The following is a 72,089-nucleotide window of genomic DNA, read 5'->3' as shown; positions in this document are numbered from 1 at the left end:
GCTCTAGTAATTTTCTGGTAGAGTCTTTAGGGTTTTCTATGTAGAGGATCATGTCATCTGCAAACAGTGAGAGTTTAACTTCTTCTTTTCCAATTTGGATTCCTTTTATTTCTTTTTCTGCTCTGATGATGCTTTCTAAGGTCCACTTGACTTCACATTCCAGGATGTCTGGCTCTAGATGAGTGATCACACCATCGTGATTATCTGGATCATGAAGATCCTTTTTGTACAGTTCTTCTGTGTAGTCTTGCCATCTCTTTATTACATCTAAGTTATTGGATGACTTGGGTAAATAATCTGAACATTCCTGAAGCTTAAAGGAGTCATGTCTCCCTCTCAAGAACCTATTGAACCTGTACAGTTGTCCCTACCTCCATTTTTAGTAATGATATTAGGACCAAGTCTCATGGCGATTTTATTGTGCAATAAGTAATAACAGCACATGACCCAACTTTGACTAGTAAAGAGGTAAATAACAAGGGCATATATCCATGCCTACTAAGTCATTTCAGCCGTGTCCAACTCTTTGCAAACTGTATGAACTGTAGCCCAACAAGTTCCTCTGTCCATGGAAATCTCCAGGCAAGAATACTGCAGCAAGTTGCCATGCCTCCTCCAGGGGATCTTCCCAACCCAGGGACTGAACTGGTGTCTCTTACATCTCCTGAATTGGCAGGTGGGTTCTTTACCACTAGCGCCCCCTGCAAAGCCCAGTACCTGTTCAGTTCAGTTCAGTTCAGTCGCTCCATCTTGTCCAACTCTTTGCGACCCCATGAACTGCAGCACACCAGGCCTCCCTGTCCATCACCATCTCCTGGAGTTCACTCAAACTCACGTCCATCAAGTTGGTGATGCCATCCAGCCATCTCATCCTCTTTCGTCCCCTTTTCCTCCTGCCCCCAATCCCTCCCAGCATCAGAGTCTTTTCCAATGAGTCAACTCTTCACATGAGGTGGTAAAGTACTGGAGTTTCAGCTTTAGCATCATTCCTTCCAAAGAACACCCAGGACTGATATCCTTTAGGATGGACTGGTTGGATCTCCTTGCAGTCCAAGGGACTCTCAAGAGTTTTCTCCAACCCCACAGTTCAAAAGCACCAATACATGTAATGTAAGGTAAATATCCCTTGCTGCTAAGTCCCTTCTGTCGTGTCCGACTCTGTGTGACTCCATAGACGGCAGCCCACCAGGTTCCCTCATCCCTGGGATTCTCCAGGCAAGAACACTGGAGTGGGTTGCCATTGCCTTCTCCGGAAATATTCCTTAAGGTCATCAATCCTAACACTAATGTAGCTACAACTACTATGGGTGATGATAACAAGAAAAATGGTACTAAAAGTTTACACTAGTAGAGTCCTGACTATGCACCATGCAATGTTCCATGCATCTCATTATAAGATCATTTAATCCTCATCCAAAACAGGACTATGATGGAGGTACTGCCATTATTCCATTTACCATATGAGGAAAATGAGGCAAAAAGATGAAAAGTGAGTTTGGCAAGGTAATATCTGCCCCACTAATTACAAATTCCTGGAAGAATTGGGATTAAGGATGGGCAGCCACAGTCCAAATTCCCTGGGAGGGAGTGCTGAAGGAGAGGACAACAGCTATGGGAAGGAGGAGAGACCAGCAGATGTGGTCTCCAGCAGCACAAAGGTCACACATTTGGAAGAACACACTTGCCATTTTCCATAGCAGGATGTGGCAGCTTACAAATAGAGAAGGAGGGATTTTGGTTGAATTAATCCTAGAAGCTACTCATTAAACAGTCTCAGATTCAGCTCTCTACATATTAAAAGGTTAAGTTTTGCTGATCACAAAATACAAGAATGTCAGAATTCTCTGAGGCTATTCACAAATGATGCTTTATTTAGAAATTCAATTTATAATTAAAATGTTTTAATGGGTGGAGCTGGAAGAAATTACATTTTTCTGCCTAATTTGCTTGTATATGGTTTCAGACTGCTAGTTTGACAAAGCATGTACAGACTTCAGAATGATATGCTCTGGAAGTGTATACCTCAGGATATCTTAAGGCTCAATTTGTACGAACACCATCTTCCTAAAAAACTACATTTCACAATGATATGCTACTCATATAATTAGAGCCTATGCTTTTTCTCTAATAATGTAAAATGTTGAATTAGTTTTGCACTTCATTTTGCATGTAGACATGGTCCTAGTGGCCAAGTAATTAGACATATACCAATTAAAGCATTTTCTGTTGTGGTATATCTGTTCTTTGCCTGAATAATACTTAATGAGCAACATGGTTCACTGAGTGAATTCAAAATATGAAAATGAATTATACAAATTAGAGCACACAGCTAACTGTTATTAAAATAATTTACTTATCTTTTCCCACATATCAATGACTATGGCAAAGGTTATTGGTATTTAACTTATAATAATCACTGCTAATTTATTTATTCAACAGCTGCAGGAAAACTCTCATAAGCTACATATAAGTATGGAATTCAACTGTAACATATGATCCTGGGCTTCCCTGGTGGCTCAGATGATAAAGAATCTGCCTGCAATGCAGTAGACCCCAGTTCAATTCCTGGGTGGGGAAGATCCCTTGGAGAAGGGCATGGCAGCCTACTCCAGTATTCTTGCCTGGGAAATCCTATGGACAGAGGAGCCTGGCAGACTACAGTCCATGGGGTTGCAAAAGTGTCAAACATGACTTAGCAACTAAACAGCAACAACATATTCTTCAAGATACTTAGAGCGATTGCGTCAGATATATAGTTATAGAGCCATCCGTAATTGAACTATGAAGGTGGGCCCAGTTACTCTAGCAAAGGATATTAGTCAAGAAGTAAAAGATGAGCCACTGTAAAGTACTGAAAACTCAATATTCAGTGGTCAGAATCTGGCAGAATATTCAAGAAAAAATATACTGAGAAGGAGTAGCCAGAGAGGAAGGTAGAAAACTGGCAGAAATGGTAAACACCGGATGAATTCAGTTCACGTTCTGGGGCAGATTGTCTGGAAGGGGTTGGGAGAGGCTTGGCCCCGTGCAGCTTTCCTCTAAAGATTTCTCTGTTGGAAGCCTAAAACATGTGTCCACACACTCACAGCCACAGGATAACACACAGACATGCACGTATATTCATGTGCACTCGAGCCTTTTCCAAAGCCTAAGTCTCTACTAAAAGACCCTGAAAAGTGATTTATGGAAAAGAGTGAAAGTACGCAGATAAATTTGGTTGACGGGCCTCACAAGATAATGACCGAATAGAACCAACATGTTTTAGTTACTTCATATGTAAGTATAATCATTTAAAATAAAATGGAAAACAAGATTAGTTTGGTTTGAGGCAAGACAATCCATGTACAATGCCAATAATAAATGGTGAAATAATTATGGTTAACATTTACTGTGTACTTGTATATGAATGCAAATGTAGTAATAGGTAGTTTTACAGTAAATTTTCAATATAAATGTTTTAACAATACTATGATGTAGGGTTTAATGTGATGCTTTCTGATGCCTTTCTTAAAAAAACAAGGGTTGTTTATGGAACTTGAGTAATTTATTCAAAATAACTAATAAGTGGAAGCAGATCCAGTTGTATGAGGCCTCAAATATCACACTTTTAAACAGATGTTTACCATTGTGTGAGCTCAATAGAAATAAAAGGAGACTATGATGATATCTTTCCTTTGCAGAAATAGAGCCATAAAATAACCTTGGCAATGCGTGTATCCAGTCAAGTGAGATGATGGTTTGCTTCAGCTCTTCAAAAACTGGGTGTGTAAAGCAATTAATGTCCAACTCTTTGTGACCCCATGGACTGAATCATGCCAGGCTTCCCTGTCCATCACCAACACCTGGAGCCTGTTCAAACTCATGGCCATTGAGTCAGTGATGCCATCCAACCATCTCATCCTCTGTCATCCTCTTCTCCTCCCACCTTCAGTCTTTCCCAGCATCAGGGTCTTTTCAAATAAGTCAGCTCTTCACATCAGGTGGCCAAAGTATTGGAGTTTCAGATTCAACATCAGTCCTTCAAATGAATATTCAGGACTGATTTCCTTTAGGATGGACTGTTTTGATCTCCTTGCAGTTCAAGGGACTCTCAAGAGTCTTCTCCAACACCACAGTTCAAAAGCATCAATTCTTCGGCGCTCAACTTTCTTCACAGTCCAACTCTCACATCCATACATGACTACTGGAAAAATCATAACTTTGATTATATGGACCTTTGTTGGCAAAGAAATGTCTCTGATTTTTAATATGATGTCTAGCTTTTCTTCCAAGGAGTAAGCATTTTTTAATGTCATGGCTGCAGTCTCCATCTGCAGTGATTTTTAGATCCCAAGAAAATAGTCTGTCACTATTTCCATTGTTTCCCCCATCTATTTGCCATGAAGTGATGGGACCAGATGCCATGATCTTCATTTTTTGAATAAGTTTTAAGCCAGCCTTTTCTTTCTCCTCTTTCACTTTCAAGGCTTCACCTAAGGGGTGAGGGTGGAAGGCAGCTTGAAGACGGCAAGGACATACCTGTATATGTAGAGGGTTTACATTGCTATATAGCAATTATGATCCAGTGAAGATAAATAAATAAAAATAAAGCAGTGAGTCTCCCTTGGAATCGTTTTCTCAGTCATACCCAATGATTTGCAATGGAAGGAATCAAAACAATTTGAACACAGTTTAATTTATCTATTTCTTTTAACATAGGTTTATATTATCTGACTTATATTATTTGAAAACATGCTCTATGTATACAATATAACATCAGCTTGAGTTTCCTCTGTAAGATCTCTGTTGTTGCTTTTAATGTGTTTAATGTGTTACTTAAATGTCTTTCCCTTTTTTGTGGCATCAGTCTCCAAAGAAACCACTAAGCATGTAAAAAATGTTTCTAGTTTCTAATAATAATAATGAGCTGACATATTCTAAGATGTAATAATTTATTCAACTCACTGAGAATAGAAAGGACTCTTACATTAAAGGCTATTAGGAAAAGGAGAAGAATGAAGACAGCATTCAAGATGCTCTGGAGAAAATGTTTTGCTCCATTTTAATATATCAAGATTAGAAAATAACCAGCGACTGAAAGGCTATTTCCACAAATGAAAAATACTGTCTGCTAGAAGAAAGGCTGGAAGTTATATAACTTAATAACAAACTGACTCTAATGGGAATTTTTAATGTAAAAAAGAAAAAAAAAAAGGGTTGTTGACTTGTGATTTGTGTCTACACTTTTGGTGATATTTACACAAACTCAGTTTCCTAATCCAGGTAGAAAGAATTTATTTCCTTTCCGTGATCATAATAACAATAAGATTGATCACAGAATTAAACACAGAATTGCACCTAACATTAGTTTCAAAGTCTTGTATTAAATAAATATTTTAAATGTACTTATAATACATGTATGACCAAACTGCAAAAAAATTATTTCCTTAAAAATCAAGTCTGATGGGAAGAAATAACATTAAGCTAATCTTTTAAAAATTATTTTGAATGAGTTCTCCAGAGTAAAATTGAATTCTTTTAGCTAAAATAGCAATGCTTCTTTTGAGATTAAGACTTTGAAAAGAATTTATTTCTGTTATTACACATAAGAGCAATATTTGAACCTGAGTGGAGTCTTAAAAACACTTTTAATCTTAATTTATGCTATTTTGAAAAAATATAAAAAGAGGAAGAAGCAGTGGAGGGAGGGATTAGGGAAGAAAGGTAAATGACAACAAATAATGTTATTTAGTAGTTGAGTCTAATTCCTGCATGGCTGGATACAAGGTTCATGAAACAATATGGTTTTTATGTTACCTTCTACAATATTTTCAGTTCTTTCCTTCATAATTGTTAATTTCAATATATTCATCTTGTGTGTCATATTTTATAAAATTCATATTAATTTTGCAAGATGAAGATACTTTGTAACATTGCAGAAAACAGGATTCAGGAAAAAGAAAGAAGAATGAAAATCTGTACATCAGAACAACGCAATTTTATTTTTCATGAACCATAAGCTTTATTGAAACAAACAAACATGAAATGTCACTAGATGGGAGAAATTTTTCTCTATAAAATGGCACAAACTACCTCGCACTTTGTTCCAGCTATGGGCTTCCCAAGACTTCATCCTAAGTAGTCCTGTCCACTTAGTATGATTGTACTATGCAAATGAACAATATTGATATATTAAAAGTTTAGATCTCGGTTTGTTAGTAACTACTTTAGTAATGACTTTGTTAATTAGTATATTTAAATCAGGTGCAGTTTAAATAATTTCCTGAAGATAATCCCTCCTGAATTAGCTGGCGAAAGAGCATCCTAGAATTTCTAACCTTAGGATCTGTCCCTGAAGCCATGGTGAATGGCTCAGATGTGTAGGTCTCAGGGTATGGTCCCTCTTCTCGTTACGGATGAAGCAAGCATCAGCTTGGAAACACTAGTCTTCATGTACTCAATTCTAATGCAGTTTTCAAAAGGAGACAAGTTATTGTCAAACTATGAGAATGCCTCGTAGAAGCATAAAGCATCATAAAGAAGCTTGCATGTTGAAGAATCAATGCTCTAGAACTGGTGCTGGGGAAGACTCTCAAGAGTCCCTTGGAATGCAAGGAGATGAGACCAGTCAATCATAAAGGAAATTGATCCTGAATATTCACTGAAAGGGCTGTTGCTGAAACTCAGGCTCTGATGCTGTGGCCACCTGATGTGAAGAACCAACTCATTGGAAAAGCCCTTGATGCTGGGAAAGATTGAAGGCAGGAAGAGAAGAGGGTGACAGAGGATGAGATGGTTGGATGGCATCACCAACTCAATGGCAGTGAGTCTGAGCAAATTCTGGGATATGGTGAAGGAGAGGGAAGCCCAAAATCCTGCTGCCTGTGGGGCCACAAAGAGTCAAACACAACTAAGGGACTGAACAATTTTCTAAACATGTTTGTATCAGTCAGTTCAGTCACTCAGTCATGTCTGACTCTTTGTGACCCCAAGGACTGCAGCATGCCAGGCCTTCCTACCATCACCAGCTCCTGGAATTTACTCAGCCTCACGTCCATTGAGTCGGTGATGCCATCCAACCATCTCATCCTCTGTGGTCCCCTTCTCCGTCCTTCAATCTCTCTAAGCATCAAGGTCTTTTCCAAAGAGTCAGTTCTTCACATCAGGTGGCCAAAGTATTGGAGTTTTAGCCTCAGCATCAGTCCTTCCAATGAATATTCAGGACTGATTTCCTTTAGGATGGATGGGTTGGATCTCCTTGCAGGCCAAGGAACTCTCAAGAGTCTTCTCCAACACCACAGTTCAAAAGCATCGATTCTTCAGTGCTCAGCTTTCTTTATAGTTCAACTCTCACATCCATACATGACCACTGGAAAAACCATAGCTTTGACTAGATGGACCTTTGTTGGCAATGTAATGTCTCTGCTTTTTAATATGCTGTCTAGGTTGGTCATAGCTTTTCCTTCAAGGAGCAAGCATCTTTTAATTTCATGACTGCAGTGACAATCTGCAGTGATTTTGGAGCCCCCCAAAATAAAATCTGACAGTTTCTGTTGTTTCCCCATCTATCTGCCATGAAGTGATGGGACCAGATGCCATGACCTCAGTTTTCTGAATGTTGAGTTTTAAGCCAACTTTTTCACTCTCTCCTTTCACTTTTATCAAGAAGCTCTTTAGTTCTTCTTTACTTTCTTCCATAAGGGTAGTGTCATCTGCATATCTGAGGTTATTGATATTTCTCCCAGCAATCTTGATTCCAGCTTGTGCTTCATCCAGCCCAGCATTTCTCATGATGTACTCTGGATATAAGTTAAAAAAACAGGGTAACAATATACAGCCTTGCCATACTCCTTTTCCTATTGGAACCATTCTATTGTTCCATGTCCAGTTCTAACTGTTGCTTCTTGGCCTGCATATAGATTTCTCAGGAGGCAGGTCAGGTGCTCTGGTATTCCCATCTCTTTCAGAATTTTCCACAGTTTGTTATGATCCACACATTCAAAGAAGTTTTGTTTTGTATTATTTATTTCTTACATGTTTGATAGAATTCACCTGTTTCAGCTTGTCCCATGAAGCTACAAAAAAGTACATGTTTATTTAAGAACACTAATTTTTTAGATACAACTTTGTGAAATACAAACACACACACATATATTTCTAGGTATAGGGAACTCTCTAAACTATTTAATCTATTTAAATATTTTGTCAAAGTGAAGTTTATTAAACCTGTGGCACAATCTAAAATTGAGAGCATGTTCTGTCATTTTGATAGAATGTTTGATAGAACATTTTGATATAATTGTGTATTATTCTCTTCATGAGCTTTTAAGTTGTAATTTGTTTTACATAGATAAGACTGATAATCTTATAAACACACTTCTATATAAGTATCCCTACTTTTCAAAAGTTTGCTTTACACTTCTTCGCTTTTGTGGAAGACTTTCATTTGCATTTGTTTTTGCTAACTGAAAGAAATTCAAAAAGTATTTTCACCTTTAGGAACAAAGTTGAAAATAACATTCAGGTCTTGTTTTACAACTAGTAGAGGTGGCAGGAGATTGAGTACAAAGAGGAACCATGGAACTTCTCCCTGGGAACTACATTCAGTATTTCAACATCAAGACCCCAAAGCTTTGAACTGTGTCTACAAGTATCTGGGTTTTACCTTGATACATGGTGTGTGTCTGTTAGCAAGATGTGCTGTGAGTTAATTGCTTCTTCCCATTAAGCCATTTCAGATTATGGAAAGTTTCATAGAAATGCTCTACTTTTGGATAGAGGTGGAAACCTATGCTCAATATCCACTTCCAAAAGGAGCCCACAAATACATTGTCTTGACTCAAAAGAAAGATAGAATTGCCAACTATAAAATTAGTACAGCAGCAGTTGTACAGCAACAGTTTCTTTCCTTTCACTCTTTATTCCTCTTTCCTCTTTTGCTTGTTAAGTTGGTTAACATTTGTTTTATCTGTGTTAATGCTATGCTTTCTTAACTTTCTCTGAATTGCAAAAAATGTATAAAAATAATTTGTTGTGTTGAAAATAGCATCAGCTACACATGGCATTATGCCGTAAAAACTCAAAAAACCAAAGCATATTCTCACATTCCATCTCTGCCAAGTTGGTTTCCATTCTGGTAAATGGAGAATGATTGATCTGTCACTGCCTAAAATTCTACACCCATTTCTTGTCCTGAGGGTGACAAGATGTCTCTATAGAAAATTTGTATGAATAGTGAAATAACGCAGGGACTAGAAGAGAAAAGAACTCTGGTGAGAATGACTTCACCAGATGAGGAATCAAACAAATTGCTGTGGAAGGGAGAATCAAAGTAACAGATGACTCTTAAAATGCAAATGTATCATCCATGCAAAATACGTCAAGGGAAAGCCAATAGCAGCTGGACCTACACAGTGTCAGAAAAGACACTTAAATCAGGAGAGTGTGATAAAAGAATACATTTACTCTACTTATCAAATAATGACAGAATTGAATTTTCAGACATGCACCCTACATGTAGAGATGATATGTGAAAAGGCTCAAAACTTGAGAACACAAGGTCATGGTGCAAAGCCAAAGACAGATTTGAAGAGATCTTCACCTCACAGAAGGGGGGTGAAGGGTGATGCCATGATAATCATAACATCCCATTGGAGCCACTTCACCCTGACATATGAGATTTGGCTGCCTTGCAAGGAACTGATTCATAGGGTATTTTTTCCCTTAAAATAAATGTATACTGTTTGAGGGCTTCCCAGGTGACACTAGTGGTAAAGAACTCCCCTGCCAATGTAGGAGACATAAAAGATAGAGTTTGATCCCTGGGTCAGGAAGATCCCCTGGAGGAGGGCATGGAAACCCACTCCAGTATTCTTGCCTGGAGAATCCCATGGACAGAGGAGCTTGGAGGGCTACAGTCCATAGGACTGCAAAGAGTTGGATATGACGGAAGCAACTTAGCACTTAGATTTTTTGAGGGAAACCTTTTCCTTTGAGCACATAAAAGAAGAATTTTTCAAAGGCAATTGGGGAAAATATCACCAGAAGAAAAGAAGTCTATATTTATTGTTTTTTCTCCCCAGTGTATTTTTATATCTATTTTAGCAAAACTATAAAATAGGGTAATTGACATGATCATATCAAATGTAGGCAATGTTTCCTAGATTATCTTTATTTAGCAATGCTTGGGGTTGCTATAAGAAGTTGGATACTAGAGACCAGATACAGGGAATACCAGGTGGTGTAGCAATGCAATTCTATGTACGGGCTACCTTTGCGTCTCTACCCTCATCTTTTCTTCCAACAGAATATGTTTAAAACTAATTTTGTTTTCCTAAGACCCTTGACCTTTGAGTATCCTAGTTAATCTCCTTACTTTTTGTGATCTCACAAATATAAAAGATAAATAAATAAATAAGCACGTGCCTCCTGATATTTGTACATTTATTACAGACCTAAAAGAAACGCAAGATTAGAAAAGATTTAAACATTGATGTGTTCTAAATGGCTTACAGAAATCATCTACTCACCATGAAAAACATTCATTTATATAAAGATCCTTCACCAGGGCCAGTGTAAGTAGTTTCTTAAACTCAATATAATGCAAGTGGCTGGCATTTTAAAGAGCAAAGATTAGTGTGTATGTAAGTGTCAGAGCACTTTAATAGAGACAGTCTCTGGCACTAGTGGTAAAAAAACCCACTTGCCAATGCAGGAGACCTAAGAGAGGCGGGTTCGATCCCTGGGTAGGGAAGATCCCCTGGGGAAAGTCACAGCAACCCACTTCAGGATTCTTCCCTGGAGAATCCCATGGACAGAGGAGCCCAGCAGGCTATAGGCCATAGGCCTCAAAGAGTCAGACATGACTGAGGCAACTTAGCATACATGCTCACACTTAACAGAAACAAAATGTTTCATTCCCTTCAAATGAAAAAAAAAAAAAAAAGACTAGAAAATAAATCTAGGTAGTAAATCAGAATTTCAAGAGGAATGAAACATATTTTAAGGTAGGATTTCAAGGTTTGTTTTGCAGAATGGGAGTAGGAAAACAAAGATGTGTTATTAAAACAAAATAATTTTGGATAGAGCCTTATAATTCTTTGCCCCCTCCCCCACCCCGAAATGTCTGTGAACTGTGCTGATTTAAATCTTCTGGTGTTTTTTTGTTCATATATCCTGCTTCTTGAGTCTTAAAATGCCACCCTCTAGTTTAGCTTCCCTGGACAGTTTCTGAATATTTTAGGTCATGATATTAGCTGGATCTTCTTCCGAGTTCTATCAGGCAGATGCAGTTGTATGGAAGAAGGTCAAGAGAATAATCAATGATGACTCTGAAAAGGGTTCTTTCAAATCGATTACTCATTTCAATTATGACTTAACTGATTTAAAAAAAAAAAGGATATCCATTTATTCTCCATTAAAGCTGTACCACATTTGTTGTCTCAAAAGAAACATAAAGAAATTGAATGTGTTTCCCCCCCAACATGCCAATTTTAAACACTAAAATTTCTGCATATAATTTATAAAGATAGCATTTTTTACCAATCTTTCAGTTATAAGTTGCTATGTGCATGACTGTCAGTTAAACATAAGGTTATTTGTTTTATTGAAGATAATTGAAAGTTGCAAGGTACTATAATTACTGATAATCACTTAAATAATTTTATTCTCTCTGCCTGAAAGCTTTTCCTCTTGCCTGTCAGTTATCCCAGCAACTGTTCCCTCACCTCATTTAGGACTTCTTTGCAAATGTCATTTTATCATTGATGTCTTTCCTGAACTCTCAGCTTAAAATAGCAAACTTACTTATATGATGAAGGGTTTCCACAAGATATCCCTTTTCCGTGGTTTCCTTAATCAGACATCTTGGGTCCCTAGTACATTCTACACTTCATTGAGGAAAGGCTTGCCTCAAACACAGGCTTCCTCTTTAAAGTCTTTTTCCAAATGGGCTTTAATTGTGTTCACTACCTCTGTGGACCTCACCCCTCATCAGGGATAAGCCCTAACTGAGTGGGAGATGCCAGCTGCTACTTATCAGGAAAACCATGATGCTCTGTTTTCCATGGATGTGAAGTCACAGTTATATGCAGTTTACATGTTTACTGGGTTTCCCTGGTAGCTCAGATGGGAAGGAATCTGCCTGAAAAGCAGGAGACATGGTTAAATCCCTGGGCCGGGAGGATCTCCTGGAGAAGAGAATGGCAACCCTCTCCAGTGTTCTTGCCTGAGGAAATCCCTAGACAGAGGAGCCTGGTGAGTTACAGGCCATGGAATCACAAATAGTCAGACATGACTAAATGACTGACACTTCACTTTCATTTTTACATGTTTATCAGCATTGATCAAAGTGAAGTTCAAGTGGCCCTTCCACATGATACAAATGGACCTTCAGCCAATATGATACTACGTGGACACATTTTTCCAACCCATCACCACCATTCCAGTACTTAATGGTATGCATGTGACCTGCCTCTTGAGAAACCTGTATGTGGTCAGGAAGCAACAGTTAGAACTGGACATGGAACAACAGACTGGTTCCAAATCAGGAAAAGAAGTATATCAAGGATGTATATCGTCACCCTGCTTATTTAATTTATATGCAGAGTACATCATGAGAAACGCTGGGCTGGATGAAGCACAAGCTGGAATCAAGATGGCCGGGAGAAATATCAGTAACTCCAGATATGCAGACGACACCACCCTTATAGCAGCAAATGAAGAAGAACTAAAGAGCCTCTTGATGAAAGTGAAAGAGGAGAGTGAAAAAGTTAGCTTAAGGTTCAACATTCAGAAAACGAAGATCATGGCATCCGGTCCCATCACTTCATGGCAAATAGATGAGGAAACAGTGGAAACAGTGTTAGATTTTATTTGGCGGGGGCGGTGGGGGGGGCCTCCAAAATCACTGTAGATGGTCACTGCAGCCATGAAATTAAAAGATTCTTGCTCCTTGGAGTAAAAGTTATGACCAACCTAGACAGCATATTAAAAAGCAGAGACATCACTTTGCCAACAAATGTCGTCTAGTCAAAGCTACGGTTTTTCCACTAGTCATGTATGGATGTGAGAGTTGGAATATAAAGAAAGCTGAGTGGCAAAGAATTGATGCTTTTGAACTGTGGTGTTGGAGAAGGCTCTTGAGAGTCCCTTGGATTGCAAGGCGATCCAACCAGTCCATCCTAAAGGAAATCAGTCCTGAGTGTTCATTGGAAGGACTGATGTTGAAGCTGAAACTCCAATCCTTTGGCCACCTGATGCAAAGAGCTGATTCATTGGAAAAGACCCTGATGCTGGGAAAGATTGAAGGCGAGAGGAGAAGGGGACGACAGAGGATGAGATGGTTGGATGGCATCAGTGACTCAATGAACATGAGTTTGGTTAAACTACAGGAGTTGGTGATAGATGGGGAGGCCTGGTGTGCTGCAGTCAATGGCGTTTCATAGAGTTGGACACAACTGAGCAACTGAACTGAATAGTGTGAATGGAAGAAATAATTCAAGTGTATATATATATTAATATATATTTTCAGATAGGGGGGAAAACTATACTCAACATATGTTTGCAATACCTGTACTCAATTTCTCCTCAACACGAGAAATAATCTCATGGTGATTTTTTTTTTTGTTTGTTTTTTTACCAGCATTGATTCACTTGGGCTTCCCTGGTAGCTCAGCAGTAAAGAGTCTGCCTGTGATGCAGGGGATGTAGATTCAAGCCTCAAGTTGGGACGATGCCCTGGAGGAGCACATAGGACCCCACACCAATATTCTTGCAGGAAAATCTCATGGACAGAGGAGCCCGGCAGGCTACAGTCCATGTGGTCACAAAGAATGGGACACGAATGAAGCGACTGAGCACACACACATTGATTCACTTGCTGCTTTTCTTTCTTTTTTTTTAATGAATATCTCCTTCTCAACAGTGACATTTGAAGAGGCAAAAATGATTCTTGCTGCCAAAACTGACAGGGAAGCATCCTGCATGAGATGAATTTTGAACATCATTTTGAAAGGAGTGTGTATTAGAGAACTTTAATACTAATCTTCAAATGTTGCCATATTTCACCCTGAGTTTGCCGAGTAGACAATCACACACACTGACCAATGTCTGGAATATTACTCAGATAGGCATAAACTTGCCTTCAGAGTCCAGTGATCAAAACTGTATCAAAATCTCAGTTTAGTTCAGTCATGTCCAACTGTTTGTGACCCCATGGAGTGCAGCATGCCAGGCCTCCCTGTCCATCACCAGCTCCCGGAGCTTATTCAAATTCATGACCATTGAGTTGGTAATGCCACCCAACCATCTCATCCTCTATTGTCCCCTTCTCCTCCCACCTTCAATCTTTCCGAGCATCAGGGTCTTTTCAAATGAATCAGCTCTTTGCATCAGGTGGCCAAAGTATTGGAGTTTCAGCTTCAGCATCAGTCCTTTCAATAAATATTCAGAACTGATTTCCTTTAGGATGGACTGGTTGGATCTCCTTGCAGTCCAAGGGACTCTCAAGAGTCTTCTCCAACACCACAGTTCAAAAGCATCAATTCTTTGGCGCTCAGCTTTCTTCACAGTCCAACTCTCACATCCATACATGACCACTGGAAAAACCATAGCTTTGACTAAACAGACCTTTGTTGGTAAAGTAATGTGTCTGCTTTTTAATATGCTGTCTAGGTTGGTCATAGCTTTTCTTTCAAGGAGCAAGCATCTTTTTATTTCATGGCTACAGTCACCATCTGCAGTGATTTCGAAGCCCCAAAAAATAAAGTCTGTCACTGTTTCCATTGTTTCCCCATCTATTTGCAATGAAGTGATGGGACTGGATGCCATGATCAAAATCTCAAGTGTTTGCCTATTTTATTTTGTTTTGTGATTGGTCTCATCATATTTCCGGAAGATCTCACCTTCCATAGATAAACCACAAAGTCTTTAAAAAGAAACAGTTTGATGTCTGCTTTTGCGTGGGTTCTTTACCACTAGTGCCACCTGGGAAAACCATGTCTCCCATATAAAAGGAACACAATTAAAATATTAAGCTATTTTACCTATACTGTATTTAAAACCACCTGCAAGCCTCTATGAAGTTCACATTACCAGGCACCTGTGTCTCTACACTTTTGTATGTTGGCGTCTCTGTAAAATATGATTTGAGTTAGTGTATTCTCACTTACATTATTTCTGTATGAAGTTCATAAACTTACAGCAACTCTGAGCTTCTTGAATGTGTAAATTTCAAAATACTGTTGAGCCACTGGGAAGCGATTTACCAAAAGAAAGGCACTTTGTAAAATAACATAAAAGATAAAAATAATTGTAAAAGTCTGTTTTTAGTCTACAAAGTTAAAATATTCTAAATGTATAGTGGTTCTCAGGCCAAAAAAAAAAAAAAAACAAAAACTTGGAGGGTATGGTGCCAAGTGAAATAAGTCAAAGAAAGACAAATAGTTTATATCACTTATTTGTGGAATCTGAAAGAATACAACAAACTAGTGACTATAACAAAAAGGAGCATAGAAGCAGACTCAGAAATTTAGAGAACTAGTGATTACCAGAGAGGAGAGGGAAGGAGGAAGGAGCAATATATGGGTGAGGGATTAAGAAGTACGAATTACTATATAAAAAGTTTCAAAAGCTACAGGGATATACTGTGCAACACAGGAAACATAGCCAATTTTTTCAATAACTATAAATAAAATATAAACTTTAAAAATTGTAAATCACTATGTTGTACACCTGAAACTTACATAATGTTTTACATTAACTATACTTTAATTAGAACTAAATGAACAAATAAGTTCATTTAAAATTTAAATTTAAAAAATTTAAAATTAAAAAATTTTTAAAAATTAAAAAATTTAAAAAGTGGAATCATGGGACTTCCTGAGGCTCCAGTGGCTAAGATCCTCTGCTTGCAATGCAGGGGACCAAGGCTTAATACCTGGCCAGGGAACTAGATCCCACAGGCCACAGATAAGACCCAGTGCAACCAAATAAATAAAATTTTTTTTTTTTCCAAAAGAGCAGAAGCAGAAATATCTCTTTAAAAAAAAAATAAATAAAGATGGGGCATATGACAATAATATTGAGAGACAATTTAAGAAAAAAAAAGGTCTAATAAGAAAACAGATTTAAGCAAAAAGACTAATTATGGAAAGTTTAATGAATTTCACAATGTATTTTAGCTTCAGTCCTCTGTGAGATTTCTCCATCCCTCTAAAGAATAACATCCAGTTCTGACTACTGTGATGTAGCATTTTCAATGGGAAAACAAAATTCCTAACACGGCAACACTGTAAAGAGTAAAGACCTTATTAATGTAGATATTTATGTTTTATATCATATTGTATACAATAACAAAGAATATATTTAGACTAATTACATTTATTTTCCTAGAAAGAAAATGAATCCTAGAAAACAAATGAATCTGCTCTTTGCATCAGGTGGCCAAAGTATTGGAGTTTCCTAGAAATAATTCATTTATTTTACAATAAATTCATTTATTTTCTTTTGTTTTTAATTTGGAATTTTAAATTAATACCTAAAACAAGGGGAAAGACAGATGTTCAGAATCATACAGGCAAAACTGAGGGATTGGCAGCCAGACAGATTCTGTTTCCAATCGTCCCTCAAATGTTGCTGCTGCTGCTTAGTTGCTCAGTCATGTCCAACTCCCTGCGACCCCACGGACTGTAGCCCATCAGGCTCCTTTGTCCCTAGGGATTCTCCAGGCCATTGCCATTTCCTCCTCCAAGAGATTTTCCTGACCGCCCCCCTCAAATATTGGCTGGTCCCAAATTATTTTGGCTTCCCAGTGGCTCAACAGTAAAGAATCCAACTGCACTGCAGGAGACCCGGGTTCTATCCCTGGGTCAGGAAGATGCCCTGGAGAAGGAAATGGCAACCCACTCCAGTATTCTGGCCTGGAGCATCCCATGGACAGAGGCGCTTGTCCTCTGGCGCCTGTAGACTGGCAGGCTACAATCCACAGGGCCTCAAAGAGTGGGACATAACTGAGCGACTAACACTACACTTCACTGCCCAAATTATTTAACAGATTTCTTGACTTCTTTGTCGTAAGACAAAGCCAAAACTGCTGTAGTATCAATTAAATAGCAAAAAATTGGAAAGAGGAGAATGAAATTCTGACCTGACAAGGATGTCCTTATATGAATAGAGTAGAGTCTTCAGCCTGGATGGGGCCTCTCTAGCCCCTGGGAGGTTTGGAATTCTGGAAGGTGATGGTATAGACCACCTTCTCCACTTAATATTGGACAGGCCTCCAAGAGAGACTGAGAGAGCAGGGAGTCCTACTTACCAACATTTTAACACTGGATTTATATTTGCTCACTTAATAGTAAATTAGCTAAAAACAGGTCCAGTTGACCATTTCCTTCCGTTTCTAAAATTGGATGAGGCTATCTCACTTTCCCACGTCTGTACCAAAGTGGTGGCGATGATTCTTTCCTCGGAGTGCAAAAGTGAAAGTTAAATGAGATATTCTGTGTCAGAGTTGTGTGCAGTGCTTACATATCACCCATGAAAAATGAAAGTGAGTATGTAGTTCCACGGGTAAAGAATCTGCTTGCAACACAGGAGACCCTGGTTCAATTTCTGGGTCAGGAAGATCTGCTGGAGAAGGGATAGACTACCCACTCCCATATTCTTGGGCTTCCCTGGAGGCTCAGCTGGTAAAGAATCCATCTGCAATGCAGGAGACCTGTGTTTGATCCCTGAGTTAGGAAGATCTCCTAGAGAAAATCTCTTTTGGAACTATGACCTACTCCAGTATTCTGGCTTGAAGAATTCCATGGGCTGTAATAGTCCATGGGGTTGCAAAGAGTTAGACACTACTGAGCCATTTTCACTTTCACTTTTCACTGTTATCAGAAACAATTCAACAAACTACTACAATGAGATTGTTTTTATGTATCAAAAATGACTAAGTAAGGGAATGTTGATAACCTTGTTTGTATTTGTTAATGATAACATTTGTAATAACTTTCCTAGTCTTCCAATAATACTTTTAAGAGAAGCAAATGACTATGCATTTGTTTTCAAAGACATTTAATTTTCTCCTAGAAGTTAAGTAGTGGATATGGAAGTGATTACGCTCCATAGTTCCAAAACACACAATTGAATTGAATTAATTTAATCTGAATGAATGTGAAATTTAATTCAGTTCTAATTATTGGGAATTATTCTTTGCAAAACACTCTGGTTGGCATGGTGGCAAACTTAAAAATGAAAAAGATTTAGCTTCTACCTTGAAGGGTGCTCATTTTAGCAATGAAAATGCCTTGTAAAAAAACAAAGTGGACATGCTCTGTTATTTTGAGGTGAGGTTATACAGCTACAACTTAACTTCTATTGAACTCTTGCCTCTTAATAGTTTTTGAGAACATTTGCCAAAATCATAGGGTTAAAAATTAATGTAGTAGTAGTAGTGTTAGTCACTGAGTCGTGTCTAACTTTTTGCAACCCCAGGGACTGTAGCCCACCAGGCTCCTCTGTCCATGGGATCCTCCAGTCGAGAATACTGGAGTGGGTAGCCATTCCCTTCTCCAGGGGATCTTCCAGACCAAGGGATCGAACCTGCGTCTCTTGCACCTTCTGCACTGGCAGACTGATTCTTTACCACTAGCACTACCTGGGGAGCCCAGAAATTAATATAAATGAATATCAACTCAATGTCAAGAAGGATGATAGTCTATCTCTTCCCATCCTATTTGGAGAGACATCTAATAACGTATTCTTGATAGCTCTCTCTTTCCTGAGCTCTTCAAGGGTTTAGATTTGAAATTACACTCCACGGTTGTGCTTCAGTAGATTTAAAATTGCTACTTTCATATGTTATGATTTCACATGGTCAGTCCTCCATGGGAAATTAGTTTATCCTCCATTACCTTCAAAGTGAACTTTAAAGTATTTCTAATATCAAATCTAATGTAAAGCTACAACTTTTCCCATTATTTTAAAGAATTGTACCCTCTTACCTTTCTTTTTTAGACATTGTCCGTTTAAATGACCTCAGAACTGTGGTCATAAAAACACTGCTGTCAAAAGAAAAAGAATTTTACTTTCTTTACTTACCAAAATTTGAATCATTTGAACCACTTTGCAGTAGTATCTATCAATTTTCACTTGATTTTTGAGGTTACTCTACAAAGTGAATTCACCTGATTCAAACTGTTTAAAACTTTTTGGATTGCAGCTAGCATAGATGCAGAAGTTAATAAATACTAAAATGTTTTAAATTTTTTTCTATCTTAATGTCACAACTATAAAACATTATCTTTCAGAAACTGAATTTGGGGTTTCTCATTTCCAGAATTAGACAAAGTTACTATTAATCACCTCGAAAATCCTTGATTTTGTCACTGTGTCAATATCTGAAAGCAAAATTTCCTCAAACTTGAACATTAATTTCATAAGAAATAATCATAAAAATGACTTCTTGTTTATATGTTAATTACTAATAACTACAAATAAGTATAATAATATGTAAACTTGTATAAGATTAACTTTTATCTCTTTTGTATATATCAAGTTATTTTGTTATCACGAGTATAAATGAGGTAAGACATTTCAAGTAGTGTCTTCTTCATTTTATCATTTAGCAAACTGTAGTACAGAAGGTGTAAGTAGCTCACACAAGGTCACGGGTTTTCTCCAGAGCTGTAGACAGAGATCAGATTTTCGCCTTGCATATTGCCATCTGTAATTAGGTGCTGCGTCTAGATGTACTTTTTGTTGAAAAGTCTGAGACTAGCGCCCTTTCCAGTGGACCATGGCAGTTCACAATGGTGGTGACCGCTCTATCATCTGAAAAATCCTTCACTATAGGATGGATTATATCAGGAAACCAAGCCAGACTACACTGTCTAAATTATTTCCCTAACTGATGTCTTTAATAGAAACTTCCTGAAATATTTACACACAATTAGGATTAACTGGATACCTGTTATAACTTGCAAGATTGAATTAGGGCATCATATCCTAAAATTCACCACTGTAACAAAAAGGTAAGCTGAGATCCAGAAAACAGTTTGCTCTTGGGCCATATAGATGCTTTTTTATACAAATGCTATTTATTTTATTTCATGGTAACAATTTTCAAAAACATCTCACCCTAACAACAACAACAACAAACTATAAAATTTAATGACAGGATTCTTTATAAGTCTATGGAGACTAATCTGTCAGCTGTGAATTTGCAAGTAGATATTGAAATCAAGGTGTAAAGCTGCTGATGACTGTCAGTGTTAATGGTGGTAATATTCTTTGTTGAAACAAGAGATATAAGACCAGCTTTTGCAGATATGTGCAAATATTACCCCAGTTTCCCATCCCATCCTTTCCTCCCATGTACAATGGCATCAACCATTAGTGAGGTTACAACATTGCCTGTCCAATTTTATTTTCTCCCATGACTCATATTTAATGTTGTACAGAAAGATGCATAGGAGTAGGCATCTGGTGATACATAGTACACAGTTCTCCTGGTTCCAGAGCCCCCATGGGTATCAAGATCCTCAGATGTTCAAGCCTTATATAAAAGGACTTAGTATCCTCTGCAATTTTGGGTACCACATCCCTCTATTCAACCAATCACAGATGGAACCCACTGGCTGAAACTGTGAATGCAGAACCTGCCTTCATTTGGTCCCTCAGAAAATCAGTTCAGTAAGCTGGGATGAGAAGCCACTGGAAGTAAAGGTGGTTCACAAAAACAGAATCCCACACTTTTTTTTTTTTTTTTAAATCTCGTGCATTGGTTATATTGGGCTTAGAAGCACTACAGGTCTCAAGAGAATAAGCTGCCAACTGGTGCCTTTGGAATCATTGGGCATAAAATACCGTATAGGGTAATTTTAAAGGAATGATTTATTTAGAAGGAAAGGAAAACCCAGGTTATGAGGATCCAGAGTAGCAGGACAAATAGTTTTAAATGATGGGAGAAAACTGATCGAGAGAGAACGAAGTGTTAGAACCCAGGATACAAGCATCCGGATGGAAATCCCACATCAAAAGGAATAGGGAGTAAATAAACCACAGCTTCTGTGGGGTGGGCCAGGGAGTGTTTGGCTAAGTTAGATAACTGTGTATTTACTGAAAACAAAACAAACAAACAAAAAACCATAGTTTTAAACAATAATTAGCTAGAGTTCAAGAATATAGATGATTATCGATTCCAGGAGGCTCTGGTGGTAAAGAACCCGCCTGCCAATGAGAAGACGTAAGAGATGCCAGTTTGAACCCTGAGTCAGAAAGATCTCCTGGAGGAGGGCATAACAATTCACTCCAGCATTCTTGCCTGGAGAATCCCACAGACAGAGGAACCTGGCAGGCTACAGTCCACAGGGTCGCCAAGGATTCGGCTGAAACAACTTAGCACACGTGCAGTGATTCATTTGGGAAGATTGAGACAACACAGCAGAATCAAGTAAAGTATTTAAAAACAATAATTTATCTAAAAGTATAAAATAAAGGAATAAAGTGACCAGAGAGTGAGGACACAACGTTAAAGAAAATACCCCTTGATGCTTCTAATTTGTGAATGTGTAACCAAGTCATAGGAAGTCATCTATGTGTCATTCATCTAAATGACACATTTCTTCACTTGGACACTGTTTATTAAAACATCCTGTTTAATAATGGAGTAGGAACTGGCAACCCACTCCAGGATTCTTGCCTGGAAATTTTCATGGACAGAGGAGCCCGGCGGGCTACAATCCATGGGATCCTTAAGAGTCAGACACAGCTGAGCGACTCAATACAGTAATAGTCCCTTAGCATTGCTATGTAATGGGCAAGGCAGGGGGAGACATGAGGTACCACGAAAGGGTTGTTACAAAGTAGACTCACTATCTGAAAAAAGAAAATGACTGCCAATAAATAACGAAAGGAGAAGGAGAAAGGGGAGAAAGGAAGGAGAGGAAGGAGAGTAGGGAACAGAAAGAGAGAAAGAACAGCCCTCCTAGTCTTCCTCGGCAGCTTCCAGCTGGGATCACCTCCAAGGGCCGCCAGGCCACTGAGGACTTTGCCCCAAGCCTCACATCTCTCTGGAGACCAGCCAGAGGTGACGCATAGGGTCTTCTCAGGTCATTTTGGGGCCTGAGTTCTGCTCTGGGCAGGTGTGTGGCCTCCTCCATTGCTCGGTTGCAGATGTCTTGAAGACCTTCGTTTCTGAAAGAGGCTCCCTCCCAGTTTTTCCTCCCAGTTATTGAGCTATTGCTGCTGTTGTTTAGTAGCTCAGTGGTGTCTCTTTGCGACCCTCTGGACTGTAGTTCACAGGCTCCTCTGTCCATGGGATTTCCCAGGCAAGCGCACTGGAGTGAGTTGCCATTTCCTTCTCCAGGGCCTCTTCTGCATTGGTGCAGTTGGGAAAGAATTTGAAGGGGATCTTCTAGATCCAGGGATTGAACTTGCTCAATGCAGGAGACACAAGAGATGTTGGAGTCAATCCCTGGGATGGGAAGATCCCCTGTAGAAAGACATGGCAACTAGTCCCATGGACAGAGCAGCCCGGTGATCTATAGTCCTTGGGGTCGCCAAGAGGTGGACACAACTGAGCGTGCACACCCGTCTAGGTGATTGTAGATCTGTTGCTGCTATTGTCTCTGTAATTGCTATTGTCGGTTAGTTGCTAAGTCATGTCCAACTCTTCTGCAACTCCATGGACTGTAGACCTCCAGGCTCCTCTGTCGGGTGGGTTCTTTCCCACTGAGCCAGCATCTACTCAGCCTTACATGTTTGACACTGTTTTAGGGTATGTAGTTCATGATAATTAAATACTCTGAGATATTGGAGGAGTATTTGTGGAACTACTGTTACCAGGAAACTTTTGGTAGAAAAACTATCTTTTGAAAGTTGCATTTTAATCCATTTCCTCTTGAAAATGTTAGTTATTTATTTCACCTCTAAATCCTTAGCCTCAAAATATAAAACATGCTGATGTCCCATATTTAATATGTGAATGAATTTCAATTTCTCATTGCAGCTTCCTATCAGCCATTTTCAATATTACCTTCTCTTCCTTCTTAGCGGTAAATAGCAGAGACTTTTATGATGGCATAATTTGAAATATCCATTAATCCTATTATCAAACATGGTAAAAAAACTTCTTCCATAGTTTGGCAAAATAATGTAAAGAAGTATCGTGGTTGCCTTTGAGTTGTGTGACGCATGAAAATCTGAGAATTAAGGAATGCATTCTGAACAAGCTCATCTTAGTAGTAATGACTATTCATTTTTCAAAAGTGGAGGAAAAAGCCTCTGTAACTCATTCACACCTTAAGTAAACTTTCAGTAAAGATCTAGTTCATACAAAACGTTTCAAAATAAGCTTAAAAGCAATTTTCCATATGAATCATCTCAGTGCTTTACTTATCCATCTTATCATTTTAAATTTTTATTGCTACATCTCTGTTTTACATAAGTACAGCAATACCTGGTTTCAAGCGGCAACATCAAGCATGCATTTGGTCTTTCACATCTTTCGTACATACTTTTAAAGCCTTCTTTCAATCACATCTCATTCAGAATTATATTCCACATATCAGCACTTTAACAGTAAACATCAAATTGAGTCCTTTTAATAATTCAAGAAATTATGAAAGCTTATTTAAGTTCCTTTATTGGAGCTTTTCCAAAAATGTGCCATAAAAATATGACCATTGAAAATAGTGGTAATTTAAATGCTGGTCCATCGGGAAATGCATACAGTATTGATATCAATATCATAATATCAAAACATTTCATTATGCATAGCGTATATGTATAAAAACTGGCCCATCATAAAAGTCAACAAATGCTTCTGAAAGAATGAATAAGTAACTCAGTAAGTAAAGGAAATATATATTATAATCTCATCAAATTACTTTATTTTATAAATCTATTATTTGATGTATCCTTCCTTTTTTCCAAAGGTTAGTTTAATGACATTTTATAGATTGTAAATTCTTTCACATTGATTAGCTTATTAGATACTGCAAAACTAAGAGCAATTTTACCATGTATATCATACATGTTTTACATCTCCAGTCATCAATTATATATATATGTATATAATTGATACTTTGAGAAGTAAAACTAACTCTTCCATGTAAAATATGAAATATATAAGAAAACAGGTTTCTTCTCTGTTTGATTCCCGATAAAAGAAACAAGCTATTTATGGAGTAGCATTGCAGGTGGATTGTTTACCAGCTGAGCCACAAGGGAAGCCCAAGAATACTCGAGTGGGTAGCATATCCCTTCTCCAGCAGATCTTCCTGACCCAGGAATCGAACCGGGGTCTCTGACATTGCAGGCAGATTCTTTACCAGCTGAGCTGCTGGGAAACATGGAGCAGCTATTATGTGCTAATGTTTGAGCTACCTTTAACGTCTCCTTTTAATGTAAAACCTGTAACAATCTAAGACAGGAATGACTACCCTCATTTTTGTCATTTTATGAGCCTGTATGTGTTAAGGGGATGTCCCAGGGTCATTGAGTTAGGGACTGAGATCTAAACGTCTTCCACTTGGTTAAGATGGACAACTCAATCTTAGAGAAAAAGCCCATATTCTTTCCACTTCAACAGGGTATTAATAGATGTCACACATGAGCAGGCAGCACAAATTGAAGCAATCCCTGTGTTAGGGATGAAAGAAATAAATGAGGATACAAGTCAAAGTTCAATTTAACTTGCATAGACTGAGTTGATAAATGGTTAGCTTACGCTGGTCTTCTATTCTGGATTTAATAGACATCACAAAATGTGATATCATTGCAGCTTACTAGGACTAAAATTAAAGAAATCAAATAGGGAGATACCATTTAAATGTGCAAATTAACCTCTTAGTATACAATGAGGTATGTAAAACAGAAGAAGAATAGAGTGAAAAAAAAAAAAAACGTTCTGCCAAGTGTTCGTCAAGCAAATGGAAGAATCCACCTCTGTATGAACAATCAGTTGTCTAGAATTTTGCCTCTAATATTGCTTTCTTGAATTGCTTTTAGCTTTAGACTATATTATGCTGCTGTGTTTAACAGGGAGTTCATTCATTCACTCATAGCATAATATATAAGCTTAGTATTTGTTCTGGAAAGAACCACAGACACCACCCAGCACTGGGCTGTGCTTTGACCCTGGAGCAAGATAGTCCTGTCATCTCTGAAGGGCAGTACTAACTCCTGCTTGAACAACTTGAGTCAGCTCTATCACTAAATACCTAATTTTGATTTATACTGAACTGAACTCATTTTTATATCATTTCTACCCTTTGTCTATTGATTTTGTGAAATTCCACAATCTCTAAATCAACCCTTGGATTATTTAAAGATGGCTATTTAAACCTTATCTTTTTTCATTTTATTCTCTATGTACATCTAACCATCTTCCCTTGCTTCAAATATTCACTCATGGTTACAGATCTCCTTCTCCAAATTTACTCCAGGAAGTTGTAACATGAACACACATCTCCACTAAAATTTCATGGAGAAAACTAAGGGAAAAAGGAAAGAGTCTCTGAACACAAGATTTTGAGAATCTTCAACGTTTGTCCCTCAGATGTACTTTTCCTCACTGTCTTACTAAATTAGCAATCCTCAGGCACATCCTACCACCTTCAGTTCTTCAAATAACTTGATTTACTGTCCAATTAGCACAGATCACTATAGCAAATAATCTTGTGTTTTCCTTCACTTACTTCTGGGTTTTCTCCCTGCCCCCCTTGGAATGGTAAGTCTATACAGAAGTGCTCTGACTTCTTTCTTTTTCTTTTTTGGCTTCTGAGTATTGGGAACCAATACGTCTTCTTAAAACATAGTTGGCATTAAATACAGTAACTAATGTATCAATCTAGTGGAGTATAAGATATGATCCCACACTACCATAATATAAGAGTTTACGTATTAGGTGTTGCCAAGCAAACAGCAAGTTGGGGTTAGAGCAAGGAAGGACTGGTTTGAGTCGCACTGCCATTGCTGAAAGCAGGGCCAGTCTCCATGTGGATGCTCTTCGCCTACACCAAGGGCAGCCTCCTGCAGCACAGGAAATAGGGTGGAGTTTGCTGCTGAAAATGGGGTCAAATAGTGAAGTGTAGCTTTGGGGAAAAAATAATAAAATAATCAAGATAGGTAACATTGAGAGCTGAGCAAGCTTAGTTGAACTTGAATAGCAAGGTCTGAGAGTGAGCCCTCTTTCATTCATTTATACCACATTCATCAGACATTTCCTTTATTAACTGTCTTGACCAATCCTTTATTTCCATTTCAGAGGTTTAAATCTATATATAAAGGGTCCATCTCATTTGCTAGACAGCCACTCAAAGACTATAGGTTTTAGACTTTGTGCATATGTACGTAGCAGATGCTGTATCATTTCTTTGAAAAAGGTTCTGAAGCAATGAATGATTCCTAAGTAACTCTATACACTGTATTTTTATAAGCACATAAAATTTTAGTGAGTTTATTCTCTAAAATACTTTAGAGACTCTAAAGAAGAAACCCTTGTTATGATAATTTAGCTTTCCAGTTCTTTCTTTGAACATAAATGTATCTGTTTGAAAGCCCCCATAAAACAAATTTATCAGTATTCCATTATGTAACAGACATTTACTATTTTATAACACTTCAGTAAAGGAGGTTCGCTCCCTCCCTCTCTTTCTCTCTCTCTGTGTCAGAGTTACATGCTTTAGGAAATGGGAAGAAAAAAAATTCTGTACATATCATTTGATATGTCTGATAACAATGGGAATTTGGAAAAGCATCTTGGTAGAAGAAATTAACAAAACGGTGAATAAAATTTGGAGAGAAGCAATGATGAGGTAGGAAAGTTAAAGAGTATACAAAGTAAACAAAGGAAAGAAAGTGAAGGTCACTCTCGTGGGCAGAGAGAACGCTGGTGTGCAGATGTTGAGTAAAGAGGTGCGTGTTCTCTCTGAGCCGTTACTCCGATGCTGTGTCTTTCCGTGGCACATGACTGACTAGCAATTAAAGGTTGTGTAGGGTTTTCTGCTTCTTACTCAGAGCTTGTTTTTGGAGACCTTGGGCTGCTCCGAAAGGGATGTGTGGGGCTGTGTCTCCTCTTGCGCTGGTCCACATAACTTCCCAGTGCACTGGCCCCCTGGTTCCTGGTTCACGGGAGCAAGGCTCCATGGTACCTTCCGTCCCTCTGCCTGGAATGTTCCCTGCCAGGGAGACACCCGGCTAATGGACCGCCTTCCCCATAAAGACAGACTGAGAAGAGGAAGAGGAGCGAGAGGGTGGAAAGTTTGCATAAGAAAGGGGGAAACGCCCACATAACATCACCTCTGTGGGCAATGGCCCCTTCTGCCAGCCCAGCCAAGCAGCATTCAGAAAGCGTCCCAGAATGGTCTGGGGGAGTCAGCACCTGGAAGCCTGCATCTCCTATCGGCTAAGCCCCACTGCTGTGATGGAGGAACTGCACCGAAGCAGAAGGACTCGCAACTAGCACTCGACGTGGGATGCTGTTAGCCAAGGTGAATCTGTGCTTGTGGAAAGGCGTCCACTGCAGTTACAGCAAAAGGCAGAAACACATCAAAAGCCACCAGAAGCCCCTCTTGTCCTGTACTAATTTTTTTCTCATACAAGACCACCCTTGTTAAAATCCCCATGCCCCTTGCTCTGGGAGACTTTCCCCAGGCTTTTTCCCTCCATAGCACTTATCCCTATTTGATGTTTACCAGTACTCTTGCCTGGAAAATTCCATGGACTGAGGAGCCTGGTGGGCTACAGTCTATGGGATCGCAAAGAGTCGGACACGACTGAGCAGCTTCACTTTCACTTTTCACTTTCATGCATTGGAGAAGGAAATGGCAACCCACTCCAGCGTTCTTGCCTGGAGAATCCCAGGGACGGTGGAGCCTGGTGGGCTGCCGTCTATGGGGTTTCACAGAGTCAGACACAACTGAAGCGACTTAGCAGCAGCAGCAGTGACGTATCAGGTGGGCTTTCCAGATGGCTCAGGGGTGAAGAATCCGCCTGCCAATGCAAGGGAGGAGAGTCCTATCGCTGGGTCAGGAAGATCCCCTGGAAGAGAAAATGGCAACCCACTCCAGGAGTCTTGCCTGCAAAGTTCTGTGGACAGAGGATCCTGGCAGGCTATAGTTCATGGGATCTTAAAGAGTCAGACATGATTGAGTGTCAGAGCACACACACACACACACCCCACACCAATGACGTGTCAGATTTGAGAATTTGGGAGACAGGTGGTCCTGCATGAGACCTACCCATCAAAGGGACACAACTGCAGAGAATGAAAGACATAAAAACCCCACAAAAGCCACCTGCTCTTCATTTTCACCAAGCATCAGCTATTCCAAACAATGTCATTGATAAACACACTTTTTCTCTAGAGTGTGTTGTTGCTTGGTCTCCCTTGATAGTTTTCCTTATTTAATTAAATTCTGCCTCTCTCACTAAAATGTGATTTCTATGAAGACAGACCTACTTTTCTTCACTGATGTAATCTTGGTGCTTAAACTGTGCCTGACATACATTATGACCAAGGACATTGTCCTCGAAACTTCTAGGTTCATACGGCTGGTCTAAGAGTGAAATTAACATGAGATGGATTAACAGGAAAAAAAAAATCAAACACATGTTTAATAACATTTGTACTTGGAAAAGAGACAGGAAGACTGAAAAACTCTCTAAAATAGCCAGAACTCCTCACCTTAAATACCATCTTCAGCTGAAGACCAAAAGGGTATTGAGGGAGTGATTTGAGACGTCAGGGGAGGAAGGCAGTTTTCATGATGATGAAAAGGCAAATATCCTGAATACAAGGTGTTTATAGTGGCTCAGATGGTAAAGCGTCTGTCTACAAAGTGGGAGACCTGGGTTCGATCCCTGGGTCAGGAAGATCCCTTGGAGAAGGAAATGGCACCCTATTCCTGTACTATTGCCTGGAAAATCCCATGGACAGAAGAGTCTGGTAGGTTACAGTCCATGGGGTCACAAAGAGTCGGACACGACTGAGTGACTCCACTTTCTTTCTAAAATTAAATCAGTTAAATAATCCCTAGGTGCCAAAAGCATAATAAAACAATTTAGTTTCTTTCTTGCATTGGTGGCCAAGTCAAACTAAATGATTTTTCTAAATGGTAATTCAGCTCTATATATCTGGTGAGATCAGTCCCAAGAACCATAATGAATGCAAAGAAATCTGAAGCTCTTTTATTATTGATACTCTATCTTGCCATTGTGAGATGGTATACAGAAAGATAAATAGATAATAGAGCAAAGAATTCTGTAGTTAAGATTTTCAGTGGGAGAAAATAAAAATCAAACTCACATTAAGTATGATTTTAACTACATTAGAAATATCAATGTAAAAATATTATACATATTTGTTTAAAATATTTCCTGGTTCTGTCTAGGAAACCTAGAATGACTAGGCTAAATGACTAACCCCAAATCAATAACAATCTTAGTTAGTTTTCAGTAGAAAATATTGACAAATATATGTGATCTTCAGCGAATGGAGCTATGTTTAACTTCAGCCAATAGAGCTAATTTAAAATCTCAAAGTTACGTCATCATGTTAAAGCCAGTAAGGATTAGTTAACTTTGCCATTAGGTTGAAATTTTAACATAATCTGCATATTCCACTGTGACTTTGAACCATCATCAAAATCTCCCACATCTGTACAATATTTACTAAGCAACTTAGAAGGAGTCAATATGCAAGGTTCTTGAAATAGAAAAGTGCAAAAGACATATGTTTGCTGCCTTGGTTCTCACTCTTTAACTCACATCTGCCTGTTTTATCAATGAAATCCAGCTGGAGTGCCTCAGTAATCACAATTACCTCCAAAAGCAATATTTCTGCATTCCTAAGATTTACCTTTGGCTTTAATAAATAAATACAGGCTAGTGATAAAAAGAGCATTTAATCTGTGCTCTAAATAATGACTCTAATAGTGGGACAAGCTTAATCCCAACCTGCTTTTTTAAACTTTTTCTTTATATTGGAGTATAGACAATTAATAACGTTGTGACAGCTTCAGGTGGAATACCGAATGGACTGAGCCATATGTATACATGTATCCATTCTCCCCCAAACTCCCCTCCCACCCGGGCTGCCACATGACATTGAGCAGAGTTCCCTGTGCTGTACAATAGGTCCTTGTTTGTCACCCACCTTAAACATCGCAGTGTGTGCACGTCCGTTCCAAACTCTCCATTCTCCCACCCATCCCTCCCCCCAAACAACCGTAAGTCTGTTCTCTAAGTCTGTGAGTCTGTTTCTGTTCTAGAAGTAAGTCCACTTGTATATCACCTCTCTTTAGATTCCCTTTTGAACATAAGCATCGTTACATTAGGAAACCTCACTTATTCCATCATGGTCTTACTATAGATCATTTTTGCAGTCCCAATTATGGAGTTGATTTTGAACTTGGTTTATGAGTCCTGGAAATCAGCATCATTGCGCTGAGCACAGCGTTGCTAGCCAGAGGTATCCTGTTCTGATTTGAAATAGAAAATGGAAAAAAAGAAAAGCTTCATAAATGTAAAGGGACAAAGGACCTTATTATCATCTCAATTAATAGGTTTACTTACTTCTCAAATTTTCTTCATATCATGAAAGACACATATTTCTAGCTTTGCATGTTTAATTTAGCGAAATTGCAAATGGATCTTAAAAAACTCTTTATGAGTAGCAAATTGAAGCACTTTGCAAAAACATACTATAGTTTCAGAAAGGCTACCAGTTAAAATGATGCGAGAATTAGGATGTCAATATCATGCGGTGAAAAGGAGTGGCCACGAATCTCTGAACAGGCTGCCTAGATTCACACCTGATCTCCGCCTCTTACCCACTGTGAGACCTTGGGGAAGTGAGGTAACCCCTCTGTGCATTAGTTTCTTCATTTCTACAGTGATGGAAGGTATTTCAAAAATTAAATGACTTTATAACAGTATATGGAGGACACTTGAGAGGATTGCTTCCCACATGACACGTATGCTGCTGCTGCCGCCAAGTCGGTTCAGTCGTGTCTGACTCTGTGCGACCCCAGAGACAGCAGCCCACCAGGCTCCCCCGTCCCTGGGATTCTCCAGGCAAGAACACTGGAGTGGGTTGCCATTTCCTTCTCCAATGCATGACGGTGAAAAGTGAAAGTGAAGTCGCTCAGTCGTGTCCAACTCTTAGCGGCCCCATGGACTGCAGCCTACCAGGCTCCTCCGTCCATGGGATTTTCCAGGCAAGAGTACTGGAGTGGGGTGCCATTGCATTCTCCATGACACATATGAGCTAGGTTAGACTCTCTCATGTTTAATTTGCTTTGTTGAGTTACCTCTTTTCTCCTATTTTCAGATTATGCTGGAGTTACCATTTTTTCTAATCCCAATGCTTTGCAATGGGAGATGAAAAATCACGTGCTTGAAAGCTTATGTCTGACTTTTCTAGTTTTATTCCAGAACAGTGCTCCTGGTTAGCAGTTCAGTTGGTTACCTGATCCACCTGACTTTTGTACACTAGAACTACTTTCCTAGAATTGCACTGTCTTCTAAGTTTCTGCCTTATATGTCTGCACAGAAAGTGTTACTTCAAATGCTGATGGCACCTTCAGTGGTCACATCTCTGGTTCCTGCCGCTGGGTGGGGTTCCTTAGGGGTCATCACAGAGGGCAGGCAAAGAAATCTGGTGGAAGACACCTTCTCCAAGGCGTGCATAGCACTTACCACCCCAGTCCTCACTGACCTATTTCTGAATATACCCGTGACCTTTAAAAATATTGCAGATAAGTGCTTTTTCTCTTACAGGTATAATAGCATCGAAAAGTTATGCCCTTGTGTTCAATTTTAAGACCTTTTTTTCACTTTTAAGGGCACTTGGTGTTTTAATAGATTGCTTTTGTTTTATTACTTTATTTTAAACATGCTCATCCACCTCCACATGTTCTTGTTTCCACTTGAGTTTTTCTCCATTTTTTTTCCAGTTTTTATTAGGGACTGAAAATCCTTTCCTGTAACAAGTCATTGTTAAATAAATCTGGAATTAAGAATTAATGCTCATATAATGTCAGCATTCTGTATTTGATCCCATAAGCCTCATAACAATTATATTATAGTTAATGGACATACATTAATGATTTCATATACTTGATTCTACACATTTAAAATGCATCCTCCTACACTTAGTGCATTACTGCTAATACACAGCTAACAAGCTTTTAAACTGAATCAATACAGGATTGATCTATATGTCTTTAAATTTCAAGTTACTATGTGCCCTTTGAATGCAGACTTTACGTGTTGTTTTGATAAACATTTTCCCTCAAATTTTATAAAATAACAAGATTTTCTTTTTTCTTTAGAATACCATGAGCAACAAATCAGTAATTCAAGGAAATTACAGTTCCCTCAAATTTTATAAAATAACCAGATTTTCTCTTTTCTTTAGAATACCATGAGCAACAAATCAGTAATTCAAGGAAATGACAGTTAAAGGGCTGACAGTTAGGTGGTTCTTTACAAGTGTGTACCATTCTTCCAGGAAATAATTAGTGATGTTCAGGGGGGAAAACAGGTCAAACCACACCAGCCACCTTGGCACATTTACAGAGTTAACAGTGGACATCTTGCCTACCCTCTGTGCTTTCAGATACATAACTCTATTGTACCAGGCACTGGGTGCCAAGCCACTTGTTTATCTGGTATTTTCTTCTCTGGATCTAAGCGAGTTTGTTAAATTTTAAAAATCGGATACTTGCTGCCTAGGTTGTGCTAATTCACTCAGTCATGTCTGACTCTTGGCAACCCCATGGACTATAGCCCACCAGGCTCTTATATCCTTGGGGATTCTCCAGGCAAGAATGCTAGATTGGGTTGCCATGCCCTCCTCCAGTACAAAGGCTGTACCTGTCTCCTTCTCTGTAAGCACAGAATCTGGAAGCTCCTGTCCGAGAGCCCCACACCAACACTGCATTCCTGAAGTTTCCTATTGTCCAGATTTCGAGGAAGTTGTACATGCAACTGATCATTCCAATTTTTTCAGGTTTCTCTGACATATTGATTTCCCAAACTGTTGTGAGAAGTGGGCCTACGAAGCATCACTACAAACAAAGCTAGTGGAGGTGATGGAATGCCAGCTGACTTCTTTCAAATCCTAAAAGATGATACTGTGAAAGCATTGCACTCAATATGCCAGCACATTTGGAAAACTCAGCAGTGGCCACAGGACTGGAAAAGGTCCGTTTTCATTCCAATCCCAAAGAAAGGCAATGCCAAAGAATGCACAAACTACCGCACAATTGCTCTCATCTCACATGCTAGTAAAGAAATGCTCAAGATTCTCCAAGCCAGGCTTCAGCAATACATGAACCGTGAACTTCCAGATGTTAAAGCTGGTTTTAGAAAAGGCAAAGGAACCAGAGATCAAATCGCCAACATCCGTTGGATCATCAAAAAAGCAAGAAAGTTCCAGAAAAATATCTGTCTGCTTTATTGACTATGCCAAAGCCTCTGACTGCATGGATCAGAATAAACTGTGGGAAATTCTGAAAGAGATGGGAATACCAGACCACCTGATCTGCCTCTTGAGAAAGCTGTATACAGGTCAGGAAGCAACAGTTAGAACTGGACATGGAACAGACTTGTTCCAAATAGGAAAAGGAGTACGTCGAGGCTGTATATTGTTACCCTGCTTATTTATCTTCTTTGCAGAGTACATCATGAGAAACGCTGGGCCAGATGAAGCACAAGCTGGAATCAAGATTGCTGGGAGAAATATCAATAACCTCGGATATGCAGATGACAGCACCCTTATGGCAGAAAGTGAAAAATAACTAAAGAGCCTCTTGGTGAAAGTGAAAGAGGAAAGTGAAAAAGTTGGCTTAAAGCTCAACATTCAGAAAACTAAGATCATGGCATCCGGTTCCATCACTTTATGGCAAATAGATGGAGAAACAACAGAAACAGTGTCAGACTTTATTTTTGAGGGCTCCAAAATCACTGCAGATGGTCACTGAAGCCATGAAATTAAAAGACGCTTACTCCTTGGAAGGAAAGTTATGACCAACCTAGACAGCATATTAAAAAGCGGAGACATTACTTTGCCAGCAAAGGTCCATCTAGTCATGGAAGTAGTCATGTATGGATGTGAGACTTGGACTATAAAGAAAACTGAGCACTGACGAATTGATGGTTTTGAACTGTGGTGTTGGAGAAGATTCTTGAGAGTCCCTTGGACTGCAAGGAGATCCAACCAGTCCATCCTAAAGGAGATCAGTCCTGGGTGCTCATTGGAAGGACTGATGTTGAAGGTGAAACTCCAATATTTTGGCCACCTGATGCAAAGAGCTGACTCATTTGAGAAGACCCTGATGCTGGGAAAGATTGAGGGCAGGAGGAAAAGGGGATGACAAAGGATGAGATGGTTGGACAGCATCTCTGACTCAATGGACATGAGTTTGCGTAGGCTCTGGGAGTTAGTGATGGACAGGGAGGCCTGGTATGCTGCAGTTCATGGGGTCACAAAGAGCTGGACAAGACTGAATGACTGAACTGACTGACTGTGACAAAGTACCACAAACTGGGTGGCATAAAGCAATGGACATTTATTCTCTCCAAAGGCCAGAAATCCAAAATCAAAATATTGGCAAGGCCACGGTCCCTTGAAACCCTCTGCAAACGATCCTTCCTTCCTATTTACTTTTTAGTCTCTAGATCATGTCCAACTCTTTGCAACCCTATGGACTGTAGCCCACTAGTCTCCTCTGTCCATGGTATTTCCCAGGCAAGAATATTGGAATTGGTTGCCATTTCCTTCTCCAAGAGTATTCCTGACCCAGGAATTGAACCCTGGTTCTCCTGCATTGTAGGCAGGCTCTTTACCCTCTGGGCTTCCCTCATAGCTCAGTTGGTAAAGAATCCACCTACAATGTAGGAGACTCCAGTTCAATTCCTGGGTCAGGAAGATCCCCTGGAGAAGGGAAGGGCTACCCACTCCAGTATTATGGCCTGGAGATTTCCATGGATTGTATAGTCCATGGTGTCCCAAAGAGTTGGACACGACTTTACCCTCTGAACTACCCTTCCTTGCCTTTTACAAAGTGATTTTTGGTTGGTGGCTGCATGATTCCAACCTCTGCCTCTGTCTTTTTATGGTCATGTGCCTTCTGTATCTGTTTTTATTTTCTCTTCCTATAAGAGTACCAGACATGTTACATTAGGACCCACCTTCATGACCTCACCTAACTAATTACATCTGCAGAGACCCTTCTTCCATATAAGGTCACATTCATGGGTATAGGCTATGAGTTCAATGATTCTTTTAGGAGGGCATAATTCATCCCATAATAACCAGGATAGCAACTGATTATTTTATCTCTAGTAGATTTTGAGCCTTTTACAATTTCAGAATAGACTGGTTGAACTTGATTATCAGTAACATGATTTAGACAATAATTTGTTTTGTATTCCTTTGTTATATTTATGTGGATGGATACATTATTGAGTTGAAATATATTTGTTGATCTCCTATCAGCAAGATGCTAGGCTGAAGGAAGGAAATTCATGCAAGTTAGACACAGATCACTCTCTCTTTTTTTTTTAAGAGCTTATATTTTAGAAACTGAAAGAAGTGAAGCATAAAATAATACAAATTCAAAACAGAAAATATTAGTGCCCTAAGATAGCAGTCCCCAACTTTTTGGCATCAGGGAGTGGTTTTGTGGAAGACAATTTTTCCACAGATGGGGTGGTGGGGGTGGTTTCAGGGTGATTCAAGCTCATTACATTTATTGTGTGCTTTATTTCTACTATTATTACTCAGCTCCACCTCAGATCATCAGGCATTGGATCCTGGAAGTTGGGCACTACTCTGAATGTCTACGTAAGGAGATTTGCCAGCTAATAGTCACAGTTCAACAAAGCAGTGTGTTTCTTCTCCTGAATCAAATTATAAATGTGTAAAGATCTCCTTCTCACTCTTCAACTCCATCAGCACTTATGGTCTACATATGCTGTGACTTCAAGCCCTTTTTTTTCACGGTGTAGCCCAGATTAGTGATGCACTCTCTGTTAGGTTTGTAATGAGATAAATGCAGAAGGTGGGAGTAAATATTTGAAAATTTTAGAGTCCCTTGGTTAATTCTCTGTTTTCTCAATGTAGTTTTGTGGTTTTAATGTTCTTTTCCTCTTATTCTACTAAGTTTTCTTTGGATTTGATAAAAGTATACAGCAGTGATATATTAAAATTAGAAAAAAATTAAACTAATTCTTCACTTCAGATATTTGAAATGCTCTGAAGTAAGAACTTTCTCCTGGAGAAGAGCCACATTTAAATGCATAGCAAGGTAAGGCCTCAGGCTAAATCTCTTTTTCACCCACTTATCCCACAGAGACTTAACTGTGACGAGTTCAGGGGACTAGTGAGAGATTTAATTTTTTTGTTCCTAGCCAGACTGATCCAGACGGTCTAGGAAGGCATCTCAGGTATAAAGATAATTATCTTTTTAAAGAGAGAAAGATTGTGTCCTCATTACGCCCAGGTCTGCAGTCACAGCCCTATATCTGAAGCGGTTGAAAGAGCAGTAACGAATTGGCAGAGGGCTGATTTCTACTCTCAACACTAACATCTTCCAGAGTGATGACCTTGAATGCTTCAGTACTTCACTCTTTCTTTACAAATCATTCCCATCTACCACAGAGAGATTTTTGCATCAAGTTGAGCTTTGGCAAGTGAACATTTTCTGCCATATTCAAAGGTCTCTATATATGGCAGAAATATATTATGGGAAATATGGCATTGATTGGGCTTCCCAGGTAGCCCACCCTATTGGTAAAGAAACTGCCTGAGAATACAGGAAATGTAGAGATGTGGGTTCAATCCCTGAGGTGAGAAGATCCCCTAGAGGCTCCTCTGTTCATTCTTGCCAGAGGAATCCCATGGACAGAGGAGCCTGGCGGGCTACAGTCCGTGGGGTCACAAAGAGTTGGACACGACTGGAGCAACTCAGCATGCATTCATGGGATAGATAAACAAGGAAATTGTTCCCTAAGTTAAGTCTTAGGCAAAAATAAAGATGTGGACATTTCTTGAGTTTTTTTGTTTTTTTCTTCAGACTTTAAGGATTTTTTTTTAACTAAGGCATAACAGAGGATCTTCACAAGTTAACAATCTGTCCATTGGATCAGTTCAGTTCAGTAGCTCAGTCATGTCCCACTCATTGAGAACCCATGGACTGCAGCACGCCAGGCCTCCCTGTCCATCACCAACTCCCGGAGTTTACCCAAACTCATGTCCACTGAGTCAGTGATGCCATCCAACCATTTCATCCTCTGTCGTCCCCTTCTCCTCTCACCTACAATCTTTCCCAGCATCAGGGTCTTTTCCAATGAGTCAGCTCTTTGCATCAGGTGGCCAAAGTATTGGAGTTTCAGCTTCAACATCAGTCCTTCCAATGAACATTCAGGACTGATTTCCTTTAGGATGGACTGGTTGGATCTCCTTGCAGTCCAAGGCACTCTCAAGAGTCTTCTCCAACACGGCAATTCAAAGGCATCAATTCTTTGCTGCTCAGCTTCCTTTATAGTCCAACTCTCACATCGATATATGACTACTGGAAAAACCATAGCCTTGACTAGATGGACCTTGTTGGCAAAGTAATGTCTCTGCTTTTGAATATGCTATCTAGGTTAGTCATAACTTTCCTTCTAAGAAGCAAGCGTCTTGTAATTTCATAGCTGCAGTCATGATCTGCAGTGATTCTGGAGCCCAAAAAATAAAGTCTGCCACTGTTTTAACTGTTTCCCCATCAATTTGTCAGGAAGTGATGGGACTGGATGCCATGATCTTAGTTTTCTGAATGTTGAGTTTTAAGCCAACTTTTTCACTCTCCACTTTCATTTTCATCAAGAGGCTCTTTAGTTCTTCTTCACTTTCTGCCATAAGGGTGGTATCATCTGCATATCTGAGGTTATTGATATTTCTCCCAGCAATCTTGATTCCAGCTTGTGTTTCTTCCAATCCAGCGTTTCTCATGATGTACTCTGCACAGAAGTTAAATAAGCAGGGTGACAATATACAGCCTTGACATACTCCTTTTCCTATTTGGAATCAGTCTCTTGTTCCATGTCCAGTTCTAACTGTTGCTTCCTGACCTGCATACAGATTTCTCAAGAGGCAGGTCAGGTGGGCTGGTATTCCTGTCTCTTTCAGAATTTTCCACAGTTTATTGTGATCCATACAGTCAAAGGCTTTGGCATAGTCAATAAAGCAGAAATAGATGTTTTTCTGGAACTCTCTTGGTTTTTCCATGATCCAGTGGACGTTGGCAATTTGATCTCTGGTTCCTCTGCCTTTTCTAAAGCCAGCTTGAACATCTGGAAGTTCTCAGTTCACGTATTGTTGAAGCCTGGCTTGGAGAATCTTGAGCATTACTTTGCTAGCATGTGAGATGAGAGCAATTGTGCGGTAGTTTGAGCATTCTTTGGCATTGCCTTTCTTGGGGTTGGAATGAAAACTGACCTTTTCCAGTCCTGTGGCCACTGCTGAGTTTTCCAAATTTGCTGGCATATTGAGTGCAGCACTTTCACAGCAGCATCTTTCAGGATTTGAATGAGCTCAGCTGGGATTCTATCACCTCCACTAGCTTTGTTCATAGTGATGCTTCCTAAGGCCCACTTGACTTACATTCTAGGATGTCTGGCTCTAGGTGAGTGATCACACCATCATGATCATCTGTGTCTTGAAGGTCTTTTTTTGGAGAGTTCTTCTGTGTCTTCTTGCCACCTCTTCCTAATATCTTCTCCTTCTGTTAGGTCCCTACCATTTCTATCCTTTATAAAGCTTAACTTTGCATGATATGTTCCCTTGGTATCTCTAATTTTCTTGAAGAGATCTCTAGTCTTTCCCATTCTATTGTTTTCCTCTATTTCTTTGCATTGATCGCTGAGGAAGGCTTTCTTATCTCTCCTTTCTATTCTTTGGACCTCTGCATTCAGATGCTTATAGCTTTCCTTTTCTTTTTCACTTCTCTTCTTTTCACAGCTATTTGTAAGGCCTCCTCAGAGAGCCATTTTGCTTTTTTGCATTTCTTTTTCTTGGGGATGGTTTCGTTCCCTGTCTCCTGTACAATGTCATGAACCTCCGTCCATAGTTCATCAGGCACTCTGTCTATCAGATCTAGTCCTTTAAATCTATTTCTCACTTCCACTGTATAGTCGTAAGGGATTTGATTTAGGTCATACCTGAATGGTCTAGTGGTTTTTCCTACTTTCTTCAATTTAAGTCTGAATTTGGCCATTAAAATAAGTCTGAGTTTGACCTTTGGATAGACCTGGATGTATTGTTCCACCCTTCATCAAAGATGGACCAGAAAAACATTCAAATAATTTGATATTTTTGAATCATTTTACTTAATTCAAACTAAAGAGAAATTGATTTAAAAAAAAATTTTTTTAACCAAGAAAGGCTTTCAAAATAAACCTGGCACCACTGTCAATGGTCAGAAACTACTGAGAAATCCAAACACAATAAGGTAGTAAGATCCTTTCATGATTCTTCCCAAAACAGGAGTAAATATTGACTACAACATATCTACAAATATCTGTTTGAATATATACTAGTAGATTGCTAAGAAAATTCTTTTTTCTTAAAAACATATAGGATGCTATCATAGGTCAGCTAAAGACCAAGAACTTAAACCAGCATAATTCCTTTCCCTTGCTAAACAATAAGTCATACTTTTCTATACTGAGATCAAGCATAAAATAGCTTATCTTTTTGCTCCAGGAATTACCTGCTCTTGGCAGATAAGACTAGGAAGTAACTAAACTGCTTACTTATCAAGACTAAATTTGCTCATCCAACCACTTCAAGATTCTCACCTCTTTGATGTGCCTTCAAAACCAAATATTATAAACCTTGCCCAATCCCAACCAGTTCTATACCTTGAAATATCCACCTTAAAATCACCTATCTCACTTTCTCAAACTTCAATAAATACACTTCTCTAATTTCTTTATGTTTAGTCTCTCCTAAGACTATCAATATGGTTTTCTTCTTACTTCTACAAGTTTAATAATCTTAGTTAGCTTAATAAACAGGTTTTTTCTTCTAGTATTTTGAGAAAAGGCCAGTGAACAAGGTGTACCAAAATAATTTAATTAATATAGAATTCTGAATCAACATACATGATGGTGTTTTTCTACAGCATGTTCTCATTTTTCCCTATTCTTCCTTTAAAATCAATATTATCAGAGCTCTGGTTTAATGTGTTTCCTTTGACTTGATAATTTTCTCTTACATTGCTTGTTGGTTAAAAGCCTCTTCTTTCAGTAACTCCAGTATAAATTTATTCAACCCAGGCATTACAACTTGAGTCACCACCTAATTGTTTTGTACTTTCCTCGTCTTAGGAAATAATGAAAAACAAAAGGGGCATCTGTTATGTGACTATGTGGGTACTTAAACATAAGGAAGCTGAACACAAGCAGGAGCCTCCCATAAGACAAGATGTCTGAGCACATTTGTTGGGAACTCAGATTTGGAGCAACTGCAGACTGAAATAACTAAGTAGGAAGACTCCAACCCAAGAAGCCTATAGCCAGGATACAAGAAGCGTACGTTGTGTAAGCAATATGACGAATTGATGGATTAAGGGAGGCACTGAATGGCCTATGGAAGTGATGTTTAGGTACACTTGTGGCCTTAGGGTATTTATGAGGATTCAGAGGTCAGAAGCCAGCAGTCCCAGAGAGCCATGGTTTTACAAATGGTTCAAATTCAAGTAATGTTTTTCTAAGGAGAATTTGCCTATGAATCAAATCTCCAAGGACAGTTTTACGATTCACAGAAGAAAATTTAAGACCAACATAATTTCCCAACATAACAACAAAAGTTTATAGAGAAGGAGGCAGCCCTGTGTTAAATCTAAGAAAAATCCCCCAATGAAGACAAGGTTGCACACATTTACACAATTTAAGGGATGCCTGTTAATCAGCTTTGCATTGCTTCTCACTTTTTAAGGGTGAAAAATGTAGATTGTTTGTACATAGACATTACCTTCAAGCTTTTCATTCTCAACATTCATAACATCATTGATCCTAAGTCTCATAGCACAGAAGGAACTGGATGAATGAGGAAACACCGAGCAGGAGACAGACCATCTAATCCCTATAATTCTACAATTATCCTTCTGAGATCCAAGGATTTGCCAACCAGACACTTAAAAAGAGGTATCCTCTTTAACTGCATGCCACTTCATCCTATGGCCTGTTGGGGAATAAAAATAGAAACAAGAAGACCCACACAAAATTAATTATGGAAGTTACTTAAAGAGCAGCAGATATTAACTAAAATCACTAAAACAACTTTTCATTTTATAAATATAAATATATGTATACATACATATATGTATGTGTGTGTATGGTTTTCATTTCTCAGAGAAATTTTACAGATAAGTCAAGAGACTTTCTCACTTGAGTCACAGTTGAATAACTAATTATTTTAGTGATGCAAAGATCAGCTTAATATGGTAGTCAGCTAAATAGTTTATTCTTTAAAAAAAGTTCAATTAATTTAAAATATGGACTTAGTATATCTCTAATGAGAAGAATTTATTCAAATTTTAGATTTAAAGGAAATTCAAATTCTTGCCAAAATTTTTGTTATCCTTAATTCAACAAGTATAGTTTTATCAATGGTAGTTAATTGCTTAATTTATTCAGAAATCTGATGTTTATTAAAGATCAGGGCAGTGCTTGCTAATAAAAACACATAGGCCCAAACATTTGGTCTGTCTTTATGGAGGTCTCCATGTTCTAGATGCAAAATATAATAAGTTCACTGATAGGGATTATGATGGTTGCTTTTATGTATGAACTTGACTGGGCCATCGGTGCTCAGGTTTCTTGTCAAATATTATTCTAGGTGTTTCTGTGAGGGTGTTTTGGATGAGATTAACATTTAAGCTTATAGAAGTAAGTGAAGCAGACTGCTATCCTTCATATGGGTGAGCCTCACCCAATCAGTCAAAGGCCAAACTAGAATAAAGACTGACTATCTCCGAAATGCCAAAGAATGTTCAAGCAATTGCACTGATTTCACATTCTAGAGAAATAATGCTCAAAATCCTTCAAGCTAGGCTTCATCAATACATGAACTTAGAACTTCCCCATGTACAAGCTGGATTTAGAAAAGGCAGAGGAACCAGAGAATGAATTTCCAACCTCCACTGAATCATAGAAAAAAAAACAAACAGGGAATTCCAGAAAAACATCTACTTCTGCTTCACTGACTCCACTAAAACCTTTGTCTGTGTGAATCACAACAAACTGGAAAATTCATAAAGAGATGGGAATACCAGACAACCTTACCTGGCTCTTGAGAAACCAGTATGCAGGTCAAGAAACAACAGTTAGAACTGGACATGGAAAAAAGGATTGGTTCAAAATTGGGAAAGTAGTACATCAACGCTGTATATTGTCACCTTGCTTATTTAACTTATGTGCAGAGTACATCATGTGAAATGCTGGGCTGGATGAATCACAAGCTGGAATCAAGACTGCCAAGAGAAATATCAACAACTTCAGATATGCAGATGATACCATTTTAATGGCATAAAGTGAAGAGGAACCTTCAGCTGCTCTCCATGGGGTCTTAAAGATTTGGACACGACTTAGCAACTGAACAACAACAGCTCTCCCAAATAAGAGGGAACTTTTCCTGCCTGACCACCTTCAAACTGGGACATCAGTTTTTTCCTGTCTTTGGAATGGAATGGAAACACTGGCTTTTCCTGTGTCTTGAGCCTGCCAGCCTTCAGACTGGAACTCCATATCTGTTCTCCTGGGCCTCTAACTTGTCAATTCCAAGTCTAAGAACTTCTCAGCCTCCATAATTGCATGAACCAATTCCCTATAATTTTACATCCTATTGATTCTGTTTCTCTGAAGAACACAGCCCAAGAAAGAGAGTTTAGAGAGGATTTTATGAGATTGTGGGGGAAATATCATATAATGAACCATAGGATGATTACAAATGGCTTCTTGATTAAAACCAAGTCTGAATTTTCATTTAAATAGTTTAAGGATGTATGCAAATAGTTGTCTTCATCAAGTACTTCAGTATTTTTAAAGCTTTTTACCACTGGAAATTTCTTTCAAATGTCTTATAAAAACTCCATTGAATAAAACAGTTGCATCCAAAGTCACTCTAATTGATGTGGAAGTGACAACTAGACACTCAGTTCTGTTTGCAAACTCCACAGAATCTTCTCCATAGATCCCTGAGTTTTAAACAGTTATTCATGGGTTAAATATTATGGTTTGTCTGCATTAGGAAGAGGGCTCACATAGTTATATTTGATTAAACACCATACAATTTAAACCATCTTACTTTACAGCCAATTTTAACACCAATGATTTACAAGATATCGTTTTTATGAGAAGCACATGTTTTTAAGTACAATTATCCCACTTGTGTTTATGGCTCTATCTACGCCATCTGTGACAGAAGAGTTAGATAAAGCAATTAATCAAACTTGTTTTTCCCTAGGTTGATGAGGAAAGAATGAAAGGTATTTTGTCCAAAACAGGGTAGATAAGCAAAGATTTATGTGTAGAGGCCTGAGGTTTTCCTTGTGTTGGAGGAGAGTCAAAAAGTCTAAGATCACAGAAGCAAAAGGTAGCATCGTCCAAAAGCGGGAGGGTCTGAGAATTAATGGTGAGGCAAATATTCAGAATATAATAAATGTGACATTTCAAATCAATGGGAAAGATTCATTTTTCAAAAAGTGGGAAATTGGGTAGTCAGTTGAAGGAAAAATAATAAATAATTTGTAAAGTTACTTCACATATTCCATTAAAATAAGATGTATCAATTGAAACAATTGCCAAAAAAAAAAGTGCAAAACAAAAGTATAAGCAATAGATGGGTTTAAAAAGTGGAGTGGGCCTGTCAACTCTAATTAAAGAAAAACACAAAAGACACCAAGTAAAATAAATAAATTTTAAAACATATACATTTTAAGATTCATTACACAAAAGTTTACAAAGTAAAGGACTAATATTAGCTTGGGAAAATATTTTCAATTTATATCACAGACAGAAGGAAATTTTTTCTTAATGTTTAAGTATTTTGGTAAATCAAAAGAATAAAGAAAAACACCACCAAGGAAAAAAAAAAAGGCAGTGTGCAGTTAAAAAAAAAAACAGAGTCCTTTAACATGTATCAGTTTAGTTCAGTTTAGTCACTCAGTCGTGTCCAACTCTTTGCGACCCCATGGACTGCAGCACTCCAGGCCTCTCTGTCCATCACCAACTCCCGGAGTTTACCCAAACTCATGTCCACTGAGTCGGCGATGCCATCCAACCATCTTATCCTCTGTCATCCCCTTTTCTTCTCACCTTCAATCTTTCCCAGCATCAGGGTCTTTTCCAATGAGTCAGTTCTTCGCATCAGGTGGCCAAAGTACTGGAGTTTCAGCTTCAGTGATGTTATATTTGTCCTTCTAATGAACATTCAGGACTGATTTCCTTTAGGATGGACTGGTTGGATCTCCTTGCAGTCCAAGGGACTCTCACGAGTCTTCTCCAACACCACAGTTCAAAAGCATCCATTCTTTGGCACTCAACTTTCTTTATAGTTAAACTCTCATATCCATATTTGACTACTAGAAAAACCATAGCCTCGACTAGATGGACCTTTGTTGGCAAAGTAATGTCTCACCTTCCTAGGCTGGTCATAACTTTTCTCCCAAGGAGTAAGCATTTATTATTTCATGGCTGCAGTCACATCTGCAGTGATTTTTGAGCCCAGAAAAATAAAGTCTTTCCACTGTTTCTCCATCTATCTGCCATGAAATGATGGGACCAGATGCCATGATCTTAGTTTTCTGAATGTTGAGCTTTAAGCCAACTTTTTCATTCTGCATACAGATTTCTCAAGAGGCAGGTCAGGTGGGCTGGTATTCCCATCTCTTTAAGAATTTTCCACAGTTTATTGTGATTCACACAGTCAAAGGCTTTGGCATAGTCAATAAAGCAGAAAGAGATGTTTTTCTGAAACTCTCTTGCTTTTTCAATGATCTAGCGGATGTTGGCAATTTGATCTCTGGTTCCTCTGCCTTTTCTAAAATCAGCTTGAACATCTGGAAGTTCACGGTTCACATATTGTTGAAGCCTGGCTTGGAGAATTTTGAGCATTACTTTGCTAGCATGTGAGATGAGTGCAATTGTGCAGTATGAACATGTATACTGACATGATTATACATTTTTATAATCCCAATGCAATGTAATTTGACAATAAAATCAATGCACCAACCCTGTAACTCTGCAATCTTTTTTCTTGGACATGTTTGTAAAATATCTTGCACATTTGTAAAATATATGAAAAGGACCGTCATTGTGTGTTCCAATAAAACTACTAAAGACCTACAAATATGGGACAAATTAAATAGATTATGCTACATTTATAGATTCATGCAATAAAATATGTTAGTTTTATACAGGATAAAGCATCTCTAGATGTACTGTTAAAATAAAAATTCAATGGTGTATCATGTCTTCATTTGTTTGGAAAGAAATACTTACATAATACTTGGAAGTGCAGAGGAAAATTTGGAAGAACACCCGAGAAGAGTGAACACATCCAGAAAGGGGTTGTGGCTAGTTAGGCAAAAGGAAGAAAGCCACAAGAACGAGTGGCAAAGAAGTTTCCTTCAGCAGGTGGTACCAGAATGTGATGACGGCGGAACCCCAATTTCACACTAGGAAGATTCTGAGCAAAAAGTCACCGCCCAGGCAGATCTCCCCCAAATCGTGTGTCACATGAAAAGCTTCCATTTCATAAATGCAGCTCTTGTTCTTGGCACCAGGGCTTCCCCATGAACTAGAAGGGACATGTTATTGATGTGAATACAGACAAGCTAAAAAACTGTAGCACAGGACAATCTCAATGTGTACGTTCTTAGGCACCCTGTTGGTGGCAAGTCAATAATGCACGTAGCCGTCCACTAGTGAGCCTGTAACCTTCAAAGACGGTGTTTGTTATCCTTGTCACTTCAAACCACTTTGAAAGTAATTGGATCTATAAAGAAACAGTTGATGTAGTACAATAAAAACAGATCCAAATTCTGCCCTTCAAATTCATTATATTCCTGAAAATGTATGACAGAATTCATTCACAGATCATGTTGCTTTAATTATAAAATTGATGGATCTATGTCTATATACCTTGTACTCAGTAGCTAGTCAATGTATCAGGCACTTAAATATAAAAATGTTTTAAGGATTGTTTTGAAACATACACGTATACTACAATAAAATATCCTCAAACTTTATACTATATCAGATCTTTCAAGACCTCAGTCTTTGCTTATCAAGTAAAAAGACCTCTAACCTGATTGTTTATCATCAATAGCAAGCAACTCCCAATTACAATTACTTATATGGTGGCTATATTCTTTGAAACACACAAAAATGTAAGCTGTGTTATTTTGTTCCAGAATTCTCCTACTATTCTGTTCGCATAGGCTTAATGTTTAGAAAACTCAAATCTTTAAAAAAAAAAAAAAACCCAAAACTTTCATGAATAGGTAGATTGCATATGAGGTAAGGGATTGCTTACTGATAATGAGTCAGTTCCCCATTAAGGGTTTGACCAGGTACAGTGTAATTTATATTTATCCTCTAACATCCTGACCAGATGATTTCCAAAGGCAGTCATTTATTCCTGCAATCTCCTGTTTTGCTTTGTAGAAGAAAATTAAATCAGTCCTATGAATGGAAACATAGAAGCATTCTCTTTCTTCTTCACAATGTTATCCTTTTTCACTTTTTTAATAACCAGTCAAAAGACTGAGAACCCAATATTCATTCAGATTCCTCTTCTCCACCCGGCCCGTCCTACTTGTTCTGGTTATTTGTGTTGACAGATTGAACAGTGAGGCTTGTTCTATAGTAATACTCCACCAGTCATATATTCTCCAGGCTGAGTCATCTTCACTCTTTTTTCATTCTCTGACTGCATCTGAAATTTGAATTTTGTCATTCTACCTTGAAAAGACAATGAATGGAGAGAACTTGGGCATTCTAGATAATAGAACACAGCCTGCTATTCTTTGATTAAAAAAAACTGTAATCCTATATAACACGACGTCAGCCTACCCTTTGTATACCTTCATTTCTGATCTGATGAAGAATGGCTCAGCACACTTAACTAATCACGGCATATAAATGCTTTTTTTTTTTTTTTGAAATACAGACCTGGAGTGATTAAATACTGTAACTTAACCAATGCTTTTTTTTGACATGTGGCAATGAAGTCCATTTTTCCCCTTTTCCTATAATTTTACTCACTCTGCTCCCTGCCACCTTTTCTTTTTTCTTTTTTGCTGTTTACAGAGAGAGTAGTGATCATTCAGGTGTGTCTCTGATTCAGATGCAATGACATTGAAAACTGAATGTTCATGACAGTGGTTAGTCCTGTACCTCCGTTCAAAATCTCCACATCATAACATAAATACTTAGAAGATGTATTCCAACTTTTGTAAAGAGAAACACACACACACACACACACACACCCCTCAGTCATGTGTGCATGCTAAGTCACTTCAGTCATGTCCTACTCCTTGTGACCCTATGGATTGTAGCCCACCAGGCTCCTCTACCCATGGGATTCTCCAGGCAAGAACACTGGAGTGGGCTGTCATGCTTTTCTCCAGAGGATCTTCCTGACCCATGTCTCTCATGTCTCCTGCATTAACAGGTGGATTCTTTACCGCTAGCACCACCTGGGTAGAGAAAAATAAACATAAAATAAAATAAACACCCCTCAGTCATGGCTCCAAGTAAAACCCAGAATCTAAAATCCCTGTGCTGAATACCACAGCCATCATTACCTTTCTGAATTCTCAGGTGAAGGAATATTTATTTGGAGAATATGCTTCAATCACCAAAAGAATCTGCATTTCCTCACAGCCTATCTCATCTCATCCTGGTTTATAAACTCTGATCACACCTAACCTTTAATGCTACCCTTTCCCATGGAGATACAGGAAGAGCAGAGTATGGAAAGCCTCAAGCTGACTGCCATCTTTCCACCACCCAAGATCTTTCCCACTTTCTACTCTGCACTTGCAGAAGTGGCAGTGAGTGTGTGTACCCAGTCATGTCCAGCTCTTATGACCCCAGGGACTGTAGCTGGTCCAGGGGATTTTCTAGGCAAGAATATAGCAGTGGGTTGTCATTTCCTCCTCCAAGTGATCTTCCCAACCCAGGGATCAAACCTTCGTCTCCTGTGTCTCCTGCATTGCAGGCAGATTCTTTACCACTGAGCCACCACGGAAACCCATGCACTTGCAGAGAGCCTCAAAAATCTGGAAGGAATGTTGGTATCAATTTTCCATGCAGATGACAAGAGTTCCAAGAAAAATGTTGCATAAAGATTTAATATAACACCTGGTAGGTTCCATACGTAATCATTTTTCTCATCTACAAAAAAAAAAAAAAAAAAAGAAAAATCAAATGCCATCATCTCTCGTGTTTCTGTGGACCAGAGAGCTCCACTTTACCCTTGACCTCTGACAAAGCATTTCCTACCTCAACACAGAGCAGATGATCAGAATGGTGTGACATTTTAGGGACTTATGAAACAAAGATTCTCACGTGTGACCCACAGCCCTCCAGAGAGTAATGGTTCCAGTTCTTGTTTCTTATTCATTTGCTTTCCCACTGTGAAGTGAGACTGCACAGGATGGGTGAGCCTTGCCGATACTGATGACATGAAACATTTAGGTAGCCACCACCCTGTTATTAAAGTGTGACCTGGGATTGTTAGCCGTTTTAGTTGCTAAGTCATGTCCAACTCTTTTGCAACCCCATGGACTGTAACCCACCAGGCTCTTCACTGCATGAGGTTCTCGAGGCAAGAATCCTGGAGTGAGTTGCCATTTCCTTCTCCAGGGGATCTTCCCAGCCAAGGGATTGAGCCCATGTCTCCTGCATGGGCAGGCAGGTTCTTTACTGCTGAGCCACCAGGGAAACCCATGACATGGTATGAACACTCATATAGGCTTTCTCCTTTTTTCTGAGTATTTTTTTTTTAATCTTGCACCTAAATAACTAGGTTCATTGTGCTTTCTATGCTGGAGAAGCATCATTCCAGAAGAATTCTCCTTGTCCCTTTGGGAATTCTGCCCTAATAAGTGATGTTACTCTTATGTGTAAAATAGTATGTAGGTCAGCTCTTATAGCCTTTTATTTATTATGCCTTGATAACTCCAGAAATTATGACATCTTAGGTGTTGTGTGGACAACTATCAAGTAGGAAGCAGAAGTAAGGAGGCTATGTTGGGTTTTGATGCAAAAACCTAGATGAGAATCCAGTTGCACAGTGATGATTTGGAAGAAGGTTGTAGCAGTAGAAATAGCAAGACATGAATGGATTTCTGCTATATTATGGAGGTGGTGTTGCTATTAGATTATTATCTGTTAATCATTGACTTGAACACAGTGCTATAGTTAAACTGGATAGTCAACAAGGGGGCTTCCCAGGTGGCTCAGTGGTAAACAATCCACCTACCAATGCAGGAGATGGGGGTTTAGTCCCTGAGTTGGGAAGATTCCCTGGAAAAGGAAAGGAAATGGCAACCCACTCCAGTATTCTTGCCTGGAGAATCCCAAGGACAGAGGAACCTGGCAGGCTACAGTCGATTGTGTTGCAAAAGAGTCAGACACAGCTCAGCAACTAAAGAAAAATAACAAACCAACAAGGACCTAACTTAGAGCACAGGAAACTCTCCTCACTATACCTAAACGGGAGAAGAATTTGGAAAAAAATAGGTGAGTGTGTTTGCTGTACACTTGCATCATACACAACAGTGCTAATTAACTGTACTCCAATATAAAATAAAACCTCTGTTAAAAAGGGAGAGATGTTCCTTTAAGAAAAGAAAGGGACACATGAAGGATATGTCCTGTGTTTCTAGCCTACAGGATTCAGTTAATGGTGACATCATTTGCTGAATGCAGAGACTGGGACAGGAGATGTCTTTGGGAGTGTGGGCATAAATCAATTGCTCTGCTTTGCAGAAGCAAAGTCAGAGATGTTTACAAGGCTTCCACGTGGAGACACAGACCAGGCACTGCATCTGTGAACTCAGTGAATAAATGAAGAATGGAGATAAACCATTAGGAATCATCAGAAAAGAGAATGGACCTCGGGCCATTATGCAGGGGTCCACTCACCACAGGAACGTGTGTGGACAAGTAAAATGCAACACTGTGACTCCCTGCTCTTTCTGCCAAGTCAGTCTTTGTTCTCATTGAGAAATCAGGAGAGCTAAAAAGAGCAAAAGTCTACATCTGCATTCCCACCTATCAACTTCGAGCCATTTGAGTGTTCACTTACATACCAAAAAATATGTGTGCTATGTGGCTTCTTATTTCAGCTCACATTAACTGTGAGGAATGGCAGTCAAGTGATTGAATGAAATTTCAGGCATTTCTTTAATATATGAGGCCTGGGACACCTTCCCATTGAAATCATTTCAGCACCTCCCAAAATAGCTCTTGCTTGCCACATCTTTCTATAGTTTTAGGAAATGCTCAGAACACCCAAGAAAACCACAGCTTCACCCTCACACCCACACAGTCTGGAAACAACCGAAATAACAATTAAATGTGACAAACAGCAGTTTATAATCTAAATTCCAATGACTCCATTACAAAATTTTGCTGCAAAACCTGTGTGTCAGAATCAAATATGCATTTTAAAGTCTAGGCTTGAAATTTCATGACCAGCTGCAGAGAATTACTGTTATTAAGAGACAAGACAGACATAAAAGGAGAGAAAATCAAAAGAAAAATTCCAAATTTCAGAGGCTTTAGGGCATTATTTCCTCGGCACCGATGAGTTTTTCATTGCCAACCTAAAGAGTTAAAACCAGTTATTGAGATGCTGCCACAAGGTTAAGTTAAAAATGTAATGGTTAGAACATGAATTCCAGAGCAAAGATGTCCATTTTCAAATCTCAGCTTTGAAAAACTTGTGAGGTATGTACTTAGATTACCTAGCTTCATTCTTTCTCAAATCCCTTGCCTTTAAAATAGTTATAATAATATTGGCTAACTCGCATCTTTGCATAGAACTTGCCCATGGAAGTACAGCTGCTCCATGGGTGTATAATCACTCTTGTCTGCTTAAATATGCCATAAATCCATCTTTTCTCCAAGACATAACTAGAATGTATTTGCCTTTCCCGTTTATATTTTTTTCTAACTTGAGATGTAATGAAATGGGCAGTTCTAAAACTCTCAGGAAAAAATTCTGAGTATGCCTCACAAGCACAATGAAAGGGGAAAATGATGTTAAAAACTATTTTACACAAGCTTTTCTTCATGTAATTTCTTTTTAACATATATGACTATACCTAACATGGGACTCTCTGGTGGCTCAGTGCTAAAGAATCAACGTGCAATGCAGGAGACATAGATTGGATCCCTGGGTCAGGAAGATCCCCTGGAGAAGGAGATGACAACCCCCTCCAGTATTCTCACCTGGGAAATCCCATGGACAGAGGAGACTGGGAGGCCACAGTCCATGGACTCACAAAGAGTCAGACACGACTGAGCAACTAAACAACAGCAACATAACTAACAGCATGTATTGTGTGCCAGGCAGTATTGTTCTTTCTCTATAAACGTTGTCTCCTTTGGCTTTCATAGCTACCTGTCAGGAAGATCTGGGCCATTAATCCCTCTGCTGTGCTGCTTCTGATTGTAAACAAAGGACACTGGTCAGTACAGTTCAGTTCAGTCGCTTAGTCATGTCCGAATCTTTGTGACCCCATGGACTACAGCATGTCAGGCTTCCAAGTCCATCACCAACTCCTGGAGCATGCTCAGGCTCATGTCCATCGAGTCAGTGATGCCATCCAACCATCTCATCCTCTGTTGTCCCCTTCTCCTCCTGCCTTCAATATTTTCCAGCATCAGGGTCTTTTCCAGTGAGTCAGTTCTTTGCATCAAGTGGCCAAAGTATTGAAGCTTCAGCTTCAGCACCAGTCCTTCCAATGAATATTCAGGATTGATTTTCTTTAGGATTAACTAGTTGGATCTCCCTGCAGTCCAACAGACTCTCAAGAGTCTTCTCCAAAACCACAGTTCAAAAGCATCAATTCTTCGAGGCTCAGTTTTGTGTTTTTTTTTGTTTTGTTTTTTTTTTTTATGGTCCAACTCTCACATCCATACATGACTGGATGGAATGCATGGACTATGGAAAAACCATAGCTTTGACTAGACAGACCTTTATTGGCAAAGTAATGTCTCTGTTTAATCTACACAGCATATTAAAAACAGAGATATTACTTTGTCAACAAATGTCCATCTAGTGAAAGCTATGGTTTTTCCAGTGGTCAGGTATGGATGTGAGAGTTGAACTATAAAGAAAACTGAGTGTTGAAGAATTGACACTTTGGAACTGTGGTGTTTGAAGAAAACTCTTGAGAGTCCCTTGGACTGCAAGGAGATCAAGCTTTTCTTCCAAGGAGCAAGTGTCTTTTGATTTCATGGCTGCAGTCACCAGCTGCAGTGATTTTGGAGTACAAGAAAATAAAGTCTCTTTGAAATAAAGTCTCAATGAAAACAATAAAGTTTTCATTGTTTCCCCATCTATTTTCCATGAAGTGATGGGACCAGATGCCACGATCTTCGTTTTTTGAATGTTGAGTATTAAGCCAGCTTTTGCACTCTCTTCTTTCACTTTCATCAAGAGGCTCTTCAGTTCTTCTCTTTCTGCCATAAGGGTGGTGTCATCTGCATATCTGAGGTTATTGACATTTCTCCCCAGCAATCGTGATTCCAGCTTGTGCTTCATCCAGCCTGGCATTTCACATGATGTAATCTGCTTATATGTTAGATAAGTAGGATGACAATATGCAGCCTTTTCCAATTTGGAACCAGTCTGTTTTTCCAAATGCGGTTCTAACTGCTACTTCTTGACCTGCATACAGGTTTCCCAGGAGGGAGGTAAGGTGGTCTGGTATTCCATCTCTTTAAGAATTTGCTACAGTTTGTTGTGATCCATGTTTGCTTAAAATACTTGGTGAAAAATAAGATGGTAAGCCTACCATGGCTGATATCTCCCATTCAAATAGATTTTATGAAATGACACTGCATCTATCTCAATGCAAACTAACATTTTTGAGAGTCTGAGATGTCCCATCTAATTTTAAAACCTAACATTTCCCACATTGCCACAGTTTGATTTTTGTCTGTATATTTATTAAATTGTCAGTGACTAGTGGTCTAAGGAACCAAGTCACGGAAAAGCTGATTTAGATTCTTTCTAGGACAAGTAGACTCTTCTTTTGTAGAAATATTCTGAGGAAAGAAGATTGACTTTTATTAGCATCAGTGAATGTGTTTCTGGAGAAATAGAAGGGATAATCTTTTTAGGGGCTCTTTTTCATTTGCAAAAAGAGACTTAGGAATCCCTGAGCAGCAGATAGTATTAAATCAGTGCCTGATGTGTTAACTTAATTTGGTTAGCAGGTTTCTGAAACTTCTGTGCTATTGGGGATTTGGAAAGTATGATATCTTATGGGACAACCAAGAAGATTGCCTTTCAATAACCTGTGTGGTTCATTTTTTTTCTTACACATTATAATTATTCACTCCAAAGGATTTGGAGAATGTGGCAATAAAGTTCTGTCTTTCACACACACATATAAACACAATAAACAATTAACCTATGCCTCTGACCCTCCTTCCTGCATATGGTGACTCCACAATTGTAAAGTGAAGACCTTTAAATATTATGAGGATATATCTTGTGTACTTTATAGTGATTGTGCTACAAACATTTACTGAGTGCAGACAAAGTATGAGCACACAGTGTAAGCTCTCACATCATCATCTTCATCCAATCATAGAGTTGCCTCTGTGTAATAGGTATATTATTTTGGTTGGCCATTACAGCAATTCCGTGGGCTAAGAATTATTACCCGCATGCTATACATAAGAAGACAGAAGCCCAGAAAGGACTTTCAGAAGACCTCAAACCAGAAATCCCTTGAAGGAAAGTTAAGAATTGGTTAAGAATCACCTGCCAATGCAGGGCACATTGGTCCGGTAAGATTCCACATGCCACAGAGCAACTAATCCTGTGTGCCCAACACTGAAGGCTGAATCCCACCACAAACTACAGAGTAGTTCCCAAAAGCCTATGTGTGGCAATGCAGACCCAGAGGAGCCAAAAATAAATAAATCAATCTTAATAAAAGAACTCAAAACATAAACAATTGACTGGATTCAATGCTTGGTCTCCTGTGCCCAGGGTGCCTTCAACCAAAGTCCTATGTAAAGATCCCTTCCTGTACCATTTGTTTTTCTTACCTTAGCCTTGTCTGTGACTTTCAAACAGACAGGCTTGAGCATCTGTGTTCTGAACGCTTTTGTCATGGAAATCCCATATGTCCCTTAGAGTTTATTAAAATTTTATTGACTCCACCATACAACTCTAATCACATCTTCCATTGAAATGCTGGGTTTAGTGGGACACTATCAACTCTATCTAGCTGGACAGAGTTTCTGGGCAAAAAATGCTATGTCCGTTTTAGCTGATGAGAGAACCTGGAGCAGACAGCTAACATAGCTTATTGTTAGTAGCACATTCTAACCACCATGACAAAAAATTGCAATAAGAACCTACTGTATAGCACAGGGAACTCCCTCCAATACTCTGTAATGACCTATGTGGGAATAGAATATAAAAAAGAGTAGATATATGTATAACTGATTCACTTTGCTGTACAGCAGAAACTAACGCAGCATTGTAAATCAACTAGACTCCAATGAAAATTGAATTAAAAAGAAAAAAGAAAAAGAAGTCTGTGAGTGAGCTTTTTGAGTATATTGGCTTTGCAGAACAAAAGGTAACATTGCTCTTGGAAAGCAGGAAAACATTCTCCTGGGGATCAAAGTTAAAGCTATATTCAATGTTGAGAGGGTTCCATGTCCCCAAATTCCCATCCACATATGGAAGAGAAGCACATGAGTCACTCCCTACCAAACCCACACACCTATTCCGGTCCTGAGCATGAAAGTGAGACACGCATGTCAAATGGGCTTTCCTGGTGGCTCAGTGGTAAAGAATCTGCCTGCCAATGCAGGAGACTGTCAGGAGATGTAGGCTCGCTCCCTGGGTCGGAAAGATCCCCTGGAAGAGGAAATGGCAGCCCACTGCAGTATCCTTGCCTGAGAAATCCCATGGACAGAGGAGCCTGGTGGGCTATAGTCCATGGTGTTGCAAAGACTCGACCGTAAATTAGTGACAACTCATGTCAGATGCGATGAATATCCTAGCTTCATCTCTCTCACTCTCTCTCTGAACAAAGATATTAATGGGTAAAATTAGGGTGAAGAATTTGAAAAAGGGGTCCAATTAGGGGCACATAAAGTCCTTCCTTCCTCTACTTGCCTCAGCCCCATGTTCTAAGGTCAGAAGTCCATTGGAGAAGTTCGGGGACAAGCCCTCTGGTGTTTAAAGAGACTGTGAATTTAATTGGAAGCATCCTTTTCTACATATCTCCCTTTAAACCTGTAGCAGTTTGAATATGTGGAAAACAATTCAAGAGCTCAGGATTCCAGTTACTATCTTTCTACCACTCAGACAGGAATATCGAGAGCTGTTAAACTGCTTCTGCATGGACAGGGTGGAGTAGCTGACTGTGCTGTGTAACAAGGGCTGAGCTTTTGCTGGCCATTCAGGAAGAAGGTTTGGCCTGTATTAATGACAGGGAGGGTCACCCAGGAAGTCAGGAAATCAATATAAGAAAAGAACTGGTCTAAGACACAGCCACTTTCTGGCAACCATTTAGGCTTAATTAAGAAAAGCCTCAGGAGCCTCTGGGACAAACCAAGAGAGAATTCGTTTTATATCCTTTGGAAATAGTCGATTTTCAGGCGGCCGCAGCATTAATGTCCAAGAGTGATTAGACCTGCACAATTGGAGTTCTCTTTCCAGTGGTGGTGGTCTGGCGGGCAGCAGAGCGATACTAGGAGCAGTACTATGAATGGAAGCAGCGTCAAGGCCAGAGGCCATGGTATCAGTGGAGGAGAACCACAAAATGTACAACGAGTTTAATTAAAGCGATAAAATCTGCTATCCACTTCAAAAGACACAGCGGCAACTGACTGGTCCTCGGGGGTGGGTATGGGACCTTCAGTGTGGGCCCTCTGGGAGCAATGAGTCAGAGCACAGGATGAGAGGAGGCCGTTCGTGCTCACCCATCGTCACGCGAGGGAAGCCAGGTTAGGTTTGGGCAGAGAGGGCACTCAGGGGTGGGTGACAAGGGGATTGTTTGAGCAAAAGAGAGAAACAACGGGGAAAACTAAGAATTGCTTCAGGCTAACCACTTCATGATTAAAGACAGACACACTGATTCTCACAGCAGCTGGAATCTCTTGGGAAAGTGTGACTTACACACGTAGGCACAAGAAGAACACAGGTTTACAGATAAGGTTGGAAACAAGAGAAGGCAGGTGGATTCTGCGCCTAAAAATGATCTGTTTGATGTTTTAAAGTAGTGTATAAATAGCATTTGGGACTATATGTTTTCTTCAATTGAAATAAATTGAGATTAGGAATAGAAGGGGTTTAATATGATACGCTTGATGTAAGTGACTATTTGAAGCACAATGGCTATAGTTAATATTTGATATGCAATTAGAAGGGAGAAAGATTATTTGACCCTGTGATTTTGAGTTTGAGAACAAGGGTATAAGGTCTCAAGCCCTCAGAATCACAGAGGATGGAGCGATATCCTCAGCTGACTGAGGGGAAACAGCAACAGTAAGACAAAGCAGAGCTGGCAGAAGATTTTGCTCTGGGGGCATCTCTGGTGGAAAGCTCTGTTTGTTTGACCCCCTCTGTCTGCTTCATGATCCCTGAGGAATTCCTGTTGGGCCTCCTTGAGTTCTGCCTGCTGCATGCAAACTCATTCCTGTCCCACTCTTTTTGTGATCCCATGGACTCTGTCCACGGGATTATCTCAGCAAGAATACTAGAGTGGGTGGCCATTCCTTTCTCCATTGAGTTCTGCATAGCTGAGATACAAAATTCCCTACTATATTCCCTTGAAGATTTGTGTCTTGATTTAGTTTTCTGAGCATTGCAATGATCAGACTCATGCCTTTCTATCTTGATCTCAATTCAATTTCATGCCTACCACGAGCCTCATTCTATGTATCATCATCTTTAGTTTCTAAGCACAAGTTTTGCTTAGAAAAGTTTCGAAAGCTTTTCTCTGTTTGCCACTTTCCAAAATCATCCATCCATTCATTTGTTCAATTACAGAAATGATGCCTGCACATGAAGTGCTTCACATAATATACAAGGCATTTACAATAACATGTGCTGAAAATGCATGCTGACTGCTCTGTGCGAAGGAAACCAGCCACATCAAAGATACAGCAAAGTATTGTGAACTATGCTGGCGAAGGGGGAGTTGACAAGAGATTTGAAAATGATGGATAGTAGTAACTTCTTTCGATTCTTTCAATCAATTCAAATTTTTTGCTTTTGAAAGAGAGTAAGAAAGGTGGCTCATTTTAAAACTTGTGATATTTTTTCTGGCTTATTATATGTTGAAGAATATCTTGAGTAGGTTTCATGTCTGAGTATTTTATTGACTGTATCAAAATACCTGGCCTATTATTATATAGCACTACCAAAATGTCACCCTTGAAGTTTGCAGCAACATTCATATCATCATGTTACTTTGTGATAACATATGGAATAAACATATGAGGATATTAAAATGATATTCACATAGACTCATTCATCCAGATAGACTGCTTCCACAAAATACTCCACGCAATTAAGTTTAAGGTATGTTGCTAAATCTTGTTCTAAAACAAAAATATGGTAAGTTACTTGGCAAATTTAATTAAGGAATTAGAAGGAACTGTTTTCGGTTTGAACATGAAGGTTAATATCCAGTTTTCTGCTATCTCATTTTAGAGGTCATTGAAAAAATAGCAAAGAAAATGGAAAAATGCATTCTCAATGAAACAAGGAGGCAGCTGGGAAGCCAGACAACAAAACAGATGGAGTGGCTGCCAGGAAAGTCCTGGATGAAGTGAGCACACAGGAAAAAGTTGAGCTGATACACCAGTGGAGAAGACTCCCTTCTGATGGCTCCCGAGCAAAGAGCAAGCACAACTCTCACAAGTTGAGATGCACACACTTTGCAAAACACTAGGTCTCCACTGAAGTGACTGGTTCTGAGAAACAAAGGAAGCTGAAGTAAATGAGGATTTGTGGGGGAAAAAGTCAATTTTACAGAACCTGTACTGTCTCCATGACATTAGATAAGAAGAGTGTTTCAAAATTGTGGTTTTCCACAATGAGCTGTTTATCTTATTTAATTAGGAAGAAGAAAAGCACTATCAAATTCGGACAAAAAGTATATCTAAGAAAACAAACAAACAATAGCACTCAAAACTCCAATTAGCTTCAAACAAGTCCAGACAACTCCCAAAACAAATCACTTGCAAGTAACTCTCTAGGGGTGAAGGGGGTGAAAATTACCTCTTAACTTTGAGAGACGTGCAATGAAACATAATCAATACAGACCCTATACAAATAAGCTACAAGAAAAACAAAAAGAATGGAAACAAAAAAATGCTAGCAGATGTCTGCAACACTCAGTCATAACACAGGGAAGATGACAATGATAACTGAAAATATTTACAGTAATCTATGGATTTTTCTAATTGGAGAAAGAGCAATAAAGCAAAACTATAAGACAGCCAGAGGAACAGAAAGTTAGGCTAACAGAATTTTTCAAAAGTGGATGGATGGACAGAAGTTTGTATAGAATCATGTTTCCTTATATATACATCAGTTCAGTTCAGTTCAGTTGCTCAGTCATGTCTGACCCTTTGTGACCACATGGACTACAGCACGCCAGGCTTCCCTGTCCATCACCAGCTCCCCACGTCGGTAGGTGCTCAATATGCTACAGGAGATCAGCAGAGAAATAACTCCAGAAAAAATGAAGGGATGGAACCAAAGCAAAACAACACCAAGTTGTGGATGTGATTGGTGATAGAAGCAAGGTCCAATGCTGTATAGAGCAATATTGCATAGGAACCTGGAATGTCAGGTCCATAAATCAAGGCAAATTGGAAGTGGTCAAACAGGAGATGGCAAGAGTGAATGTTTACATTCTAGGAATCAGCAAACTAAAATGGACTGAAATAGGTGAATTTAACTCAGATGACCATTATATCTACTATTCTGGGCAGGAATCCCTTAGAAGAAATGGAGTAGCCATCATGGTCAACAAAAGAGTCTGAAATGCAGTACTTGGATGCAATCTCAAAAACGACAGAATGATCTCTGTTCGTCTCCAAGGAAAACCATTCAACATCACAGTAATCCAAGTCCATGCCCCAACCAGTAACACTGAAGAAGATGAAGTTGAACGGTTTTATGAAGACCTACAAGACCTTTTAGAACTAACACCCAAAAAAAAGATGTCCTTTTCATTATAGGGGACTGGAATGCAAGAGTAGGAAGTAAAGAAACACCTGGACTAACAGGCAAATTTGACCTTGGAATATGGAATGAAGCAGGGCAAAGACTAACAGCGTTTTGCCAAGAAAATGCACTGGTCATAGCAAACACCCTCTTCCAACAACACAAGAGAAGACTCTACACATGGACATCACCAGATGGTCAACACCGAAATCAGATTGATTATATTCTCTGCAGCAAAAGATGGAGAAGCTCTATACAGTCAGCAAAAACAAGACCAGGAGCTGACTGTGGCTCAGATCATGAACTTCTATTGCCAAATTGAGACTTAAATTGAAGAAAGTAGGGAAAACCACTAGACCATTCAGGTATGACCTAAATCAAATCCCTTATGATTATACAGTGGACGTGAGAAATAGATTTAAGGGACTAGATCTGATAGAGTGCCTGATGAACTATGGACGGAGGTTCATGACATTGTACAGGAGACAGGGATTAAGACCATCCCCATGGATAAGAAATGCAAAAAAGCAAAATGGCTTTCTGAGGAGGCCTTACAAATAGCTGTGAAAAGAAGAGAAATGAAAAGCAAAGGAGAAAAAGAAAGATATAAACATCTGAATGCAGAGTTCCAAAAAATAGCAAGAATGGATAAGAAAGCCTTCCTCATTGATAAATGCAAAGAAATAGAGGAAAACAACAGAATGGGAAAGACTAGAGATCTCCTCAAGAAAATTAAAGTACCAAGGGAACATTTCATGCAAAGATGGGCTCGATAAAGGACAGAAATGGTACGGACCTAACAGAAGCAGAAGATATTATGAAGAGGTGTCAAGGATGCACAGAACTGTACAAAAAAGATCTTCACGACCCAGATAATCATGATTGTGTGATCACTCACCTAGAGCAAGACATCCTGGAATGTGAAGACAAGTGGGCCTTAAAAAGCACCACGACGAACAAAGCTAGTGGAGGTGATAGAATTCCAGATGAGCTGTTTCAAATCCTGAAAGATGATGCTGTGAAAGCGCTGTACCAAATATGCCAGCAAATGTGGAAAACTCAGCAGTGGCCACAAGACTAGAAAAGGTCAGTTTTCATTCCAATTCCAAAGAAAGGCAATGCAAAAGAATGCTCAAACTACTGCACAATTGCACTCATCTCACATGCTAGTACAGTAATGGTCAAAATTTTCCAAACCAGGCTTCAGTAATATGTGAACCATGAACTTCCAGATGTTCAAGCTGGTTTTAGAAAAGGCAGAGAAACCAGGGATCAAATTGCCATCATCTGCTGGATCATGGAAAAAGCAAGAGAGTTCCAGAAAAACATCTACTTCTGCTTTATTGACTATGCCAAAACCTTTGACTGTGGGGATCACAATAAACTGTGGAAAATTCTGAAAGAGATGAGATACCAGACCACCTGACCTGCCTCTTGAGAAACCTGTATGCAGGTCAGAAAGCAACAGTTAGAACTGGACATGGAACAACAGACTGGTTCCAAATAGGAAAAGGAGTATGTCAAGGCTGTCTATTGTCACCCTGCTTATTTAACTTCTGCAGAGTACATCATGAGAAACGCTGGACTGGAAGAAGCACAAGCTGGAATCAAGATTGCTGGGAGAAATATCAATAACCTCAGATATGCAGATGACACCACTCTTATGGGAGAAAGTGAAGAGGAACTAAAAAACCTCTTGATGAAAGTGAAAGAGGAGGGTGAAAAAGTTGGCTTAAAGCTCAACATTCAGAAAACGAAGATCATGGCATCTGGTCCCATCACTTCATGGGAAATAGATGGGGAAACAGTGGAAACAGTGTCAGACTTTATTTTGGGGGGCTCCAAAATCACTGCAGATGGTGACTGCAGCCATGAAATTAAAAGATGCTTACTCCTTGGAAGAAAAGTTATGGCCAATCTAGATAGCATATTGAAAAGCAGAGACATTACTTTGCCAACAAAGGTCCATCTAGTCAAGGCTATGGTTTTTCCAGTGGTCATGTATGGATGTGAGAGTTGGACGGTGAAGAAAGCTGAGCGCAGAAGAATTGATGTGTTTGAACTGTGGTGTTGGAGAAGACTTTTGAGAGTCCCTTGGACTGCAAGGAGATCCAACCAGTCCATTCTGAAGGAGATCAACCCTGGGATTTCTTTGGAAGGAATGATGCTAAAGCTGAAACTCCAGTACTTTGGCCACCTCATGCGAAGAGTTGACTCACTGGAAAAGACTCTGATGTTGGGAGGGATTGGGGTCAGAAGAAGAAGTGGACGACAGAGGATGAGATGGCTGGATGGCATCACTGACTCGATGGATGTGATTCTGAGTGAACTCTGGGAGTTGGTGACGGACAGGGAGGCCTGGCCTGCTGCAATTCATGGGGTTGCAAAGAGTCAGACATGACTGAGCGACTGAACTGAACTGAACTGAATGTATATTGGCCATTTGATCTCTGGTTCCTCTGTTTTATCTAAATCCAGCTTGAGCATCTGGATGTTCACAGTTCACATACTCTTGAAGCTTGGAGAATTTTGAGCATTACTTTGCTAGTGTGTGAGATGAGTGCAATTGTGTGGTAGTTTGAACATTCTTCAGTTCAGTTCAGTTCAGTCGCTCAGTCGTGTCCAACTCTGCGACCCCAATAATCGTAGCACGGCAGGCCTCCCTGTCCATCACCAACTCCCGGAGTTCACTCAGACTTGTGGCCATCGAGTCAGTCATGCCATCCAGCCATCTCATCCTCTGTCGTCCCCTTCTCCTCCTGCCCCCAATCCCTCCCAGCATCAAAGTCTTTTCCAATGAGTCAACTCTTTGCATGAGGTGGCCAAAGTACTGGAGTTTCAGCTTTAGCATCATTCCTTCCAAAGAAATTCCAGGGTTGATCTCCTTCAGAATGGACTGGTTGGATCTCCTTGCAGTCCAAGGGACTCTCAAAAGTCTTCTCCAACACCACAGTTCAAAAGCATCAATTGTTTGGTGCTCAGCCTTCTTAGGCATTGCCTTTCTTTGGGATTGGAATGAAAATTACCCTTTCAAGTCCTGTGGCCACTGCTGACTTTTCCAGACTTGCTGTCATATTGAGTACAGCACTTTCACAGCATCATCTTTCAGGATTTGAAATAGCTCCACTGGAATTCCATCACCTCCACTAGCTTTGTTCGTAGTGATGCTTCCTAAGGCCCACTTGACTTTGCACTCCAAGATGCCTGGTTCTAAGTGAGTGATCACACCATCCTGGTTATCTGGGCCATGAAGATCTTTTTTTGTATAGTTCTTCAGTTTATTCTTCCCTGGGGCTTCCCTGGTGGTTCAGATGGTAAAGCGTCTGCCTGAAATGCGGGAGACTCAAGTTCAATCCCTGGGTTGAGAAGATCCCCTGGAGAAGGAAATGGCAACCCACTCCAGTATTCTTGCCTGGAAAATCCCATGGATGGAGGAGGCTGGTAGGCTATAATCCATGGGGTCGCAAAGAGACGGTCTTGACTGAGCGACTCCACTTTCTTTCTTTCTGTTTATTCTTGCCACCTCTTCTTAATATTTTCTGCTTCTGTTAGGTCCCTACCATTTCTGTCCTTTATTGAGCCCATCTTTGCATGAAATGTTCCCTTGGTAATCTAATTTTCTTGAAGAGATCTCTAGTCTTTCTCATTCTATTGTTTTCCTCTATTTCTTTGCATTGATCACTGAGGAAGGCTTTCTTATCTCTCCTTGCTATTCGTTGGAACTCTGCTTTCAACTCCTATATCTTTACTCTTCTCCTGTGCCTTTTGTGTCTTTTCTTTTCTCAGCTATTTGTAAGTCTTCCTCAGACAGCCATTTTGCCTTTTTGCATTTCTTTTTCTTGGGGATGGTCTTGATCACTGCCTCCTGTATAATGTCACGAACCTCTATCCATAGTTCTTCAGGCACCCTGTCTATCACATCTAATCCCTTGAATCTATTTGTCACTCCCACTGTATAATCATTAGGGATTTGATTTAGGTCATATCTGAATGGTCTAGTGATTTTCCCTACTTTCTTCAATTTCAGTCTGAATTTGACAATAAGGAATTCCTGATCTGAGCCACAGTCAGTTCCTTGTCTTGTTTTTGGTGACTGTATAGAGCTTCTCCATATTTGGCTACAGAGAATATAATCAATCTGATTTCAGTATTGACCATCTGGTGATGTCCATGTGTACAGTCTTCTCTTGTGTTGTTGGAAGAGGGAAATTTGCTATGACCAGTGGGTTCGCTTGGCAAAACTCTGTTAGCCTTTGCCCTGCTTTATTTTGTACACAAGGCCAAATTTTCCTGTTACTTCAAGTATCTCTTGACTTCTTACTTCTGTATTCCTGTCTCCTATAATGAAAAAGACATCTTTTTCTGAGTATCAGTTCTAGAAAGTCTTGTAGGTCTTCATAGAACCTTACACTTCAGCATCTTCAGCATTACTGGTCGGGGCATAGACTTGGATTACTGTGATATTGAATGATTTGCCTTGGAAACAATCAGAGATAATTCGTTTTTGAGATTAGGCAAGAATATTGGAGTGGGCTACCATTCCCTTCTTCATAGGATCTTCCTGATCACAGAATCAAACCCTCATCTCCTTCATTACAGGCAGATTCTTTGCCATCTGAGCCATCAGGGAAGCCCCAAGATACCTTTATTTTCACCCCAATTGAATAAGAAATGCTGTAGGGATGGTTTTAATATTATTCATTATCATGGAGATCTCAGAAGCATCATACCCAATATTTGCAAAACTTATTTAGTGTCCCTTCTTTAAATCTTGTGACAGTACTGAACAAAAAAAGAGCAAATAATAGAGCCTTTAACAGCCCAGACCTGGAGTCAGAGAGCCTTAGTCCTAACACTACCTTTGGTAGCTTTGTGACAATTTATGTAGCCTCTTCAGCTTCATCTTCAGTAGTCCTTGTGAAGACAAAAGAGATAACGCATGTAAAACACTCAAGATAGTCGTCGGCACACAGCAAGTACAGAAAACAGTTTAGCTGATTATTTAGATAATTATTATCTGATTCCATAAAAATGTGAAACTTGTATGCTCTCATAAATTGTTTGTAAACCTGAGCAGGATTGAGATATAAACGTAGGTCTTTGTTCATGTGGCCACATTCATGTGACAAATATGTCTGAAATTGTACTGTTTCACAATATGTAAATTTACTTATTTTAAGCCTCTTCCTTGTCATATTTCAAATTCCACTTCTTAGGGTATTTGGTCAGTGGCCTTAATAACTCACCTAAACCCATATTCCTTTTTTTGTTTGTTTGTTTGTTTGGAGCATGCATACTCACACCTTTTGTTTTTTACTCTGAAAAGAAAAAAAAAAAAGAGTCTGGAGCTAATGTCATTTTCTAACATTCCCCATATTTTGGGGGGCTTTACCTAATTTAGATGAAGTAAATGCAACAGTTAGAACTGCACATGGAACAGACTGGTTCCAAACAGGGAAAGGAGTGCATCAAGGCTGTATATTGTCACCCTGCTTATTTAACTTCTATGCAGAGTGCATCATGAGAAATGCTGGGCTGGAGGAAGCACAAGCTGGAATCAGGATTGCTGGGAGAAATATCAATAACCTCATCACTTCATGGCAAATAGATGGGGAAACAGTGGAAACAGTGACGGACTTTATTTTGGGGGCTCCAAAATCACTGCAGATGGAGACTGCAGCCATGAAATAAAAAGATGCTTGTGCCTTGGAAGAAAAGTTATGACCAACCTAGACAGCATATTAAAAAGCAGAGAGACATTACTTTGCCAACAAAGGTCCATCTAGTCAAAGCTATAGTTTTTCCAGTAGTCATGTATGGGTGTGAGATTTGGCCTATAAAGAAACCTGAGCACAGAAGAATTGATGCTTTTGAACTATAGTGTTGGAGAAGACTCTTGAGAGTCCCTTGGACTGCAAGGAGATCCAAGCAGTCCATCCTAAAGGAGATCAGTCCTGAATATTCACTGGAAGGACTGACGCTGAAGCTCCAAGACTTTGGCCACCTGATCTAAAGAACAGACTCATTTGAAATGACCCTGATGCTGGGAAAGATTGAAGATGGGAGGAGAAGGGGATGACAGAGGATGAGATGGTTGGATGGCATCACCAACTCAATGGACATGAGTTTGAGTAAACTCCGGGAGTTGGTGAAGGACAGGGAGGCCTGGCGTGCTGCAGTCCATGCATGGGGTTGCAAAGAGTCAGACATGACTTAACGACTGAACTGAACTGAAAGGGAACTGTCCCTTGAGGATTATCATTTGTTCAGCCACAGAGCTTTGAGCCAAGGACTTGGGTGGGCTCTGAATGTCAGTGAAACAACAGGGAACAGTATCCACAGACAGTTGGAAACCCAGGTTCCAGTTAAAGGGCATGGCTGTGGGTAACACCTCTAATGAACTAGATTTCCCTGTGTTAATATACTTTTGGCCTATAGGCTGTGATTACAGATAAGATTCAGGAGATGGTCCATAAATATCTGAAACTTTATTTAATCTGAAGATTTTATTTTAAAGGAAACAAAATAATTCATGGAAAAAGTAAAGCCTGTAACTAAGAATATGTTTATATGTCTATATACAAGCCCCTCTGTTCATGGGACTTCCCAGGCAAGAATAACTGGAGTGGGTTGCCATTTCCTTCTCCACAGGATCTTCCCCACCCAGGGATCGAACCCAGGTCTCCTGCATCTGCAGGCAGATTCTATACTGCTTAGTCATCAAGGAAGCCCAATAACTAAGAATAGGTTTATGTGTATATATGTAAGAATATAAAACATGTGAAATACTAAGTACGTATGTGTGTATCTTAGTATTATGTGTGTCATGGCTCAGACGGTAAAGCGTCTGCCTGCAATGTGGGAGACCGGGGTTCGATTCCTGGGTCGGGAAGATCCCCTGGAGAAGGAAATGGCAATCCACTCTAGCACTCTTGCCTGGAAAACCCCATGAACGGAGGAGCCTGATAGGCTACAGTCCATGGGGTCGCAAAAAGTCGGACACGACTGAGTGACTTCACTTTATATACATACACATTACATATACATATATTTTTTGCTGTTGTTGTTTTAGTCACTAAGTCATGCCCAAGTCTTTCGTGACCCCATGGACTATAGCCTGCCAGGCCCCTCTGTCCATGGGATTATCCAGGCAGCAATGATGGAGTGAGTTGCCGTTTCCTTCTCTAAATGCTGTTCCTGATCCAGGGATTGAACCCATGTCTCCTGCATTGCAGGAGGATTCTTTACCACTCCCCAGGAGTCACTAGAGAACCTCCCCCCCACACACACACACACGACTTTAACAGCGCATGTGTACACATATATAGCTATCTTTTGTGTGTGGCATTAAATACCAATACTACCCACCAGAATATTGGTACTATCTTTAGCCACGTGTGATGAGGGATTTGGGCCTGTGCCAAGCTTCCTCCACTTTCATGTTCTGGTCCTGGGCCACTTCAGTCTGCTTCAGTATCCCTCTCTCTCCTTAACATCCAGATTTTTCTCAGCTCAGAGCTAATATATGACTTCAAGGGTCCACAGTCTTGATGGCTAAATCACTCCCAAGTGAAATTCTGAATGCACGCAGACTTCATCAACAGCACTTGCAATGTGTAGGGCCATTTACTTCCCTTTCCTCCAGTATATTTAAATGTGACCACTGCTGGGGATGGTTTGTAAATGCCCTCAGGAAAAATGTCTGGCTCAAAATTTCCATGAATTCCTGTCTGCAGCTGAAATGGCAGAATTTTTCAGGCTCTGTGGCTTTAGGCAAGCAGAGAAAAACTTCCTCACTAACTTTCTCTTTGAATGCTGTATCTGAACAAACACAAGCACTTTTCCCATGATTGCACCCTTTGAATCTTTCCCCTTCTACCCACTCAAAGTACTGAAGCTACTTAGAGGCTTTATCCCCAATTGCTGATGGCCATCCACACAATGGCACTGTTTCTCTCATTCAGAACTGCCAGGGAGGACTTGGTTCTTTTCTTTTCCCACTTTTTTTTTTTTTTTTTTTTTTTTTACATTATGGCAAGAACACTTAACATGAGTGTCACCTTGTTAACAAATTGTAAAGTGAAAAGAAAGTGAAGTCGCTCAGTCGTGTCCGACTCTTTGCGACCCGGGGACTGTAGCCCACCAAGCTCCTCCGTCCATGGGATTCTCCAAGCAAGAATACTGGAGTGGGCTGCCATTTCCTTCTCCAGGGGATCTTCCTGACCCAGGGATCGAACCCAGGTCTCCCACACTACAGGCAGACGCTTTAACCTCTGTGCCACCAGGGAAGCCGTACTGTTAGTTATAGCCACAGTGCTGTACCGCAGATCCCTAGAATGCATTCATCTTGCATAAGTGACACTCTCTACTCACTGAGCAACCAGCCCCAGAACCCTCTTTTCTCAGTCTCTTGTTACTACCATTCTTCAGTCTGCTCCTAAGAGGCGGATCATTTTAGATACTTCATATTGTTGCCAGTACATCACGGGCCCAACAGACACGAATTTGAGCAAACTCAGAGAGATAGTGAAGGACACAGAAGTCTGGTGTGCTGTAGTCCATGGGGTGGCAAAGAGTCAGGCATGACTTGGCAATTGAGCAACAACAAAAATTGTTGCAAAAATCTTGGCTCCCTGTCCACTGATGCCAAACAGAAGTATAGCAACAGAGCTTGGGGAAAACAGAAAAGAGCAACTTTATCCTTTTTGCCAGGCAAAAGGGAAACACAGCAGGCTAGTGCCTCAAGAACTGTGCCCCTCTTCTAGGGAATAAGGAGAGATTTTATATCCTCTTGAGGGTCTTCTACTTTTTTTTTCTTTTGCAAAGTTGCAAAATGGACTCAGCAACTGGGTGTAATGTCCCTGAAGTTATTGGACCACGGCCTTCCTTATGAAATGCAGAATGCTACAAGACAGTGTAGGGAGGAGAAGCACAGCAGGTGCAGAGTTTAATCTATATAGAGTCAGAGGGTAATTACGTCTGCGAAACGTAAGTCCAGCTACAAATGTTTGTCAGTACTAACAACTAAAGAACAACTGAGATTTTTTATCTCTTGGAATGTTAGTCACTCAGTCATGTCCTACTCTTTGTGACCCCATGGACTGAAGCCCATCAGGCTCCTCTGTCCATGGGATTCTCCAGGCAAGAATACAGGAGTGGGTTGCCATTTCCTTCTCCAGGCAAGAATACAGGAGGGGATCTTCCCAACCCAGGGATTGAACCCAAGTCTCCTGCATTGGATTATTTATGAAACAAGGAGAAACAAGGAGAAACAAGGAAGATTCTTTATGGTTTGAGCTACCAGAAGCCTGGTATGTGTCAAAGGTTGTTCACTCATTTCCATTTTTTTTGCAACAAATTCCCCCTGTTAGTTATTCCCTCCATATCAGTAGAGGAAGGGAAAAAGTCATTGTTCTTCTCTGGCCGAAGACAAAAACTTCAGTTTTGCTCCATTTGACAAACATCAGCTGCCTGGCCCAGGGACCTATTTATCTCCTAACATCAATATGAGTGGAATCACAGAGTATTTGTCCTTCTGTGGCTGGCTTATTTCACTTAGCAGAACGTCCTCCAGGTTCATAGTGTTTGTTTATTTGTGTTTGTTTTTGAAAGTCTGGAAGGAAAATAAAGATCTTTCACCATCTGCCCTAACAGTCTGCCAACCTATGACTTTGCTAACGATTCTTATCAGCCCATACTTATGCAGGTCTCCTCCTGGCACCTTGCTGGGTTTAATGCTCACCTATTCCTCCCTAATTATTTGGAAAGGTCAAATTAATACCCTGGGAGACATGCCAAGATGGAAAATGTTCAATTCAAACAAACAAATAAACCTAGATTTGGCCTACTGTAAATGCCAGCCTGAAATGAATCACAAACCAAGAATGGTTAGACTTTAAATATTTTCTCCTTCTCTTCCTGCAGCTTATTTTTCCAACATAGAAGATGACAAACATTAAAATAAAAGGCATTCAGCAAAATGTCATTGAATTTTTAATCAGTAAAACAAGAGCATTTTTACCCCTTGCATTTAAAAATCTATAGTCAGCTTTGAAAATAAATAGTTGAAAATCCTGATAAAGCAGAAACCTCAACCAGGACAACTTCTCATGGCTGTTGGTTCAGCCCACATTGTAACATCTACCAAGAATAACAGGACCATTGATTTAATCCCTTTCTGGCAGGCCTTTAACTGAAATTTAATTATGTTGCTTTTTGTCTGCAACCTTCCCCCAAGGTTTCTATGATATTAGAATACCTCCTTTAAATGTTATGAAAAGCGCATTAGAGGGTTTTTCCTCTGATTATTTCATAACATAACATAGCAGTTCCTTCTGCCAGCAAGGCCACACAACTGTCTTCAATAAATGAAACAGTTTTCTTTTTTTTTTTACATTTTATAAAGTGTAGATTAAACGGTAATTAGTCGTAGGTGAGTTTCAACAGTTTTCTTTTACAGCGATCTTTTTACAACTAGCTCTCGAACAACACAAATAAGTCCCTATAAATGTGTGAACGATGGACAGCCTCAGACTTCAGAAAGGGCTGGGATGCTTGGTGAAGTCAATCTTAAACTGTTTTGCAGTGATTTCATACTCAGCAGTTATTTCAATATTCCTTAAATGGTGGGAGTTTCAAAGGCATGGTTGAGTGTGTATTTTTAGAGCCAGCAAAATCTTATTAAATGGGTATGGCTTTCTGGATTCCTTTCCTTCCTCTTCTCCAAACTCATAAAATTGAAAGGGGCCAACCCCAGTAGGCAGTAACCACAGTGGCGTCCACATGTTACGGTCACCAGTGTCAATTCTTGTCATTTTTGTTTACTATTATTGGCTTGTCACAAGCTCCATATCTCCAAAAATAATTGAAAATGAAAACAAACTTGTGTGTGTGTCCTTTTTCTCCCCAGCAATGTGTCAGCCTGGGAAAATGCTCTCTTTGAAAAGAAAGCAGAGCTGACATATAATTGTTGCCTTTATCCCAGCTGTTCCTGACATTACACGCCTAACCTTCCTTGGAGACAGAAAACCAATTTTGATGTGACGCTCTGAAAACTCACCACTGGTACTTTACAAATAGTTCAAGGTCACAGGAATCTTGCCCGAGACACTCTCAGGTAAACCTCCAGAGGACTTTTCTTTCTTGGGGAAAGCTGTGTTTTTATTGATTTTGCAAATTGTAGACTTAAAGTGTAACAAAGGAAAAGCTATCAAGAGGTGGGGAAAGCCCACCTAAATACAAAAATCAATGCTTTTGCACTGGAATTTTAAAAAGCAATTTCATGCAAGTAATATGGTGAAAGAGAAGTTAAAAATTTCAAGTCTGACATTTGAAACTTGTATTTGAGAATAGAAAAACTCAACATGACGTTCTGTTAATGAAACATTTGGTAAATAATGTAACTTTTATTACTTAAATATACTTTGAGTTCTTTAAAAAACTCTTGCAATTTGCAGTGGCCTATCTATTACATAAACATTGAATTTGTTAGCCTTTCCACCTGAAATGCAGAAGACACAGGTTGGATCCCTGTGAAGAAGCAACCCACTCCAGTCTTGTTGTCTGGTAAATTTCATAGGCAGAGGAGCGTGGCTGGGTACAGTTCATTGGGTCACAAGAGTCAGACATGACTTAGCGACTAGACCACCATCACCACTGTTTCTTTATTGAAATGTTCATTATTCAATCAGCAAAGTATTACCTTCCAATAGTTTAATAAAAGCTTTTTTTACCCTTTGCTCTCATCAGCTAAGTCATGCTGTATGCGTTTCATTTCTGGTTAGTAATTTCTGGGATAAACTAGTCTGCTTTTATTTCTTTTTTGTCTTTTGAATCCTCTTATCAAATACTTTTTAGTTGCTAAGGCATTAAGGCAGCCAATCGTCTAAGGAAGTTCAACACAAAGAACATAATAAAAAAAAAGTGATAATATTTTCTTTCCGAGTGTTGTAATCACCTAAACCACACTGGCCAATAACTGAAATAGCTAATCTGAACTCAAAAACTGAACTGAATTAGCCTCATCCTCATGCTGGTGTTAGTGCTGTCTTCTTTTTCCTCTTATTTCTGTGTACTAGGAAATTTATATGCACTCACATGGGTTGAGTTGATAAAGATCAGTTTCTGAACCAAATGTCCTTAAGAAAAAACATCCATTTGGGAAATAATGGACTCTTATCTATGTTCTCTTTTATAGTCATCTTTTAATAATATTCTCATTATTTGATGGCTTTAGGGCAAGAAGCAACACATTAAATTTATAAAGTTTATGACTCATATTCACATTACCACTATTTATAGTCATTTTTTTCAATGTCAACCCATTTTCCTTTGCCCTAAATTAAGATGATAGAGAGATAGATAGATAGGTAGGTAAATAGATAGATAGATAAGCTCTCTCACAACCTCACCAAGGAAAAGTTTCATTATAAGTTCATGATGTGACTGAATCCAAAAGGAACAATGACAAACACCACTCAAAAGAGTGAAGTCACTCAGTCATGTCCGACCCTTTGCGACCCCATGGACTGTCGCCTACCAGACTCCTCCATTCATGGAATTTCCAGGCAAGAGTACTGGAGTGGGTTGTCATTTCCTTCTC

The sequence above is a fragment of the Oryx dammah genome, unplaced genomic scaffold (genome assembly GCF_014754425.2).
Source record: "Oryx dammah isolate SB20612 unplaced genomic scaffold, SCBI_Odam_1.1 HiC_scaffold_24, whole genome shotgun sequence".
In the NCBI taxonomy this organism is placed as follows: Eukaryota; Metazoa; Chordata; class Mammalia; order Artiodactyla; family Bovidae; genus Oryx; species Oryx dammah.
The sequence above is the reverse complement of the archived record's forward strand: the minus strand, read 5'-3'. Positions refer to the sequence as shown.